Below are 72,089 nucleotides of genomic sequence, written 5' to 3' on the forward strand. Positions count from 1 at the left end.
ACCATTATCAAGTAGCACTCGTCATAAATAACGATCTTGAACATCTCATCAAGAAGCTTGTCGCTGGTCAGTTTGAATCCAAATAAAAACAAATTTATACTTGCTTGAGAAACATTATTGAGTCATTTTTGTTGATTTCTTGACTAAAAAGATTTTTTATTAGTTGTAAGTTTTCTCCCCTCACCATCTGTCTTTTATGCTACTGATAATAACTGTGACAACACATACAATAATACCTTGTTTGGGGAATTCCTGCCATGATGGCCCAGCAGGTCCCTTCAAGAACTCAGTGGTCCATCAATGAAAGTTATGTTGCCTATCGGGGTAACTTCAACCACTGATTCCCTACCCAACTGAGGGCAATCTTACCTACGAAATATTAGCCCCGCGGGGTACACATGTCTTCTAGAATATTCTTGATTTTATTTATTATCGCCGCCACTTGCCGCGTGGAGAAACGAAATTTGTATTTTTTGATACCGTGCCTTGGGTCTCCGCGAAGCCACTCCTACAGAAAGTCTCTCGACCACAGCTGTTTGTGCTGTGATTGGAGCATGTGTAACCCCATGTGTAACCCCAGCATTTATTTTCTTCTGTGGTCATAAATAATATAGGATGCTGGATATTTGTATCTAATTGTTTCATTTAATATTAATGACCTCTTAATGTTAGAGTTTTGGATGAGCAGAATTTACTTTCATCTGGTTACAATCTCTCTCACCCGCTTGCTTTTTCTCTTCTTCTCTATCTGTGTGTGTGTGTGTGTGTGTGTGTGTGTGTGTGTGTGTGTGTGTGTGTGTGTGTGTGTGTGTGTGTGTGTGTGTGTGTGTGTGTGTGTGTGTATATGTGTTTGTTCGTGTGATATCCATGTATGATATGTGTAAAATAATGTATTTTTCGGGACCATCAGGATCGAGATTCGCCAGCAGCCGATCGTCTGGCTACTTGATGTTTGCACCCATGACCTGTGTTCGGCTTCAAACAGCCAGACTGTTAAACGAACAAACACAAATTGTGAAATACACAGAGAAAGAGCTTCAAATGTACGGAGTGAACGATGGATGGACATGTTGACACAGAATGGAATGTGAAAGTGATTTATTGTCGACGCATGGTAATACATGCAGTCAGTCGTACCACAGCCCCGTGCAGCTTACACATGCCTCTTTCTTTCTTTCTTTCTTTCTTTCTTTCTTTCTTTCTGTCTTTCTTTCTTTCTTTCTATATTCTGCTCCTTGTCACCTAGAAAAATGGGATCATACATTTTGTTTTTAATTCTCTCTTATTCACTCTGCTATCACACATACTCGTCAAAGTGAAGTAATTATAATGTTTTTGTTGTTAAACACTAGTGGGTGTGTAGTCGGGGGCCTCGCTCCATGCCGATCCTAGTTTTTGTGTCCATGTGTGTTTTTCCTATTTCGCTGCCTGACCACAGGGTTACTTACTATTTTCATGGGTTATGTGCAAAAACTTAATTGTAATAATTGCGTAAGGATCGCTCAAATCGAAATATTATTTTCCATAATCTAGGTAAATGGCTGTCTTCCTTTTTCGGAGGTATACTCATATAAACATGAGATAGAGAGAAAGGGATTAAAACCCGCGAGGTCACGATGACTAATTAATGTATGGTTCATACTCTCCCATTGGCTGAAGCCTTGGCAACGTTAACGTGATCATGTACAATCCTGACGTATGCGTTGCTGTGCACGAGGAGGTTTACAGTCGTTTATCTCTAGAACGGAAGGCGGTGGTCATTAAGCAGATTTCATGAACTGAGCTTTGCACAAACGTGAGAATAAAGACTGCACCCCAGTAATCCTTTAAGCATGAAGAAGGGGGGGAAAAAATGTTGACCTCCATAGGTTGTTTGACGTTTTAGGCAGAAATATTCATCAAAAACATTCGTCAGGAAAAAATTTGCAAAAATAATTTTTATGATTGCTTTTGTGTGTTACCAAAATTTTTTCAGATTTAAAAATCATCTAATTTTCATGGAAGTCAGATGTTAAAAGCCACTTTCTGAGGGTAATATTTTTGTGCGAGAACTTTACCCTTCTTCTTTCGCCTGTCCTTACCGTTGTGTAAGATGTGAGATACTCGTTTTACATCTATTTTAAATGTAACATGAAAGGTATTGATTTAACAAAATCTTTGCTAGAAAACGTACCCTGCGCAAAACGGGTATTGAACCTACTGCCTCCAGTATGAGGTCCGCCGGCGCAATGGTTAGCGCTGTCACCAATACAGTGAGGATTTTCTGTCCTGGGTTCAGATCCCGTTCGTGCATGCTGTTCTTTCTTTGCATGTGGCATCTGTTTACAGGGTTGGCTGCCGTGTTGCTGGCTTGGAGTGAAACACCGATTTCTCCTCCCCTCTCACCATACCGCTTGTCTTAAGTGAATGGCAATTAAATCAGATGTCATAAAAAGCTCAATGTTTGCCCACGCTTTTAGTATGAAATATTGGCACCAACATCAATATCTAATGTTAGAAATGTTCACGCTTCAAAACTATGTCAATCAGCTAGAAAGAAGAAGTTAGAAACTGTTTAAGACATCACTTTGATCTCCTCTAAATGGTTGAGGTCTGATTGCCCACACGATGTCACCGCCTCCAGTGTAAACAGAGATTAACGATAACAGTTTCTTTTTTCTTTGACACTCTTTCCTTCTTTTACTTTTTGTTTTTATTTTTCTCCTAAACAAATAATTGCCTTACAAAAGAACAGCAAAGGTAACGGAAGTTATTATCGTTTTGTAAGTGGAACCATGAACTTCTGTGTCTGCCTGACAATACAAGAAATAGTTGATGATATGCGAAATGTTTTGACGCCATGTTGATATAAGTCTCTTGCTAGACATTCGCTTGAAGCCTTTCATTTTTTTTTCAAATAATTTTGAAGTTTAATGGTGGTAATAGTAAAATGAATTGTTCTGTCTTTTGAAATGTTTAAGAAAAATAACAACTGATAACAGTAGATTTTGTAACACGCATTTTGTGAAATCATTCTTGTTAATTATATATATATCTACAGATCGACTTTTGTCTAAATTTAGGTAGAGTGTTCTAATTTGTTACTTTTAGTGATATTTATTTTCTGGGATTTTTTCACCACTAAGCCTATAAACATATTTCAGAGATGAATTTCCTCGCGAGGAGCGAGAGTTCATCAATAGGTTCTTCTGACATGAGAGCTCCATACTTCAGATAAATTATTCAAAAATACTTCAACTGCAAAGTATCGCCACATTTATTGTCCTGAAAAGATTTCTTTTTGTTTTCCCGGTTCTGACCTATCTAGCTTATTGAGAGTTGTTTGTCCTGACATCAAATTGTTGTTTCCCTGTCTCTCCCGTTGGCACAGGGAGGTTCACAGTCGTGACCCCCGCTGTTTACCAACGCTTCCAGCCTTTGGGGCTTCCCTGCCCTCCTCCTTGCCTCCCACTCCTCAGTCTAATCTATTTTCCATTCTTGGAGCCGTAAAAAATAAAATAATCTGAAGACCTTTGCGAGGAAAACACCCTTAGGTCACATCGTAATTTAAAAAAAGGCTGTGTGATTATCTTCTCCGTGGTCAAAAATAGAATAAAATTCACAGACTGATTTTAGGTCAGCAATAAATTTGCCTTTTGCCTTAAAAAATAAAATAAAATAAAATAAAAATTTAAAAAAAGCGAAACAAACCAACCAACAGACATAAATAGAACAGGCAACAATTTTAAAAAAAACAACCAAAGTTTTGCGAGCAAGAAAAAGTTTCGCGAAAACTTACACTAAACTTAAATTATTTTTTTGAAATTCGTTAACCGGATAAATTTGATTCGTGGTTTATATTTCTCTGTGTATTAATCAGGTTTATGAAATCGTCTTTTCTGAACACATTTTCAGTGTAAAAAGCAGCGTTTTCATTAGTTATTCTCTCGGTTTCGGCTCAGGTTGAGGGTTCGAAACTCCCTCGATCATCAAGTACACGTTCTCTAACTAAACGCCAACTAAACAATGGAATGAACCCTCACCTGACACTTGCATAGGAGCAACTCCCATCTATTCCCAATCCCTATAATTATAGGACTTTATACTGTTTCTCACTATGACCTCATCTCATGGATGTTCCACTGACCTCCGTGATCGTCACGTGTTCGGAGCTGGAATGTCAGTCACGTGCCCTGAACATATTGCCTCCTCCACAATCAGACTTGTGGGGACTTCATACAATCATATTACCTCCAATTATGTCTTATGTCATGCTACAGTTGATCATGTTTCAGTTTCCAGACACATATACTTACATGTCCGTTAAAGTCCTTTGAGAATTCCTTTAAAATGTGGTTTAGTAATTGTATCGACATGTTTGCTGTCGTCTTCGAGGGGAGGATAATTTGTATTTTAGTGTGTGACTTGAAATTGGCGAGGACTGAAGAAGACTGTGTTACCTGCCTTATGGATAATTACCCTCCTACAATAAGAAAATAATCCCTCTGTATCTTTGTTTTATCTGTCTTGACCTCCCGGATGTGTTATGTATCGCTTAATTGTTAAATGTGGCTTTGTTATTGGTTTGCAGTATAATGCTTGCAACATATTGTGAAATAAAATGAAAAGAGAATATAAAGTATATTATATAGTACAGACTAACAAACACACCAACGCATGTTGCTCAAGAGTAGTTACAAATTGTTAAAGCAAATTATTTAATGGGATGACATGAGAGTGAAACTTGAAGTTGGTATTACTGCTTATTGTCTGTCGTTCATTTTCAATGTGCAAATAAAGTCTGTGAGCTGAACAGCAAATTGTTGGTAGAAAATTGTCTCGCTGTCACAATGCCTGATTGGCTGAATTAAGTTTTCTAACAGTAAATAACATTTTACGAAAAAAATTCTGCTTTGTGCATTGATTCTGTGTACAGAACTTCAGTAGTCGTCTGATTTTATTCTGCATGTATGGTGTTAATAAAATCTCTACGGAAATGGCCAGCATTGTCCTTATTTTCTGGTGTTGTATTCTGTATTCAGTGTGAAGTCACTAAAATATCAGAACAGGAATAGAAGTTGTGTAGAAAGGGGATTCATGTACAGAATCTCATGTAACGGAAATACTGTAACACTAGAGGATTAGACCAACAATTCCTCGGAGACAAAGCTCGGAGCAAACAGTCAGATAATGATAAGAATATTTTATAGCTGGAGTGTGTAGTTACTATAATAACAGTGACATATTATTGGAAGTGGCCATTAGAAGACCTACCACTAATACTGATAATTTGCTTTAAGTGCTTTTAAAATGTTTAATGGTGTAAAAAGCTGCAGGAATTTTCATGGCTGTACTCCTGCCATCGTCACCTTACTGCGAGGACCTAGAACCTTAGAGCAAACCTTTGTCTTTCATGAACTTTCGAGAATTGTTTCATCGGAGATTTCCCTGACACTTTTAAAATACCCACACTGCAACCAACCTCCTAATGTTCTCATGTTCGTGAGCATCCATATACAAAGGGACACAACTGGATCACAAGGCTGCCGACGAGCGGCGCTGCTAGTCGTCATGTCCGCTATCACATTCCCTGAGGAAGCAGGTATTATACTGCGTTAACGGAACAGCATTTGAAATTCTGGACATTTGACAAGGAGGATGCTGCCAGCACGGCATTGCCTGTGTCAGCAGCGCCCTCTGGGGGGCATTAACCGCGAAAGTTTATTCATTAGTTGGAGCAGCGTGCTACTTCCGTGTTGCAATCGCAAGTGGCATCATTATTAGCCTCAAATGTAAAAGCGATATGCATCATTCTTATCGCTTCAGTCAGATTTAAATATATTGGAAAACAAAACCTTCGTGTGGACGCTTTACAGGGGCTGTGATTGCTTGCTCCATCTACAGTGACTGAGCTCCGATGTCAGCAGGCGCCATTTTCTAATCTGACTTCCGGTGGTGGAGTTCGCGACACGATGCGCCTCATGTCTTCCCCAAGGCAATGACTTCTGACATACTTTGATTAATTCTTGTCGAGTTGTCCAGTTAGTGAAAAACTTGGCTGCATCACTCTTGCTGTGGCTGGAACCCCATCAAAGTCTTTATTTGCAAAATTCCTTTCATGATTGCATGAATTATATAATCATGAGCACTACACATTACTTTCCTAATGGGGCATTACAGGTTTAAAATTTATGCTCTAAAACGTAAAATGTTTTTGACAAAGATTTATTTTTCAAAAATGTTGCCAGTAAATGAGATTGTGACTACAACAATAAAAAGATTTTGTGATGTAGTGCAAGAATGCAACTGCTTGGTTTAGAGGAATCACGTGATTAGCTTTGAGCTCAAATTAAAGCATAAAGCTCAGACGTGGTCTGTTTTTATTTTTTATTATTTGTTTTTTATTTTGTTTTTTTAGCACATCTCTCACAAGCACGCGCATCTGTTCATCCCACTCACACCACGCCACGAGTTTCGCAACATGTATGAGCCTTCAGGAGACCGTTGTTATCAGCACCAGCATGAAAATGTTCTACTTTCGCAGCCTGTTGCTGTTAATGGCATCCACCTACACCATATCAGTTTACCGAGGACTTAATAAGAGTCTCTTTCAAAACCTCTAAAACCTGTTTACCTAGCAAAGGGTAACAGCCGGCAATAAAGTGAATTTAATATCACAACGGAAACAAATGTGTGAAACGTGCGTCTGTGAAGTTCTGTTACCATGACACCAGTGTGACACCTGAGAAAGTATCAATGGAAAACAGCAGAATATTAAAATTTATCCTTCATAATCAGAATTCAGCTTATTATTCTAGACGAAATGAGGAACACGTTCTGACTTTTTATGGAGGATATATTGTGAAAGAAAATTTATTTTAAATATATTTTGTACAACATCAGTTTGACACTTCTCCATGGATTGACGATGTTGGTTATTCCGCTTATATTACACGAGTTCGCTATTTCATCTGCCAGACTGAGGCTGGCAGGAAGACTGATTGCCCACCTTCTATCAATTCGGATCGACACCTGACCGAGAAATTCAAATATTTTATTTTCTGCTTCACTGAATTAGAACGTTCACTCTCCTATTTGAATAACATTCATAAATTAGTGGCTTACGGCAGTGAGTGTTGAGGATGGAGAATAGATAGCAATACATTTGCCGGAAGTGGGGCCTGCTACACTTTAGTCATCTGCTCCAGTGAGTGTTTCATCTGGCTTGAAGCTAAATGTCCCTCAATTTTCACGCATGGGAAGCTGCGTTAGCTCAGCCTCTTTTTCAAATCATTTTTCCGATCTAACCTGCTTAACAAAAACATACCAGTACTTATTCAAACATTCTTCGTTTGTACTGGTGAACAGTTCTCACATGCTCAGGCTGCCCTGCCCCCTTTTTCCTCCTTGTCCTCTCTCTATCCCAGCTCTCTTTGTCTTCATCACTATCATTTCTCTCTCCCTAAGCCCCTCCCAATTAAACAACTGAAAAACAATTGTCGCAAGACAGCTTTGGACGAAGTGTGAAAAACCTGTTGATACCATAGAGAAACGAAACTTCCTTTTTGTCCCTTTCTTCCCTTTCTCTTATGTTTACACACTGTACCTGAGCAAGTCAGACCTTGTTTTTCTTCTGGTATTTATCTCATAATAATCAGTGCTGCTTTGTAGGGAATAAATTTCATAACATTTTAAATAATAGAAAGAATAATAAATGGTTTTTTATTATTATTTTGAAAAGGTATCATGGAAAGATTTTTTCAAGCAGCGTGCTAGGTAAACTTATCGTTTGATTGCAAACAAGTAAAGCAAAAGAAAAATATTCGAGAAAAAAGTAAACAGTGAGGCACGATTTCCCCCAAGTACCCGGTGAATGGTTTTCACTCCCTGTTCATTTATTTCCTGAGTGCAGCGCCTGTCCCATGGCACGTGCTTCAGGCTCAGGGCAAACGGTCTTCACACCAGGGATGGCAGCAAGAAATAACAGTAAAAAATTAAAATCTTTAAAGAATCATTACTGAATAATAATGGTGCGACCTGGTAAGTTTAAAAAAATAGTCCACTGGAGCGAAAATTGCTGTCATGCATTCGTTAATGTTTTATTTACTTGTAGTATTTTGTGAAGAAGAGAAGACAAAATGATTACTAAATAAAATTGATTCTCCGACCAAACTCCAGAGCTTTCGCGTTTCAACTACTAATTGCACTGCACGGTTGAATAAACTTTTCATCAGAGATAATCAAAGCAAATGTTGGTTGGTTGTTGGTGCTGCATGCTGAGTCAGAAGTGACTTATTAAGTTATGAACTAGTCCAGGACTACAAAAAGCGTGGTCACCCCTTCCCTGTCTGCCAGATTCCACTACTGTAACTGTCACATCAGACACGTTTCAACATCGGTTAAGTCCGTTTTAAAGTCGGCTTTTCTTTTTTTCGTGTGTTTGTAAACGGAGTTGGTCGCTGTTTGTGAAGCGCCATCTTCCAAAACGGAATTCGACTTGTCTCCACCGGTCACATCAAGGACATCAAAAAAACAAGATCACAAGCTTTCCTTCACTGCCTGGCGAAAGGGCAAAAAGAAGAAAAAAAAAAATAAAGAAAAAGAATCATAATGTCGATGAGTGTGAAAATTCTGTTCCTCGGGGTCACTTTAGACAATTTTTTTGATGGTTTTTGATGCCCTTTGGATGTTTTTGTGTCCATTTTTTTATATTTCTCATGTAATGATTTAATTTAGCCACAGCCAGGCCTGGCCAAGAGATCCCCTCAGTCCTAGTTGGGTTTTGGCCTTTGTCATGAAGGTTTTGCATGGTGTGATCAAGTGCACACAGCGAAGTTTGAACAATAGAAAACTTCTCAGGTTGAATAACCATTAATAGAGAATCTGGAAATGTATTCCTCTGAAAACATTCCCGCTAACACAGGCATACGCTCAAAATTGGTGCCCACACTCGCCTATACTCCGAAAAAAAGAAGGAAAATAGATGAAAACAATGACTTTTATTTGAAACGTTAATGTGTATTATTATTGTCATTATTATTATTACCATTATTATTATTATTATTATTAAATAATAACTATTAACCACAAAACAACTTGAATTGTGCATAACAAAAGACCGAGCTGTTGTGGAGAAAGAAATGGGAAACAAACCTATAAAGTTCGGGGGGAGCCATGGATGGATGATAAGAGGTTGCTGCACGCCACTCATGGTTCAAACCTGAAATTAGCTGAGAAGTGTCGATTGCCGCCCGTGAGTATCCTGATCACCAAGATCTCACTCTCGTCTCCTGCTGCGCTCGTCAAACTGAGCGACGGGGGTTGAGGGGGATGGGGAGCGTAGTGGGGCTCCATCCACATCACTCGCCCAGAGGAGAAAGGGAGATAACCGCTGTAACATGTTGTGCCCTTGTCTGTGTGCAAACAGATTCGACTTTCTTGATATGGAGTATCGCACTACACAAACCCATTTGTCGCCACCAGATATAGTCTAATAGGTGGTTGCCGAATGACTGGAGAGTTGGTGTTTTGCACGAGAAAACTCTTAAGCAAGAAAACAGCAGCTTGCTAATGAAATGTTTTCTGTTTTTGCTGCTTCAGTTCGTAGTAGATACAATATATTATGTTCAGCAGATTTATTTACTTAATTATTTACATCACTCTTGAAGAAAGTAGGCGCTTTGAATGGTGAAGAGGTGGAAGGATGCTCTCACCTTCGCTCACGACATTTCAAAGAAATGACATAATTCTACAGTATTATTCTCAAGATAAGACAAGTATGCAGACAAATACATTTTTATAAGAAAAAAATAGCTTTTAAAATTAAGGGTTCTGCGTTAAACGTGTAATTTTTGTCGACAGTGACTTTGCGACAATTCCCTAATTTCTTGAACACAATTATAGATTAATTGAAAGAAGAGAAAAAGTAAAGAATTAGCGAGATGAAGGGCAGAGAGAAAGAGGAATTGATGGGAGGAGATGACACATAATGAAAAGGGAAGGGACGAATGGTGGAGGATAAGAGGGAATCTATGTGTTTGCCTCCCAGACGAGACATGATATTAATCTTCTGTAGCCCAAGTCATCTGTCGCGTCTACACCAGTCAGTGTCGCCGCAGTAGTAGATAGTGCTGTCAGAAAAACCGATTCTGCAGAGCAGAAGCCTCCCAACAGGGGACACAACTCGTGGACAGGAGGAATCGCTGCAGATTTGTCGGCCCTGGCAGCTTTCGTCACGCCTCATTTATTTATATGGCAGGCTGCACGGCCTCCGTCTTACTTCCAGCTGACGACACCCTGCATGGGGCATCTAATCGTATCTATGGCAGCAACTTTAAAAAAAAAAAGAAAATGTGTGTGTGTTTCTGTAAGAGGGAGGATAGCAGAGACGCAGATAAAGAAAGCAAGAGATTCTTTGCCGCTTGACACCCTCGCGCGGTCGCGCGCACACACACGTTGACATGAATGCGTCTGCATTTATGCAAAGTATCTAAACAAGTTTACTGTATGTACAGTAAGTGCGTGTAGTCTTAATCGTCTGTGTAAATGCCTATATAGATATTATTGTGTACTCGCCATTGTACCCAGGGTTGCTTTCTGCCGTGAACTCTTCCAGTTGAGAGTATATCATCAACGTTCGATCAATGGTTTCATTTGTGTCAACGGTCAACCATGTGCGGTTTTAGTTTAGTGAAATGCTTGCACTTTCGATGTCCCCTAATGTTAAGGACTGACAACTCATGATTAGCACAAAATTTCGAGAGAAGAATGTGGATGCGAGTAAAAGCTGTGTTGTACTTTTACCCCCAAATTCCCCTCTTCTCTCTCTCTCTCGATTTCTTCCTTCCATAGCAACACCACCTATTCTTTTCCTTCTGGTTTCTTTCTACCCCGTCTCTCTCTTTTTATTCTGTCTCTCTCTCTAAATTAACGGCATTGTCCACATTTGTTCTGTGTAAAAGATGTATGTCGCAATTTCTTGTTACAACATTGTTTTGTCTGAGCCATCTTAGAATACAGAAAGAAAAAAAAAAGGAAAAACAACGATAAACATGTTCTCAATCACCGAACGACTAATAGAAACAGTCTCGTGCATTCCTGAAATAGAAACTTTAGAAACACTTGTAACCAGTGTATTCAATAAGTAAAACATCGTTTAGTGACTAAGAGCTCGATGTGAGTTACGGCTTTCATTAAACTTTCATTGCGTTTCACTAAATTTCAGTAATTTTCTCATCAATTTACACCATAGTGGCAGTGTAAAAACTTGAGTATATCGGCCCTGTCACAAGAACACGAGGTTGTCAGATTGTTACTACACTTTTATTTATGTTTACTGTTGAAATTGCTGACACAGCTCTTGCTTTGATCACTGCGGTAGTCGTTTGATAGAAAGTCGCGGTGAATATTCTAGACTAACTAACCCTCGTTAACCAATGCTCGAAACTCTTGTTTTTGTGACTTTTTCAACAGGGCACCAGTAATCAGATTTTCAATCCATGGTGCTTTTTGGAAAATAGTAATAAAAACTTCTCAACGCTTTTTTTTTTACAACAAATTAATAACAAGACTGTGTTCTGTAAATACGTCAACAGCTGTGAGATTAGTTTCGTGTATGACTAGGGTTAAGCTTTAATATTCGTCAGAAGCATAATGCATTATCGGCAGAGAGAACGTAGGGGAGATTATTTGTTAAAGACAAGGGAGGTAAAGACATTTGGAGCAAAAGGACATGACCTGGACGAGACATCCGGCGTGGAAGCCGACAGCAACTAGAATTACATCTTAAAGACGAGCAAACATTAGTCTAAAGTATCGCTGGATTAACAGAGGATGACAGAATAACAGTCATTGGGGAATGGAGTGGAGCAGAATCATGTATACCTCAGGGACAGGCAAATACAGGGCTCAGCGTCGCTACAAAACATCAGACAGAAAGACAGGTGGCAGGCAAACATCAGGTTACCTGTCTTCTCTTGGTTACAGTTACTGCCATCGATGCCTTAAGTCCTAGCTCCTTGAGAAAATATCCGAAAGCCCTAAGGTTTTTTTTTTTTGTTTGTTTTTTTTGTTTTTTAGGGGGTTGATAAAATAGGGAGGTCTTAACATTGTGTAGTCACTATAATCTTATACAAATTATTTTACATTTTTTTTTTATTTAAAACCTACTTGTTACTAAAACTTTCCTTCCTGCAAAAAAAAAAAAAAAAAAAGGATTGACAGAGAAGAGCATGATAACCTACACAGCGCCCCCTACTTTATACGGTCTTGTAATTTTGACAGAAATCAACTCCTAAACCCCTTTGGGTGGTATGCCCGGATTCGTGTTCCATCGAACACCCGTAACTCGAGATATCTGTAATTGTGTTATCAACGGTTGCTATGGCTACTCATTCATTTGGCAGGAGGAAACCCAGCTATTAGCGCTCTCATTCGATACTTAATGGTATTCTTATTGGGGATACCTAGAGTTCACTCATCTTAATTAGTGAACGTTCCTGTGTGGGTGACCAGCACCTGCAGTTTTTGCCATAAGGTGAGGGTTTCCATAGACTAACGAAGACGAGACTCATTTTACACCGACTCGGGTGAGTAACCACGAGCAGCCGAACGTGGTTACCAGCTCAACAAACGTTCCGCTCTATTGGTCTGTCTCCAGTATGTCTTTAAAAAACCAACATCAAAACTGTAGATAACTGGTTTACACACGCTACTGCACGTTACTCTTGTCACACAGTGCCTGTGACGTTACTGTATGTTACTGTTAGTTACACAGTGGCTCTGTGACGTTACTGTATGTTACTGTTAGTTACATAGTGGCTCTGTGACGTTACTGTATGTTACTGTTAGTTACATAGTGGCTCTGTGACGTTACTGTATGTTACTGTTAGTTACATAGTACCTCTGTGACTGTTACTGTATGTTAGTTATTACATAGACGTTACTGTATGTTACAAACTGTTAGGCTCTGTGAATGTTACGTTAAACTGTGACGTGAGACTGTCATAGTGGCTTTGACGTTGCTGTATGTTAATTTTCCTTCTTGTTATTACTGAGTTACATAGTGTTACTGTACCGTGGTGGTGATGATACAGGTGTATCAGGGGGTCTTGAAATGTTGGGAAAGAGACGATTGCCGTGTTCTGACCAGTGACTGAGAGTTTTGTAAGATCAGATGATTTATGTGTGCAGTGGGATGGAGGGAAGACGGGTATGTGGGTTGTAAATGTTGACATCACACTTTGAACTATGACACAAACAGGGTTACTGGCTTGTTGTGTATCTACGGGAGGGGAGTGGCTGCTACAAGAAGAAGTAATCAAGTAAATGTATGTGTAGTGTACAAAAGCAAACGAACTGATGCTTCAGGATATTTTATTGAGCAATTCCATTTATTCCTTTTAGGTCTTCTTCCTTTTCTTTTTTTCTTTATTTCGATCTTCCCTTTCTTCCCACTCCTTCCTCACCCTCTCGTTATGCCTCAGACACGTACACATTACATACACAGATTCACTCTCACTCATTTGTTGTTCATGATGGTTTTCTTTGTTTAATTTAAATCACTGACAGTTCACACATGTCCTCTTGCAGGAGGAATCAACTTAAGCGAGCCAAAATGAAAGAAGATCCGAAATGCTTCCACGTGTAAATAGTTGTGTGCATGAAGGGGAAGGTTATACGTGTACAGCCTCCCCACTGAATAGTCGCAGCATCCTTGGTGGTCTTCGGGCTTCTGTATCGAAGCGATTCAGGATCCACAACTCTTCAGCGACCACCGAGGCTGTTCGGTACGAGTTACCTTCCTTGCAAAACGTTTCTGGAGACACGCATCAGGCAGCCTGGCGAGAAATGATTTTCAAGAACCGATTCTTGCTCGACACCATGCTTGTGTGTCTGTTCTACAGGGAACATATTTTATTACACCCTTGTTAGCCATGAATTCTCCGTGTAAAAGAAGGAATAAAGTTAATTACAAGTAGTTGTCTCTAACCCAAAATAAACCTTCATCTTTGGAGCGTTTTGAAGTTTGTGGTGTGGAAAGACGATAGTAAAGAAGGTATTTCTCTTAATAGTTTGTGAAATCAGATTTGGATAATCGTTTTACACTAGAAATAAAATTCAATATTTATATACTTTAGCATTTCAGCTGTGAGTTTCCTTCCTTTAAAATAAGACATTTCATCCCTATGTGCGAGCTTTTATCGTTAATTCTAGATTAACTATCTTAGTTTTTACAAGACTGTCCTTTCCAAAATGTTTGTTACAGATAAAATGGTAAACGCACTTTCTCAGTAAAATGCTGCCACAAATATAAAGCATCTTTTGGGGAGAGAAATTGATGCTGAAATGTGAGCTTTTATAATATAATAATAACGTTCATAATCCAATTATTTACAAAATGTTTTCAGTATTAATCATCCTGGTATGCACAGCACATGGAATGAAAACATTTGAAACGATAGCACTCCGTAAAGAATGACAAACCACTCAGTGAAAGTGAAATCAGGACACTGTAGCTCCCATCTTTCTCGTTCCCTTAATTTTTGTCTTAAAGAAATAAATAACAAATCAGATAAAATGGGTTTCAATGATGGTAATCAGTTCTCCCCAGAATTTCAGGTTGTAAGATAATAGTTTAGGAACAATGGCATCTAAACACTTCAGGCTCTGTATTGTGTCCTCCTCTAGAGCTGGAGTCGTCAACACGCCGACCTCCAGGGTCTGGACATGGGGCAGATAATATTGAAACCACAACACAGTGATAAACAGATGAGCAGCCAGGAGAATATATGGTGTAATATAGAATAATATTACAAACCATAGTAAAGTTTTAATTTAACTGCCTCGATATGAAAATTGTTGTTGAAGATGTCGTCGAGCCCAACAATCTTTGTCTGTGTGATTAAAATTGAAGAATGTAAAACTAAATAAACATCCTTCGCTGTCAAATGTGTTGAAACCGGTTGGACTGACAACAAAAGTTTTACCGATCCTCGCAAATACGTATTGTGCTCGCATCCTGCTTTCTCACCTACATTCCGAAGTCAAGACAAGGTTTGTTCATACTTTTCCAGTAAGATCCATTTTTTCTGAAGGCTTTATGAGGGTTTATCATAATGCAAAAATGTAAGTCATCTTGCTGACTAGTCGACAAAACTGCTAACAATATCTCAGGGTAGGTCGACACATCTTGTTATCCGACTAAAACTTGCCGACACTAGTCTGGCATCGCTCGACACTTTAACTTATCTGATGGATCCTCCTCCTTCACCTATTACAGTCAGTTGGGTTTTCTTTCGAGAAAGAGTCCGCAAAGATGACGGCCTTTATAAACGGGCCTGAAGTTGTGTTTTAGATGTGATTGTCAAAAAGAAAAACTTTCTTCGCAACTCAAAGATTCAATGGGACGTGATTCAGAACCTCAACATCCATCACTTGAGACCAACCGATTACTTCCCTTGTTTTCCTCTTCAGTCAGAGTGATACCTGTGATACCTGTGATACCTGTATCTCGTCTCGTTACCCTACCCCTCCTTCTCTCTCTCTTCTCTCTCTCTTCTCCCAGCCATCCATTCATTAAGCTACACACATGCACGCAAGTAATCAAAAATCTTTCAAATTACAATTCGAATAACATACATTCATCGTTATTATTCTGCACACAAACTCTTTTAAATTTAAGAAAACAGGAAACAACGCATTGCATTACACAGTCACATTCATCTTCTCACTCTTTATCATCAGCTGTTTGCTTGAAGGGCAACATTGTATGCTGAACGCACCGTACTCATTCTTTTAAACATTCATCAATAAAATATAACAAAACATCCTTTTGCTCCCTTTCTTTTCTGAGCATGAAAGTTTGAACTGACGGTAAAGGAAGTTGTGACGAATTACAACGAGCTTGAAAAAAAACAACAACTTGCATATAGATAGCAAATACCACAGTCCATTAATTTAACAGTTTTAGTTTGTTACCGACAGACAATGAGAGTGGTGCAAGAATGAAAAAAAAAAAAAAAAAGACAAGCAAGCCTGAACCAGTAGGAGAGAAAAATCGCAGAGAGAGAGAGAGGGGAGGTTGTAAGAGACCTAAAAGCATCCAGCCATGCAGGTCATACACTGAGCTTGACACATTCCGGAAACGAGCTCAGGTAACAGAAAGAGAGAGAGAAAGACAGGTAGAGAACAGGAGAGATAAATGACCACAAAGTGCGCCCAATAACCATCATTTCGATATTATCACTCTTTGAGAGTAACGAAACGTGTCTGAAAACGCAGCGGAGCGTGGCGAGGATGAGGCGCAGACAACTGCTTGATTCTCATGTCCGCAGTGACAGACACAGTGAAAGGGAATCAACATCACAAACTCTTGGGTTACCGGATGCATCTCTGTCAAAGGAGCAAATCACCGGGTGTGGGACGAAGGACGTACATGTTCTCTCCCTTTGCCGACGACGGGCTGCCCATGCAACAAGAGTTACGTCCCACAATCACGTAGCATCACGTAGTATTCACGTAGTATTTTTCAAAATAAAACATCACAATGTTTGCTTGCATCGCCACCATGGTATCACAGAAGCGGAAGCGATTTTAAGTCGTCTTTCTGATTGCGAAATTTCAAGCTCAGTAACTCTGCTTGTCATGCAATGAGGATGACACACACGCACGTACACGCGCTCACACACACAAACAAACAAACAAACAAACAAACAAACAAACAAACAAACAAACAAACAAACACACTGCTGATAGCATCATTATGCCAGCGCCAGTAGCACACGTCTTGTGGCAGCTGAGGTGTCGGGCGAGCTAACACACCGCCGTCACGATTCTCGGTGGATCATCTTGGACGACCATGACGAGGAGTTGATCGACTACAATTGTAATCTCGTTGGACTCATTCCGTGATTTCCTCTGGGATGCTCCAGCGTGGAGGTGGCGGGTGGGTTGAGGGGCGGTGGGAGGATCAAGCACAAGCGGCGATGTTATCGTTGAACAGGAATTGTTGTGAGTGTGTGTATGTGTGTGTGCGTGCGCGCGCATGACAGCCTGAAGAGCTTTAAAAGGAAGAGCAGTCACAATAATAATAACCAGCATAATAAAAATTTTAAATGGATTTAACTGAGTTTTAAAAGCTGAACTGAAGTGGCTATCACAAAGCGCAGATGACACCCGTAGACAAGCTTCTTACAGTCACTAAAGAATTAATGGCGACATCACACCTTCAACGTCCTTCTACACATCGGCAACATCATCCTTCTGGATCCCAGAATTTTACTTTGGAGAAACATTATTACCCATGTTTTTAAAGTATTTGAGCTTCACTTTGTCTCCATTTAGTCTCTCTTTCCATCTCTTTTTTCACGATAATTACGTGTAAAGTGTTCTAAGCAGAGACAATTTATTTTCCGTCTTGATGTCCATTTCAATATTTAGGAATCGTATAGTATCATTCATCTGTGGCAATGAAGAATAAAATTTCACAGACTTATTTTTGTTTGTTCATCAAACCGACACGTTTTTAGTTCTTTGAGCGACATGGTCAAATTGAAAAACCATTCATCATGTCACGTTTGATATGATTACAATGTCTCAAAGTTCTGTGACCAGCTCTGCACTACCGGAACACATCTCTAATAACACTTTTTCTGAAGTATTAACACTTTATGTGAGTGTTCTTTGTCTCTATACTTCAGCCTAGTATCACAGCTTCTTTCATCTCTCACGAGGCAGACACTGTCAGCATCACTTTGGCTTGGCATCCATGGGTGACCCAGTGTCGGTATTACTTCAGTGGCGTCCGTCCATCAAGCAGTCTCCATCTCATCTTTAGCATGATCCTCATAAATCCGCCATTGTCACCATCTTAGTCATCGTGGAATCTTTTTGTCGGCCAGCCACTCTCGACCAATGTCGGTATCACCTACAGCATCGCCATGATGGCCTTCATCCTGGAGTCCATCACCACTTGCAGCACCTCCATCTGGACATTCACATTGGGCGCTGTGCTCAGACGGGTGCGTCTGGTGCTGTGATCACATAAACACACAGAACCATCCATTGTAACATGTTTATTTATCTAACAGTAGCAATGAGAGAATTAGACTACAACAGTTACACAGTTTGGCTAATGAAAATATCGTTTAAACGAAAACATCCCTATTCATGATCTATTATTTTATATTAAAAACAAATTTAAGATTGTTTGGACACGGAAAGAAAATTTCTTCATTTTCGTTACATTATTAATCATCATGTTAATGGCTGAAAAGGATTATGATGTCTAAAGCAAAATATACTGCAGGTTAATGTAAACAGCACATAAACTAAGCAACAAATCGTGCAAATAATTTATTTTCCATGGGACTAACATCTTTCTTCTCTGCCACAGACACAGCATCACTGACTACACTACAACACCGAAGCTAAGCCAGGCATTCTAACAAACCACAAGACAAGAGAAAATATATTTGTACCTGTCCGGGGACACCGATTTCGGGGGAGCGGCTGAAATGATAAACACACTGTCATCAGAAAGGGAAGTCTGCTTTCCTCTTACCCACCCTCTCCTCCATTTCTCCTTCACTCACTCGCTTACATCCGATTGTTTTCCTGCTGATACAATCGCGCTAGGTGGAGTCTAACAATCATATCTAGCAATCATGCTACTAATAATTAGATTACTATTTGTTAAAAGCAAGCTGGTACATACCTATATTTTTAATGCAATTTTAGTGACAAGACCACTAGGAAGACAAAACAAAAATAAAATAAACATCAATAAAAATTTCAAAAACAACAAAAAAATGCAGAAATAAAAAAAATAGAAAAAAACTATTAGACTTGCCATGAAGAAAATAAATGATAGCAAAGCTTTGAGTGTGATAGCCACGAACACAGGTAATCCCCTAATCAGCATGTAAATAGTAAAATCCCGTAACACGTCTACAACTAAATTCCTTCTGGGGAAAGCAGCATGACAGGCTTATTATCTAATCTAATCTACCCAATGCAATTTAATGACCTGCAGCTACACCCAACTGCCTCAATTTGGAATGAGTAGATTGAGGACTAAGTAGCTGTTGTGGGGATTGTCCAATCACTGCTTTCAGAAACATGACCGCCAGAGATGTGGCCGCTAGCACGATGCCTTACTGCCGCACATTTGTACAATCTAATAAATGAGAAGAATTACAATTTGCATATTGCAAGGTTGCGAGAAGTGAAGATGAAATAGAAGCTGATGTTAGTGGTACTAACAGTTCACAAATAGTTGTTTGGGATCAGAGGACATATGAGCAGGAACAAAATGTAGGTGAGGTAGAAGGACAAGCAAGATACCATGAGGTAGAAGGTGATGTTGGATGAGACTTGGAGACGGTCAGATACAGACACGATGAGAAAAAGAAGAAAGAAATCGAAAAGAAAATACATTACACATATCAATAAGGTAGGAATAAACGAAACATGTTGTCGTGTGTACTGACACTTGGCATTTACACACAAGAAAGATAACTATCATGTTTACTGTAACTTTATACAAACTAACAACGCGCTTTTTTTTTCTTTAAGTGTGTTACAATGAGGACAAGAAAAATATTGAAGAAAAAAAAATAAATACATGAGAACACACAACCACACACACACAAGGGGGTGGCTCGAATGAGAGCTATTAGACGAGATAGAGAGGAGGTAGAGAGAAAGAGAGATGTTAGGACCAAGAGAGACAAGACCAAAGTGGTCTAGTCATCCTAAGCTTTTAATTTTCCAATTTTAGATTTTTCTAAGCAGGAAGGAGAGATGCTCTACTTTCTAGGAGTGTTAAAGGATCGGAAATTTTGTTAGATTATCTTGTTTGAAATAAAAACTTGAGACCCGTGTCCCTTCACATAGCCACCACTCGCCCTGAGAGGGTATTTCCTGCCTCCATTACAAGCCAGGAGAGGCTCTGACCCTGCATCAACGTCTTTCCTTTCGTCATTAGGCAACAGTTAATGGATGCTGGCAGCTAGTCTTAGCAACATTTGGATCACCTTACTCAGACACTTTTATTTCATATTTCACACCAAGACAGCGGCAGTCACAGGTTACAGATGTTTTTTCAACAAATTTTTAAATTTTAACCGTGTGCACACACTGTAAGACACACAGACAAAATGAACTAAGCTCTGTTGACTGAGTGGAGATAGTGTGACTACAGTTCACTAGCCTGACCTAGCTGTATGTCCTAGCCATGTAACAAGACTCCCTGTATCAAGTGTATAGTGAATAAGGAATTCTTCAGCACCTGCTACATACCTGCGGGCTCCTGTAAGTGCTGTAAGCCTGCCTTTGTTCTGGAACTATATAAAGTTTATATATGTACCCATATGTTTGTATGTGTGCAGCTGCATTAATCAGTAAATATAGCGCCTTAAAACACTAACATGCTTAAGTTTTAATTCTATAACCATAGAGTTAAAAAAAGTCTTTGAACTTAAACATAAAATGTGTTTCTTTTAAAATATTAACTCGGCGGCTAACAAACCCATGTATGGTTTGAAGGAATAAGCGTGGGAAAAGAATGTAGTATATGGCAGTTAAAAAAAAGAGTAAAAAAAAAAAAAGACAGACGAAAAGGGAATAAAAAGAATTCTAGGGGCTGGAAAATGGAAGCCAGTGATATAAGGGTGAAAATGAGAAGTAAGACAAAAGAGTAATTTTCCAAAAAGAGAAAAAAACATTGTGACAGAATTCTACGAAAAGTCATTGTGAAAGGAAATTTCCAACGAGATAAAAAAAAAATGTTGCTAAGACAAAGGAATACCAACAATACAGTCTAGATATAGAATATGGACACAGTTGAAGGGCCTGACATGAAGATAACATTTAACCAGTCACTTTAAAAAAAGACATTGTTTGAAAAAAAAATCTTGTCTGAAAGTTAAAATTGATTGCAAAGCACACAAAAAAGAAAATTTGTCTTATTTATTTTTGCTTTGTTTATGTTACTTAGATAGCCGATTTGAATGTATTTATTATGTAATTTACCTACATAAAAATGCTCTAGTCACAAAAGTTTAAATAACAAATTTGTGTATAAAAGTGGTAATATCTGCTAGCATCCCAAAACTTGAAAGTTGAGATGAGTGTCATAGTCTTGCAAAATTCACTGCAGTAACCAGAAGATTTTGTAGTAAAACACTAAGTGTACTTAGAGAGACATAGCATACTAGGTACACAGAAAATATGGAATACTAGGAATACATAGCATACTAGGTATACTTACTGAGACATGGCATAGTAGGTATGCTAAGTGAGACATGACATACTACATATACTTATTGAGACATGACATAGCAGGTATACTGAGACATGACATAGTAGCTATGCTAACTGAGACATGACATACTACATATACTTAGTAAGACATGTCATAGTAAGTATACTGCGACATGACATACTACATATACTTATTGAGACATGACATACCAGGTATACTGAGATATGACATAGTAGCTATGCTAAGTGAGACATGACATAGTAAGTATACTTAGTAAGACGATGTACTAGCATAGTATGTGAGATATAACATTGTAGGTAGACTTCTAATCGACAAAATAAAACAAAACTGAGAAAAGCAATCAAAAACAGATTTTACACGATAATGATAGTGTGCGACCCACTAGTAAATTAAAATATGATATTCAATGTTAATAATAACAAACGGTCACATACATAAGCCAATGGAACTCTTTTGAGCTGTTGACAGGACCCTTTACCTTCATATATTCTTGCTCATCCACTACTCAAAGAAAAATTCATAATATTTTTACGGTACGTTCAAGCTATGGGGACTGAGAGGACTAATTCTAGTATTCTGCGATATTTACATCCCACTTTTTGTGTTATCCTCTCGTTTTTAAATTCATGATTATTATCGAAATATTTTTAAAATAGTCAAGTTTGAATGAGGTCTATTGTTTTCCGTGGCTAAGAATTTGGTATTCGGCAAAATCACAGGAGAATTGCGATACAAGGCGCTCATTGGCTCGAGTGGACAGGGCGGCAATACCTCAGAGGACTCACTTGGGCTGAGTGGACCTTACTCCTCTAGACACAGATGTGAGAGATCGATGTACTGATTCCAGACAGGAGATGGAGGCGACAAAGTATGGCCACCGAGTCCCACAGTGACCACATAATGCAATCTCCTACACCAGCGACACGGCCTCCACCACCTTGCCTCTCATTACAAGTGTCAGTCCTCTACTTGTTTGTCTGTGTGTGTTTCAATTATTCCTTCACGAAGGCTGATGTCAGTATGGTATGTGTGCAATGAACAAACAAACATTTTGTGGGATATTCCATTGAAAATTTTGATCGCAGGCATTTTTTTCATAACTTGTTTAATATGTAGAGAATTGAATGTCTCTTACGGCTTTATAAAAAAATAATTGACTGTTTAGTTTAAAGTAAATCTGTCTACAAACAATAGAGAAACTTCTTACTGATTTTCGTCATGTAGCTTTTTCCTCTTTCATTTATCTTCTCGACTACGACAGCGACTATGATGAGGATGATGATGATGATGATGATGATGATGATGATGATGATGATGATGAGGAGGAGGAGGAGGAGGAGGAGGAGGAGATAATAACCTATATTGTGTTTGAAAATATATCACAGAAACTACACAAGTAACTGATTTTCACTCACGTTAATCCTTATTATTACTAAATAATCACTAATTGTTAGTAAAGAATATTCAACTATAAAAGCATGCACTACTTACTAACCACGAGGACCGTCCTGAATTAACTCCCATAATAAGGTTCCAGATGATGACTGACAAGTTCTACAACTCCGGGGACGCAGGAGGGAGAAGAAGGAAATAATATCATTTGATACTTAAGCTCGCCTGGCTGGATGATGGACATGCGCAGTTAAACATGCAAAGAAATCTCATTAAATGCCAAAAGCAGCCTGACTGCATGCAACATCTCTCCACAGCCGCATTACTCCAGAAGCAATATCAAGCATGCATGCTCATGCAACACACGCGCAAAGACACATCATCACCTCGACACTTGCTTCTTGTCTTAGAGGGATTATTTCTCTCTTTCTCTCTCTCTCTCATGCGAGAGTTCTGTCCTCTTGCAAGGAATTGAATTCAGCGATGTGCATAAGGTCTCGGTGATGACCTCCCTTTGTGCCGGCCACATGAAGCAAATGATCAAAAGCCACAAGGAGACAGGCAAGTACGATCTACCCGAAGTCATACAAACTGGGAGCTGCCGCGGTGGTGGACAGCTGAGAAGAGGAAACCTTATCAGTCGGGGGTCAACTGTCGCTGCTGCTGTTTGTCTGCTTGTTTCTCTGGTGATGACGAATTGGGGGGTTGGTAGTGTAATGAAAAGATGGCGGTTTCGTTCGCCCCTTGGCGCCTCTCCCCCTTCGCCGACTGCACGACGGCCGTTCAGCACGGGGGTCGCGAGCATGGTGCTCTCCGTCCGGGTCAGGCCGGAAGTCTCGTTCTGCTGCAGGGCCCGCGCTGCTTGCTGGAGCCGCGAGATGTTGCGCAGACGCAGCGCTGTAGGAGAGAGGAAACGCGCGATGAGGAATGATTCTGAGTGAGTGGCCATCATTCTAAACACAGACTGGCCATCATCCTAAATTACTTAGAATCGTAAAACGAAATGTGGCCAACAGCATGAGCAGCCCTTGACCACCATCCTAAACAAGGTTAGTCATCATTCTAAACTGTGAGTGACCAACATCCTCAGTAATCCTCAGTGAGCTATTTCTGGACTCTCAACGTTGGTCTCACACAAAGCAGAATGAGTACAAGTACGAACAGTTCTATTCTAATCGACTCAAGTGATAGGATCAAATTCTAACATATCTGGATGGAAAGTTCATAGCTCTGGGTTTGACTGGATACAGCTTTTAAATGACAGATGGGATGACACTTTGTTGGAATTCTTTCTCCCTCTTTCTCTCTCTCTCTCCCTTCATCATGCTCTCATGGGGGCGATTACAGTCAATCACGATGGAGGTCTTGTAGGTTTGGTTCCCTAACAACAATTTAGAGACACTAAAGTTGGAATCCGTTTTAATAGTCTTTTAAATTGCCAGGGAGTGGGTGTTCAATGCATAAGATGATTGTTACATGCACCATTGACTAGACCAGGTTTGCTTTCCCATCAATACAAGGATTATTTGTTTTCTGACCAATAAACAATCGCGTGGTGATACCGTGGGGACTGTGCTGCTGTGAGCATTTCTCCAAGCACCGAATGTCTGAGCAAGCAATTGTATTCGTCGCACCTAACTTGGTAAAACAAAGCGATTAAGAGGGTCCCCTAACTGTCTAATGAACACTACTCAGTGCTGACAGCCCCCAATCTGCTGACACGACTATCTGTTACAGTGGCTATCATTTCCATCGGTGGAATTTACATCTAGGAATCTCCTGGTAAAATCCCAGATCCTTTACAGAACAGATGTCATAATCAAAGACAGTTCTCATGAAATAAAGAAGTGCCATACACAAAAACTCAACTTAAAAACAGAGTGATATAAAACATATATAACACATAAAGCAGTTACTGTGACTAGATGACAAGCTCTTTGAAAGACACTAGCAGATCACGGCGAAAAAAATAAAATAATAAACAAAAAGGACAATGTGCATCTACAAGCTGTTTGTGCAAGCCACGGTTTTGTTTTTGTTTTAAATCATTTGAAAACTCTTTTTATATCTTCTCTTTGCTTGATTATGTTGATGGCATAAAAGAAATTTATTTAACCAAAAGCGTTATGTTAATGAGACAGTGACCTTAGGATAACACCTCTGTGAGTTATTTATTTGATTATTATTGATTACTTGATGACAATAATTACCTTTACTTCCATGTTTAAAGATAATGTGAACGATGCTAAATATAGCAACAGACGTAATTAACGGCGGAAGAATCACCGCCATTTGAATGCTACATTCACACCTGGCTGGCTTTGCTGGACATTAAATTACTTTCTGTTAGGAATGCTTAGAAAATGAAACTACCAGCCAGCCACCGGTCACGCCACCACGCCATCTTCGAAAATCACAAAAGCAGTTCAAAGCAACAGCATTCCAGCTCTGATAGTTGGTCTTGTTGTGATGGTGCTGCTCTCTAGAACTCATCCCAACACACAACTGTCCAGATGATGATCCAGGTGCACACAATACATCCAACACACAGCTGTTGCCGTATCGAAGCTGCCACGCTGCATGAATGAATGACAGTCGATGTAGTCACCGTGTCGTCGTCGCCAGTTCATTTCAATGGTCAAAACGAATCAGATGGTAGTCACGTGGTCAGTGTCTGTTTTAACTGCGGTTCTAAGATACACTTCAAGGGAAACGATCGAAGTCTTCCATTACGGGGTGAACTTCAGAATTGCTCAGAATCAAATCCGGAATCCACAATACCACGACGAAAAATATTTTTATTTCCTAATCAGGATCTTAGTAAACTAATTATCTGATTCCCAGTGTATTTCTCAATTAAGTTTAATGTAATTTGACTACCTTAGAGAGCTTGTGCACACACAAAGCAGGTTCGTTTTCCTCTGTGGCTGTCTGCATGAGTGCTCTGGTTATAAAAAAAAGTGTGATGGTCGAGTGCCCAAAAAAGAAAACCTTGCCACACGGTCTTGTTTAGATGAAGTTCCAACAGAGTGTCATTTCCAGGTCTTAAATACTTAAACTAAACTTCTGATGGACAAAGGGTGGACAAGTACAATGCATTATGATTAGGGGAAGTTTAGTTAAAACTTAAATTGTCAGCAAAATATTTAACATTTAAGACCTGCAGGAAGATGATTTCACTCACAAGGGAAACTATTTTCAGTTGACAGTGTCCAGCTTTAAATAGAATACTCAAGACAACTTGACCAAATTAAACATGATTCTTTCTGTTCGAATAATTTTGATGCTTTACCGGAATTACAATAACAATGAAAGCGAATAAAATATTTTTTTTTAATTAAAGAAGCGATAAACGACTGAAGCAACACCTACATCCACCTGAATAAAGATGCTCAACCATCGGCAACTATTTTCAGGGGACTGGGGAAGAGGAAACCTTTCGCGGCAAGTAGATTGCAGGATGGAGGAAATTAATTTCTCGCGATAATTAAAATCTTGAAGCAGCGCAAACTAGAGAGATCGAATCTACTTCAAGCGAAACTAAACCATGCTCGAGAAAAGAGTGAAAAATAAAAGGTGAAAACTTCAAGAAAACATCTACAGCTACGCAACTGAATCTCCAAATGTCAAAGGAAAATTAAAAAAAATAAAGTAGAACCACCAATAGACAATAATAAGACTGATGAAATACCTGGAATTATTTTAACTGATTGAGAAAAAGTAGCCAGAACTGTACGCTATATCACGTGATATTCGTACTAAGAAGTAAACTCAAATAGTGAGTGAACTCGAAACGACTAGAGGGTTGCTATGGTTTTTTTTTCTGATGGTAAAGTGAAGCTTGGTGCCAGATATTCTTTCTTAAATCTGAATGAATATTCCTCTTCCGTTCTTGAGATACATGCAACAATCGCCCCATGCATAGAAAGTTATTCAAACTGTGACGTCACGGTTGTATACATAGAGACCAGGTCTCCCATTGGATAAGGCATGAACAAGGTATTTCTGCGCATGACGATGCTACTCAGGGTGTGTATCTCCAGATCGAAAGAGTGGTATTCACTGAAGATTTGGGGAAAGAGTATCTTGTGTGACAGAGCTTTACCCAGTCATTCGACAAAAATCTGCACTAGATATGGTGTGCTTTCATGCATGTTATGCACCAGAACGCATGCTTGTGTCTCGCCCACGCTTGCAGTTTTCACTTGACATGCGACTGCGCATGCGTGACCCACCTTCATACATCGTCATGCCTCGTTCTGATCCACGTCGGCAGCAGATGTAGCAGGCCACGCGGAACTCGCGTCGGAAGTTGCCTGCAAATATTTTAACAAAGGACGAAAATGAGGCCACGAAGTTTGCTATGTGGTCATACATATTAAAAAAAAAAGTGTAATTCGACAAATGTATTTATAACCCACGTGATCGAGTCATGCACATTATCAACGCCTCTTCCATCAGCTGTCTTGTGTGAACAGCCGCCGCCTACGTCCGTTGGCGATAACGACAGAAGATGGCGGAGCTTTTATGGCCACGGAGGCGGTGAAAAGACCAAAGTTTTTGCAGTGTGGGAGGTAGACGGGGCATCAAGTCTTGGAAATACCATTTAAATCTGTGTTATCGGTCCTGACAAGGGCCTTAAAGGGCAATAATTGTGGAAGCGGATAGCCGAGTGGTTCGAGCGTTGGCGTCTAAGCCCGGGGGTGCACCGGTTCGATTCCCGTGGGGCGCAGCGAATTTCTCCACCCCCCAAGTCGACCCAGCTGTCGGGAAAGGGTTTCTGACTCCACAGAGAGTGGGGGAAAAAAAGCAAAGAGAGAAAGAATGGGTTCATCATTCACACAAAGCTAGCCCCGAGAAAAGAGGTTTAAAGGTTTTAAGGTCTTGTTTCTCCCAAAAAAAGTCCAGTAAAAATGTTCGTTTTTATTTTGTTACTTGTCGCTTTCATAAAAAAACTGTGTCAAATAATTTTGACTGACATGGTGAATAATATTCTCAGCTTCAACTGGAAGATTTGTTTGAATTTGTCCTCCTCTCCTTCATATATAAAACATGGAGTTGCCATCATCCTGTCAGGAACTATAGAGGGATACACAAGTAGAATCAATGTTGCCTTATTGCAGTGGACACACGTCATGCAGGATTATAACTCCGGGGATAAATTAAATTAACTCCAGAAAGAGAGAAGCTGGCCTTCAATAAGAGCTCATTATCTCAATTCTTTATTTGATTAGCGATTTAATGTCGTTCGCGGCTTTACTTTCGATTGTGGAAACATGAAAATATAATAGTGGGGTGTGGGAGGGGTCGATAATAGATGAAAGAGAAATAAGCTGGTGATATTAGCGGCAACACCATGTCAAAGGTTTAGATTTTACCAAACAGCTTCCAATGTACCCAACCTGTAATAAAAGATGGAGTTTTTGCCAACAGTAATTTTAAAAAATAGTCTTGCTTTGTAAATTTGAAAGACAGCTGTTGATCATTGATAAACAACCCTTGATCTTTGATTGATAGCTGTCGACCATTCCAACATTGTTTTTGCTCTTTAACGGATATCTGTTGATCATTAATTCAATCACTCGGGCAAGAGATTGTGCCATCCGTGAAATCTTCATCATGTGCTCAGTATTCACGAGGGGATTGATAATCAACTGTCGTCACGTTTCTAGCGATACATGGCGAGATATGCACACCAACTAGCTGCGAAAATAATCAGTTTATGAGAGAAACAGGAGAGAAAAAAATTGTTTTACATGTAAAAGCATTTTTTTTTAATTTTTCCCGGCTGATTGCCTGCTTGTGATTTCTTGCCTCGTGGTTCCATCTTTTATTACATGGGGAAAAAATTTAAGTGGGAATGAACGGAATGTTTAAAAACAAATTTTCATTTAAAGGCGAGGACGATTTCGCGTATTATCGCCTGTCATCCTTGATAAAACTTCCTGTGACGTCACAGCAGATGTTGGATCGAATAACAGTTGTTTGTCTGTCTGTCCGTCAGCGAACCAGTCTCCCCGACTCGTTTATTCATTCCTTCGCTCGCATACTCACCCGTTCACTCATTCATTTGTTTACTGATCCACTCATACATCAACTCATTCACTCATTATCCATTCACTCACTCAACTAAACATCAACTCACGCATCCACTTGCTTGCTTACTCACCAGCCCCTTTGAAAGGGTAATTGACCCATCAAATAAATAATTAAATAATTCAATTTTCACTCACTCACCCATCCACTCATACTTGCTTTGCTCAAACTCACTAACCTACACACGTACTCTCTGACTCAGATCACAATATTTTTGTAAGAAAGTCGCTCACAGCTCATGAAGTTGTAGATGGCGGGGTTGATGGAGCTGTTGAAGTAGCACAGCCAGTGAGCCAACATGGCCAGAGGCGGTATGGAGGACATTGGAAAATAAAGCAGCACACCAGTCACTCTGAAACAGCAAGCAGGGATCTTTAACTCCTTAACTCGAGATACATGGGTCCTTGTAGCCAGTCCTTTGTGTAGGACAGGAACTGTAACATTACTTCAAACAGGACGCGAGGGAAGGGGAAGGTACTGTAGGTTACGAAGGTAGTAAATATTAAACACTTTAGTAATACTTGAATAAAAATAAATAAAGTTAAATTACTTTTCGCCTTAACTACCATGAAAGTCAGACTCAAAGCACTTTACAAAACTTACAAACACAGACATAACGACAATACTGGAGACTGGTGGCAAAAACAAAGAGATTATTGTTGTCCTATCGGAACTACTCATGTGAAGAAGGTGAGACCATCAGTCTGCAGCTGTGCTAGTCCATGGAATCTTCCAAAAGTCAATAAAATTTTGCTTCGAAAAACTGATGAAAGTTATTATGTGATAATTGTGGTTATGGTTTATCACAATCTTTGATGTTGAGACCTGACTCTCTCAGACAGAATATACGTTCCTCCCACACAACTGTCATCACACTAACGGTCATTGTAACACTTCAGTAACAAAACGCGCTTTGGAAAAAAGCCAAAGCATAATTATGAGTGATATTTTAAGCATGACAAACAAATAAATAGTTAACAGACCTTGCAAGCAAAATCATTTGCAACTATAATGTTAAATGTGTTTCGTGTTAGATAACGACGGTGGAAATGTGGAATAAATGATATGTGTTTTATAGATATAAATATTAAAAAGGAGCAGCAAAACTTTTCTGAACCTAAACGGATCTGAAAGGTGCAAATCAGTTTCTGAAGTTCAGCAAGCTCTGAAGCATTATTATGTCTGTTCAATTGTTCCTCTCCTCTCAAGCATTGCATCCTTTGTCCATCTACTCTCTAACTCCAAAATACCGCTCACAAAACAAGACACTCGAAATAAAATCTCACTGAATAATATAGTTCTCACAATGCAAATGTCCATGGACCACTTGCTTCAGGACACACGGACTCGTGCACCGTATGTTCGGACCCACCACGCACCTACAGGACTCACAAGACGGATGTTCCAGCGGAATAATGTCTACAAACCTACACACAGGTGCGGCTGGCATATTGAGTAAATACCAGGTGCTCGTGTATACTTTGATGTGCCGGCATCCGACAATTACTCCATCCCAGATGCCGGTCACTCAGTCAAACTCAGCAGACATGGTCTGTCACTGGTTATGCTTGGATGGATGATGTCAGTGTGTGCATGTTTGTCCGTTTCTAAGTAAGAATCAGCGAAAAAATAACAGTGTATTTCTCAATCCACCCGGCTGATTAGTGTAGCCTTATTGCAATGTTTACAGTCCCTTAAGCTGCGTGATGCTGGCTTTCTGAAGGTCCCTCGCTGCTACAAGACGAGTCTCCTGACTATTCCTCCCACTTCCTGCCCGGATGTTAATCTCGCTTCCCTCTGTAGACTGTCTGGCTTGACCGGCCATTCGCGATGCACGCTCCCTTGTTCTGCTGGAACTTTCACCGTCTTTGGCAATAACAACATGTCAAATGATACACGATACTCTCAACCTTTCAGACAGACAGACAAAAAAGACAGGATGGGTCTGAGAGGAAAGCGGTCGTAAACACGTCACTCTAAAATTAACTTTGTTTTGCGCCTGTTTTCCACACTTACGTGGCCATCCAAACAAAAACTTTCTTTTGGGGAAACAACAAACTACAGAGAAATCTTTGTGAGGTCTGCGATAAATCATTCATTATTCAATATGCTCAATAAATTATTTTTATTGTTTTGCACACCCTGCAAGCTTTTTAATCATTCAACCTTACCCACACACCGAGAAACATTAACCGGAACACAGTGTGGTCCTGTCTTGTCCCTTCGATCCTCTTTTCTTTAATTTAAAAAAATGTGAGTTCGAACGACATGTTTTTTCTTTGTACAAAGCCTTTTTATATTGTTTATGTTGTTACTGTCTTTCAGAACCCACAGCTTTTGCAAGATGGGGACAGCTAAGCCAAGTCAAATATAAAATTAATCTCAAAGCTTCTAGAAAGCTCAGAGAGTATTTAAATATTAAATATTTGTTTGGACAAGAACGTGTGAAGTGACAAAATTTCGTACTGTTGCAATCCTCCAAGAAGCAGCCAATACAAGAGGTTGTTTTTTGTTTTATGCTAATGAGTCGTTGTCCAATCAACAAGCCGACAGTTGTGAAGTTACGGAAGCCAAGCTTTAGAATTTTTCCAGACCTTAAAAAAATTAATTTTGTTGTTGCACAGTTGAAAGGCTCATGGGATCGAAATAAATGTTTTTGCTTCAAGTTTAAGAATTCAATGTGAATGAGAACATGTGTGTGTGTGATTGTAGGGGAACGAGGCTCACCTGGTGATACTAGCAGTAATTGCCAGGTAAGACATCCGACTAATGAGACACAAGCGCCTTCCACCGGAAGCAGATGAAGACGCGAGTATCTGTGATGATTATTCCACACTGTAATCGTCACCTATTATCTAATTATCGACAAATCCGAATGTGAGCTTAACCGAGCTTCTCTCGATCAACTCCACGTTTCTCGCTTTACTTTGTTTTCTGCTTAGTTTTAAAATAGGATTTCATCCACCTTCCTTAATTTTCATCCTGTCTGTCATCACTATTCCTGTCTCCACCCACAGCTGTCTGCGCCCCTCCCTTCCTCATCTAATGTCTCTCCCTCATACCTCTCCCTGATTCTACCTGTCTCTTGAACCATTCTTTGGAGGCTTTTATTTTTTGTCTACCTTTCTCCTTAACCTTCCTCTATATAATCCTACTTGTATCTATGTCTATTATCTACCTGCTAACCTGTCTACCTGTTTGTCTGCCTGTGTACTCGCGAGCCTCAATATTCTCACATTGCCCAACCACCCTGGAGATGGAACCTCAACGACGCAAATAACTGCGGTTAGGAAATGTGAACAAAGAAAAAAACCGTTGGTGTGTTTTTGACCCAGTTTCATCATTTACGACCGCCATATTTTTAGAGGAAGTGGGCGAAAAACAAATGACGTGCAGGCAGGCTGGAAGTGTTTGCTGAATTTCTCATGAATAACAAGGATGCGCCATTATTAGCGAATGACTTAATAAAAGTGTTTGGAAGTGATTGCGGCTGTAGAGATGACGAATAATAGGAGCGACGTAAAAGAGGAGATCAAGGAGAATTAACATCAGACAGAGAACGACTACAGGCAGGGGCGTGAAATGGACGGCGGGTTGTAAAGTCGTGCACGCACCAAGAAGTCAGCGCCAGGGAGGGAAGGAATGAAAAAAAAAACGAGAGGGAAATTAAAGAGCGATAGAGAGTGAAAGAAAGAAAGGAATATCTAGAAATACAGTAATAACTAATAATAAGAATGAGAAAAATGATGATAAGTTGCAAAGAGAGGTAATGAGAGAAGAAGAAGAAAGCAAAAACGAGAAAAAGAACAGGAATGGGATAAAAATAAGAATGATTAAGTAAGAAACATGAATCTTCGATGTGAACAAGACGAAATTATAGACCACAAGCACACGTATAGACACGAGCATATATCACTAAAGCATAGCGACCTCAGATGAAAAAAAAAATCAGAAACTACACAAAGATGGATAGAGAGACAATCGAAAGGAGAAATACAAGACTTTTAAAGCCTTTTACGTACCCGCCTCTGCTAGTCCAGAATAATAATATTAGATGCGCTCCGTAAATCGAGCAGGATCGGTGACGAGGGCAGAAGAAACAGCTTTCAAGTCTTTGAAAGCAAACTAACGTCACCAGAGCCCCTGCAATGATCACTGACCCCCGCGTGAACCTTGCAGTGGAGTTAAAGCCCCTTACCGGAAATACGATGTCGCCATGCCTGCGAAAGATCAACGTGTCGGTTGTAAAGTCCTTCCTGTGGCCACGGACACCAAGACAGCTTTGTTTTCTGTTTTTTTTTTTTGAACGCATCTTGCTTTTTTGTGTGTGGTATCAATGCTGTAGATGCTTAGAAAGTCCCGTGCTGCCACCTGCTGGCAATTACTTTCTTTCTATTTGTTTCATTAGATCTTCATTTGCTATGGACGTGTGTGGTTCTGTCCTCAGAAAAACGTGAACTTAAACATTTAGCTTTTTACCTAGGAGATGTGTCGAGTCAAGGGGCTGATATCTTCTTGCTATGTAAGTCTTTTGGACGGAAGGGAGATAAACCAGGTACCCATCTGTTGGATAGTGAAGGGAGATAAATCATTACCCATCAGTTGAAGGGACAGGGAGATTTTTTCCCACTTAAACGCTATGGCAAGACTTGAACCAGCGACTGCACTATTCTCTTTGCTAGAGAGCTTCCATGAACAGGATCGTGGGGTGTAGATATAGTGCAGGATAGATAAAAAGGGGTTCAAATGTCAAGAAGAAAAAAAACTTTCAAACATCTCAATAATTTTGTTCTCATCAGTCTATCTACCTACCTATCTTTGTATGTCCATGATCTGTGCCACATGTCCAAATAACCAGAAAATTATAAATCTCGTAACCATAGAAACGGGGCGTTGGCAATAACCAGTAATGACAGCCGGCCGAACACCAATAATCTGGAATCAAAGTTCACCATTTGCAGCCAGCCTGGCGTCCTCCACACATACCGCCACAGAATGCAGACTGAAGAAGTCAGTTTGGTAAAGATATTTGCAGCGTGCAGTAACACACTTTTCTTTGTCTCGATGACAGAAAAACGCACATAATTGAAGACTGGAGCAGAAAACGGAGACATACTTAGTTCGGCTGAACTGCTTCCATATACATGATAACAACGTTCTGACGTCAACGTGGCCACAGATCAAGCAACGTGAACACTACGTCCCCACAACGTAATGTCATAACGTACGAAACCATTTTGGGCGGGAAGTGAGGCTCTCTCAAGGTTGTGATTACGTGTTCATTTATCTTCTGGTCATGTTTTATTCCTTCCGTCTAGGCGATCCCTTGGGGAACTAATCCCAAGAGTAATTTATTTTTTTCGATATTTTTCTTTCGGAGACAGAGAGAAAAAAAAACTGTTTCCGCGGGCATATTGGTCAGTCACATTAGAACTGTTTAGTTTGTCCACGTGTTATTGAGAAAACGCTAATATTCCTTGTTTCCCAGAGGCAACATGACAACGAGTGTAATCTGTGTTTGATGCGGATATTGACGATCTTACTGCAAATACGATGTTTGTGTGGCGAGGAGCGGCAAATAACATCGCTTCTTCCCAGTATCGACATCAATCGGCAAACATCGACGTTTTAGTCGATGGCAATAACAGGAGGCACAAATTCGCCTCTGGTGCTTCCACATCAACCCAGTGTCTCTCGTAAGAGACATATTACTTCTTTCCCTTCTAATTTAATTTTAAAAAATTGAAGAATTTACGATTGTTTTGCAGGTATGTAAAGACTACAAAAGAAAAAGATGGGGTCCAAAAACACCACCCGGTTTACACCCCAAGTCCCTCGTGATTTCAATTCTTCTGTACGACATGAGAATCCAGGCATTTGAAATCAAACTCTGGAACACAAAACCAGCCAAAAAAATTAGAGAAATTGAAAACATTTGTTTGGACATCATTAACAAATAAGTGCTAGGTAGACGGGCAAGAGAGTATGACATTATTATTATTGTTACACGAGATAAGGTTAATGTGGGGTATGAAGTAGAGCTGGTGTTTCATCGGAATCACTGGTCAGTTGTGGGTAACGACAACGGAATCAGGCTGAGTAGTGTTTACCGCGAGAATCGCAATCATGATTATGCCGTTAATTAAGAGCCACTCATTTCCGGGCGGTTCACTCTGTGGTTAATGTCATTGGATACGGGACGTTGGCGATGACACCGTGAACGTAATACAAGTTCGTGATCACACGATGATGACAGGGCCTGCGGGTACGCTACACGAGGTCCTCTAATAGCCTGCTTGTTCCCTTCATAATTCATCCTACGCTTGCTGGCTGTTGTGCCGGATATTTCTCTGTAGTCGTAACATGGACAGATGAGTTACAGCATCAGGTTTATACACAACACTCCATGCAATATTCTCAGAAAGGGGGATTCATGTGACAAAGCACGCGCAGTGTTCGGCACTTTCATCTGGATGGTCCAGGGAGCAGCGGATATCACCTGTCAAAAATTGAGGATTTGTTGTCCTGGGTTCACCTCTCGTCTCGGGCATGATTTTTTTCTCTGAATGTGGAATCTGTTTACAGAGTTTTTGTCATGATAGACCCTTAATAAAAAACCAATTCCTCTCCTCCACTTTTAACAGCCCCAAATCCTCCATCTCTCTCTCTCTTCATCTTTCTTTATATCAAAGCATACACACAAACACATCTCTTCATTGTTTCACATCTACACTGAGCGCATGGTTTGTGCTGAAGCCGATTAACCAAGAGACAAGAGTATCAGCTGTTAATATCGCCCGTCTGCTGCAGCCACCATCAAACAATAAACAGTATGGTAGAACATGAAACGCCTCGCCATCACCTTTTGATGCTGCACTTCGTGGCCGCTTCCTGGCCAAACTACATCAGCGCCGTGCGCCACAGTACAAGAACAAAGTGTTTCCGGCACTCACGTGGCATCAAGCCAAAGTCTTCATCCGCTGGGATGGACTTCGCCTCAGAAAAGAGTGCAAAACCTGTCACAGTTAGCTGACCCTAGCCGCTGCAGGCACCCCCATAATTACAGAAACCCAGCTTAGTAAACGCCAGCTATAAACATCACAAAAGGAAAGGAAGAAATAGGAAGGAGAAAAATAAAAGCCACAGAGAGTGGGAAGAAAATCGAGTCTGGAAATTAAACGAAAAAAGGAGGATGAGGATGCCAGATGATGCAGATTGTTTGCAAAAGAAGTGGACATAAATAGATAAATAAAACTAGCTTAATGGGTGACAGTCGTTAAGTCAAGTTTGTAATCTGTCGCAAGTCAATTAATTTTTTTAATCCATGCATGAAGTTTGCGCAAATATTTTTTTGTACTTTTTTTCTTACCGTTTATGAGCAGTATGTTACTTGATGACGGGTATATATATATACACACAGAGGAACAGGTAGTATTAAAGAATACAGTTACATAGCCAGCTATCAAAATAAGATTTTTTCCATGAGATACTGCTTGTGAAAGGAAGAACAAAAACTTCCTCCGCTGCCTTTTCCTTCCTGAATAAACCAGGTGGCCGTCCTTTATGATCTCGAATCAACGATCGACGAGTGCCGTAACCGCCAGGCTTCTCCTAATGAGAATCTTGTAATTATAAACTCGCAATGAACAAATAAAATGTCGTATTTAATGGATGCAGATGTAAGAAAAGCATGAAGAGTGTATGTGAGAGCATCTGTATGTGCGTTTGATGGCACGCGTCTGGCTGGTGTCCTCGCTCTTCAGAATTCTTACAACACCATTACATTAAAGTCTGAGAAGGAAGAAAAAGACAGTCTAACGCCTAAATAATTAAAATATCGAAGAACTACAAGTTTAGAAAGTTGTTACTGATTGGTCAGAAGTTGCTCAGGATTTCAGTTTTTACGTCTTATCACGCATGCGTACTCGGCCAATTACACCTCAGTCTATTTTTTTCTTTGCATATTCGATCCATGCATTCGGTTCGCTGATCCCAAATAACTGCCTTGCCGTTGCGAGGCCGTACAAGGACGTCCTGACGCCAAGAACCATCCTGCGTCGCCATTTTTCTTTGCGGCTTCGTAAGTGCGCATGCGTGTAGTCTCGGCCAGGCTGACCTTGTAAAGCAAGGGCGGCGATGCAGAGCTGAGCTTTTCACGCTTGACTTGCTCTCACTCGGTGTATGCTCCATGGCATACCCTGCACTCGCCTTAACTCCATCCAAGTCTAGACTCAAAGGTCAACGGTCACTTAGCCTAGCGGGCAGTGAACCTTGGGAGTGGTTGATTGTGTCTAGGAAACGGCATGCAAATTCTCTCCCCTTGCTGCCTTTTTTACCTCCTCGAATAAATCATGTACTCATCCCTGGGTGGACACAGCGGAGTTTTCCGGTCACAAGTCTCGGATGGCAAAATCACAACAGTCTGGTGGACTTCCTCACTAAATTTTCTCTTCTTAGCAGTGAATGTCCCCCAAACCTTGTTTTACTGTCATACATACAAAAATATTTGACAATCCTTGACTGTTTATGTTAGGCTAGGGCCTGTGGTTTACAGCCAGAAAACGCACAGAAAGGGTTGAGGTTTATTAGGTTTACCCCTTACTATGCTTGACAGGTTAACCTCGGAAGGCTTGTTATGTTTATCAGTCTGAGCTTTGACAACTACATTAAAATTTTCGTAGTTATCACGATGAAGTTTAATGCCATCTTTGTTCTCTCTTCATCCAAGGATTATAAACTCCAGCTTTGTCACGTATGTCTCCAGGAGATATCATTGTTAATTTTGTTTACTGACTGAAACCATTTGATATTCTTTTGTACTGTGTAAAACTTTGAGGTAGGAAAACACATTCTAATTTTGCGTCCATTCAGCAGCAGACATGTAATTACTTTTCCGTTTTGATAAATGGCTCAGAGATAGAGAACTAATTGTGGTTAACCAGACGGAAAACTACCAGCCAGAAATAAAGAAGGATGTTTCTAGGATTTAATGTGGCAATGCAGCGTTCTGTCTTTCCGGAACACGAAACGCTTTCTTGTTCACCTGAGGCGGATGGCGACGAGTTCAGTCCTCCAGACCTTCCACTCGCTGCTCGTCTCGTTATGTTACAAACGACGCGCGAACAAACCTTTCTGCCACGATGGAAGCGAGTACACCCAGGTTTATACCACCTGGTAATAATACATCACCTTTACTCTTTGCCATTATCCCCCCTCCGCTCTGATCTTTCGCGAAACTACTTCACCCATCAAGGATATCGTTTCTCCCCAATACCTTGCTCTCCAGGAGTCGCCTCCTGTTGTAAATAGAAAAATGGCAGCGACGTATGATGTTGAGGCCAAAAATGATATTGGGATGGATGGGAAACTGGTTAGACGGGCCAAGTCGTGGGGAAGTTTTTACCTGCGTCTGGGAGGACTTCAGGCTGCTCGTATTTTAAGTCGTTGGCAGACGGGCTGAACGCACGGTTAAACGCCGCTTGTCGCCTCCACCAGTCTGGAAGCGTTAGACATCATCCTCCAGCTAAAATTTACGATGGCGGTCGTCTGCACGAGGTGGGCCCGCATGCAGGAGGACCACCGCCATCTCCGATCATTTTACTGGCCGTAAATTGCACATGCAATCAGCTGCTGCGTGCATTTTGTGTTTTTGGTGAGGGGTTGGTAAAGAGAGTTGTGTGTGGGGACAGAAAAAAAAAACTCCTCATGAAAGCCAGACTCTTAAGATTATGACGGTCCTGTTTGTTGTCATATGCAAATGCAATGACGTGCCGTGCATGCTTTTTCCCTAGCATTCACGCACATGCAAATCCATTCGATCCTGGGACGGAAAGGAGACTACTCACTGGAAGATGAAGAGCATGTAGACAGGGAGGTAACACACACCGAACATAAGAACGACGACGATCAGCATCTTGGCTTTCTTCCTCCGCAGCTTCATCTGGGCTCTGGGAACGCTGGCTGCGGCTTCTTTGGAAAAGAAAAATCGTTGGTGATTAAAAATCGGATTAACAATGCATCTGATCAAGCACACGACATCAGCAACAATAACGGGAAATCGGAACAATCTAAAAATCCATTAGCTGACCCCCATAGCGGTAAATGATGCAAACATAAATGGTAAGCGTGTATTGATGACTTGATAAGCTTGAGGTTAGGATATTCGATGCGAGTGGCAATTCATCAGAGGCCAGATGGGAAACTTCTCGTGTAGCACCTGGTGTTCAATGATTGCAGGATCGTTTAACGATCACTGATAACGAATTTCATGTCACCGATTCATCATGTCTTAGTTCTCATATCTGGAAAATCATTTTAATGAAGTGAAATAGGCACCCACGTGTACACAAAGCTACCCGCGCATATTCAGACAGACGCACACAAACGCACACACATGCACACACACTTATAATACATGGAATATTTCTATGGATAATTGGTACAGGTATATCCGCTCTCATATAGTAAGAATTTATTAAGAGCCTGTAAATACGGGTATATAGGGTTTTAAACTGTACCCTACCAAAAAAAAAAAAAAAAAAAAAAAAAAAAACCGTACATTCAAATCTGGCGCCAGCTAACCAGCGAACTGACTTACGTCATCGCACTTCCCCCACGCGTACGTCACGTGCCAAACCACGTGACCAGCTCTCACCATCGTTTTCGTTCATTGAACCACTCCTCCACAGCACCAAGGCCACGCGCACGTAGGTGAAGGTCATGATGGCGAGAGGCACCACGTAGAAGAGGACGAACATGAGGAGGAGATGCAGCTCCTCCGTCTTGGCGGACCAGCCGGGCTGACACGTGAACCCACCCTGGCGGACAACACAGCTCCATGGCGACAAGATCCGGGGTGGCGGAGGACAAGGACAGGAACCAGACGATGGCGATGGTCCTGCGGGCGCGGACGGAGGTCTGACGAAACATGAGGGGCTGACAGATGGCCATCCACCGCTCGATGGAGATGGCCGTGAGGGTCAGCACAGACACATACACTGAGACTTTCTGAAACAGAGAAGGGTGAAAGATCACAAATCTAGTTCACGTCTTGTCAGGCGGAGGGACATCACTCCAAACTAATAACAATCATATTCTTGGTCAACAAACTGTGGTCAACGCCCAGAATATTTTCTCAAAAACAAGACATCACGAAGATATGATAAAATCGCAAAAACCGAGAAAAAGTTTCCTACAACATAATTTATGCTGCCCTGTGTTAGAATGGACCTCACGTTCGCGTGGAATGGAGATAATTATGTCACATGAGCAGTCGCTAAACGGGTATATTACAGAACATTAAGAACCAGATTCTGAAAGTTGTACAAGAAGAATTTCCTCTGGCTATTCTACATTTTATGGAAATCAGACAGTTTTGCTGACTGAAAAACAAAATTTTTCCAGCGGTTGAAGTTTCGAAAAGAAATAAGATCGGTGAAGCAATTATGAGTCTGACAATTAATCGATTGGTGTCTGCAACGAGATGTGGAAGATGCTTTTTGAATATCCACTCTTAATTTTTGTTTGTAAATGAAAAACTTTCTGTTGCCTCTGTTTCTAAATCCCTAACTCTGCTAAAAAAAATCCCTTGTTTTGATACCATACACGAACATTTGCGTATTTCATGGGATTTTTTCAAGAAGAAGAAGAAAGAAGAAAGGAAGAAAGGATGAAAGACGATGAAAGAAGCAGGAAGAAAGAACAAGAAGAAGAACAAGAAGAACAAGAGGAACAAGAAGAACAAGAAGAAAAACAAGAACAAGAACAAGAAGAACAACAAGAACAACAAGAACAAGAAAAGGAAAAAGAAGATGAATGCGTCATCATCACTATTTTCTTATAATCGATGTCCAAATACCAGTACACAAGAGTTAATAATTCAAGAACTTCCACAGAGTTGTTGCCCAACCCAAATTAGATCAACATCGCTTTACAAAACATACAGTTTTACAACTGTAAGATACCCATGAAGTAATCCTCTTCCCTCCCCGATAGACACACACACACCTACCTCAGACATATGTCTACAGTCTAAGTAAAATCGTGGATAACCCTACACAAGCACTAACTGTAATGAGTGGACATGAGGCTCCGTGTCCATCGTTCACTGTTCATCCATTCACTACCTTCACAACCATCTCTCACCATGATCAGTTCCCAGTAGTTCCCAGACATTCATCAGCTCCTCAACAATACCCGCTTTAATACTGATGTCACATAAATTGCCCTGATATCAACAATTTCAATTACAATGTCTCGACATTTACAGATCTTTTCATCATTGTCTTACCGCTACCCAATTTCATAGAAACGTCTCCACAATACAAATTTCACGAAAATGTCCAGACAACTATGTTCTAGAGTTTTCCCAATATCCGAGGCTGATTGTCGCTGAGTAGTTGTGGCCGTCGTGGCGTGAGGTCTGGCGCTGCGCATGCTCCCTGTGGGAGGCAGCCGGGTGTGCGGATGCACGTGAGTTAGCTGGGTACACTGGCGAGGCGCGGGGCTCGAACCCCAGTCAATATTTTCTTCGTTCTGCCATTGCAGATCAAACACTGGGTGAACAGACGCGCCAACGCCTGGCTGACTTCTCGGAAACTGAATTAGTTTGTGCTAGGGGCCTGATATTTGCTGAAGTCGAGGCTCACCTCAGCTGATGCGAATGAACTGATAAATCTGCTTTACGGCACCAGCGCCCCTCAGGCGATGACATCGTGTAAAGAAAACAAAACATTTACACAGTTGTGAGAATGTACTTATCCGTTTTGGATATAAAATTTAACACACTGTTTAACTATTTTAAACTTTATTGGTTTTTTTTTTTATTGAGTGCACTCTGCAAGTTGAAAAATATAATGACTTGTGTAAAAGCATTCTATGCCTAGGTTTTAAACTCAGTTGACGCGACAGTCTATTTGGCAAATATCTTACAACAATCGTTGTTCTTCCTGTTTAGTTACATGTGGACATTTTTTTTTAATTACTGCCATAAGACAACAAACTCATTTAATTAGCATTTGATGATTTGCATATATTCGCATCAACTACAAATTCGGATAAAGGCAATTGCTCCTTCGTGATTTTGCGCTTGCTGTTGTTGTTGGTGTTGGTGTTGTTTGTTACTGTAGGTGGTCCAATGGATTGTTCACTAAAATGAACCAGCCTCCTTCAACCTGTGTGAAAGAATGTCACGTGTATGCTGTGTCAAGGAATTTTCAGTATATTCTGCTTGCAGAAGACATTGGTGGTTTTTTTCCCCTCTCTGCTCGCCTCACGTAGGTAGGTAGGTTGTTTAGATGGGAAAGTGCTTCCACCCGAGGGCGATGTCGCACTGTGTGGAGAGAGGGAGTGAGAAAAGGGTGAGGGAAATGGAGGGTGACACGAAAGAAAAGTATCAGGTCAGTTATATATTTAATTTGGTTGCAGGTCAGGAGCGTCACAGAGTTGTTGCCATATGTCTACTACTAGGCTATCTAGTAACAGACGAATCATCGAATCTCTGTCTGCTGCAGAAAAAAAAAAAAAAAAAAAAAAAAAAAAAAAACAGGTAGCCTAATCCCATACAAACTATCACATCACTCAAAGGACCCTCTTTAAGAAATTACTGGTTTGACACCACCAATGACAGTACGGTGCTGGATTATTAGACCTGACTTCTATTCTTTAAGTTCATGACACTCTAAGAGCACATGAGGTGCTGAGCCTAACCCCACACGTGCATGTTTGACTCCCCGCCAAGCCTCATTTGGCTATCTTTGATTGACTGAATCGATTGCACCAAAATATATCAGTGTAATGACTGGGGGCAATCAGCTAGCACCTCCTATTACCTTTCACCCGACTTGTACATCTCAAACACCGTGATTGTATCGCTGATTAAAGCCACTCTCCTCTCCTCAGGTGACGCTGGCAGACTATGGGAGGGAACCCAAAAGGAACCTGACTGCACCATATCCAGCAGTGATTTTGTTTATGGTGGACAATATACCAAAAACAATGTCTAGTCTTCCAGACGATAATCGCCTCACGTGCTTCGTCTGGTTCTATATTAACTATGACGTTGAGTGTGACACTCGATGTTGACTATGACGCTGAGTGTGACGCTCGATGTTGAAGACACATAGTATGACGCTCCATGTTGACTATGACGCTGAGTGTGACGCTTAATGTTGACTATGACGCTGAGTGTGACGCTATTTGTTGTTTTTACGAATTATCGTTCTATCTTGTTCTCACGCTAATTCTCAGTTTGTGTGTGTGTGTGTGTGTGCGCGCGCGCCTACGTCTTATGTGATCATGCAATGTCTCTCCAACTCAATTCTACTCACAAACAACAGTTTATCACTACAGCCGCCATGACACTACAGTCACTACGACGTAAAAATAAAAGGCAAACCCTGCGTTATGCGTGGCAACGTACAAAAAATCTGCATCTCCTGCTAACACCTGTCACTTGGAAAAACATCAAACCGAACTTGAAGATGGACGACATTTGTGGGTTTGATTTTTTTTTTTTTTAGAAAAGCCCTCGTCACCACAGAGTTACCGAAGCAATAATACCAGTCGATTGAGTCAGTATTTACCGACTAAACACGTGTGGCGAGCGCCTTTATTTGCAAACGATTCGGGTCTGGCCCGGGCAGGAGGCGAGGAGGAGGCTGGTGGCGACTTGGAAAAAAAACGCTGATCCTCTTGGTGATGCAGGGACAAGCTGGTCCCTTGGTTCTAGAGAAATGAGATTCATTTCACGGAGTGTTTTCTTTGCAATTCTCTTCCCCCCTCTTCCTTTTTAAGCACGCGCGTACACGCATACCTGAGCATGCACCTGAAGACATTGCATACCACAACACTTTGTGCACTTGCAAGGCAATTTCCTGCTTTTCTCTGAACTCTGTCATAGGCAATGAAACCAAGCAGGTTATGTATGTGTGGTGTGCGGTGGCATTTTGTGTGTATATGTGTGTTGGGGTGTGTGCGGGTGTATATGTGTAAGCATTTGCATGCGTTTTACCCAGTTCGTGAATAGTTTTCAGATATGTGTGCAGGACCAAATTCTCGATGAAAGCACGGACGTGTGCAAAAGGAAAGCAAGATAGAAGTTTTGGCACGCGCCTGCCCACAGCGAAAGTTGACTTTCATTCACGTGATAGCGCAGGCACGCGGGCCCCGACAGACAGGACGAAAGATGCCGAGAAAGGGAGATGATGAAATACAAAGACTATCTAGCATCCAAGCCGAGATGCTGGTCTGGATATCTTGCGTAAATATTGTCTAACCTAATGGAAGAGCAGATAACAAGTCTGACGAGCTGAGAATTCCTCGTTCGTCAGCCGCGGCCTGTCGTCTGCAGCAAGCCAGCGGCATTTTTCTCTCCATCGGCGGTCGTGTGGACGGACTGGCAGTCGATGGAGTTAAGCCTCCTTGGCCCCTTCATGTCCCATTTGTGCTCCATTCACTGGCCATCACTTCACATTCACTGATCGCCAGTCCATTTCACATTCACCGGCCTGGATTTATAGTCACAAATGCTTGAGCGAAACTGTCCTCTTATACCTGCTGGGATGGAGTTGTGTCCCTGTACAAGTGCTTGTCTCCCCTCTTGAGATGCGCAAGACGAGACTGTTATTGTTTTTTTACTACTTATCTCCCCTAGCTCTTGGAACGGCAATGGGAAGAAAAATGTGAGCTGGAAGCACAAACCAGTCTCAAGGGAACACAAACTAAAATCTCTACAAAATTTACGAATACATTTTAAAAACTACAATTCTCGAGTAGCAATGAAATAAACTAAAAGAAACTTTCCCAACTCGAGTAAATTTACTGAAAAGTTATCGGGTCATAACCTCGCTTCACCTACAATGAAGAATTTTTTTTAAACTCAAGACTTAAATTGCTGACGCGAAACTTCCTGAAACACTTGATTTTTTTTTCTCTCTCTCTCTCTCCTTTTTTTTTTTTTTTTTTTGACGACTGCATCTGGGGCGGTCTGCCCTGTCGATGGTGCTCCCTGTGCATGCAGGCACGCAAGCAGCATGCAGACAAGCACCGGTCACCGACAAGGAAAGGCTTTCAGTGACGGAGACATATCAAACGATCTTAAACTAGAGTGATTACCTTTGCAGTCTTTTCTTTTGATGTCGAGTTTGGACTCGGAGGATGCTCGCTTACACCGGAGACATTTCGGCGTGTACTTACTACGTCTGATAGACATCATGATCTACTTCTTGGTCTGTCTCTCAATGTGATGCAGCCTCCCCCATTACGCCAAAGTCATTCGCGGGCACAAACGCGGCTCTACTCCTGATCGTTTACCCGGTTAATGGTGTCGGTATTCTACCCCGCATCCCGACTTCATTCACATCGCACGTGGGTATTCGAACTTCGTGGCCATCTAGACCAATCGCTTTGCAGTAGATGAGAGATGTGAAAAGACCACTCCACACAAAATGGTTTGCGTTAATGGACTTTTTTTTCATCTTGTACTGTCTCCTTAGTAAATCTTTCGGTGGGTAAAATGATTGTAGCTCTTAGCGACCAGTAGATAACAGTATGTGTTTTTGCATTTTTTTCGTGTCTTTATTCACGAAGTCTCGGGGATTCTCTGCGACAAAATAAACTGTTTACTACCGTCGCGCCGGGAGCTCCGACCTTCTTCCGGTAAGGGCCACAACCACCGCTACAACTACCGCATCCAAACTGCGCATTCATTTCGTGGACAGTCGTCTGCAAGACCCGATATTGTCACTGAAAATAAGTACAGACAGAAGGTATGCGTGAAGAGTTCTATTTGCTGGGTGGTCTGCACGGTCCGAGATTGTCAGGGAGATAAATATGGACAGAAGGTATGCGTGCATAACTCTCAGCTTGGGAAGTCGGGTGGAGGATGAATGTCGGTGACCTAGACCTTTTATGGACAGTTCCAACGGTCAGTTATTAGCAAGTCTAACGACACTGTCGATGACGTGGTTTTGCGCGCGTGATGGTCAGTGCAACAGATCGCCGTCTGCTCGCTTGTCTCCCTTTTATATTATAGTATATGCATGAATATTAAAAATCTATTCTTTAATTATACTAACCCACAAGTAATAAACAATAAAATATATATATACAAATACAGGGACATACATCTATGTATTGTTTTTTTTTTTCATGCTGGCATGTGCACTCATTGTCGTTTTCATCACATCTCGTATCATGGGAGACCAGGCGACATTTTGACGGACGTGGACAGAGACGCAATCCTTCCACCTCACAACCCTTGCATGATTCGTCTTTAGGGATTGGAGCCAGCAAAGTGAAAATACGTTAAAAGTGATGGGCACATCCCACGTCGATTGAAAGAAAAAGTGTGAGAGTCAGTGCGTTCACACGTGTGCGTGTGTGAAATGGAGCGTGTGTGTGTGTGAGAGAGAGAGAGAGAGAAAGAGAAATATTGTGGGAATATAATTATTATATATGTGTTCGAGCGCTGTAGTCACAGTATGTAAATGTCACTCCTTTAAAAAGTATGGATGACATAATCGCCTGTTTACCAAACGCAAGAAGAGAAAACAAGGGCAAGGTCAATATAAACGAGCGAATGGGTCAACGAGAGAGAGAGAAGAGACAGAGATTGTTGTTTTCAACAGAATTACCGTCGACTGCTATATTATGCTCATGCTGCTTTACAAGTGACACATCACACAGCCGACTGTTCCTGTATGGAAATGAACCCCAGGTGGACTGGATCCCGAAAATTTCATTTGGCACCAAATGGTCCGTACCGAGACTGATGCTGCGGACTGCGATTGTGAGCACGCAATACAATCTGGCTAGTGTTTCCCTCGAGAATTCTCAGGACAGCAAAAATTAATTTTTTTTCCCTGGAAAATCAATTCCTTTACTTGTGTAAATACCGTTTCTTTGATGAAGGGATCTTTTGGTGAAAGGTATCAGATGCAGGAACACCTTCACGTGTACTTTCTAAATTAAAGTTCTCCATTGCTTGACATAAAAAGATAATGACTTTTTTATTTAACAATGCTTGGTTTATTGTGTTTTTGACAACAACATAAGGGCAAGCGAAATCGAAACAGCAAAATCAAATATCAACCTTAAACATATTTCATGCGAGTGTTATTTGAAGTATAAACTTTGAAGTAAATGGCAGAGTTCACAAAACTATACAGCCTCACCTGAGCCTTTTGCAACTCCAAGAAAGCAACAATCTACAGGAGACATGCCAACAGTATGTATGTGCAGTGAAATAATTCATCATACCACATGCTTTCTTCAATATTAACACAAGGAATCAGAAGTTTCTTCATTTTAAAAAAGCACTACATTGTAAGGTCTGTTGCTGAAACCAAGATAATATCTTTCTTTGGGTTTAGAATATGATTGTCTACATTATGACGAGGGATGCTATCCTACACTGAAGAAACTGAACTAGCAAATATTGCAGCTTTCACTTCTTAATTACTCTAATTCTGAATGGAATAAGTACTGACGAGGTTATCTGACTTTACACGAGCTCTCCTCTAATTAATTTAAAAGATATAAAAATGTTTTCTTTCCTCCACATCTCCACCCTCTCAGTAGAATACAAATATGATCATTGCCTGTCGGTAACAAAACATGCCATTACAAAGCAAAAATTTTAATTGATTACCCACGGAAACATTTTTCAACTTAATTCCGCTCCGTTATACACAGGAGACAATGTCACTACATCATGTAGTGGACTAGTTTTTCTCTGGCCTTAAAAGTTGGAAAGTGGATCATTTTGAGTTAACCCTCCCCACCTCTAAAAAAGCTGTTCTTTTCTTAAGATTTATTTTTTTTCCTAAACAATTCTTTATATGAGATATCAATGGCTATAACTGTCTACTCTAGAGCAATGGTGTAAAGTCATACTGATAAATAAGGGATGAAGGCAATCAAGATTTGAGTTGTGAAACAACCAACAAACTCAAATAGGTATGCACTAAAAATAGACACAAACAGCGAACAAAGCCATTGAAACAAAAATAAAAGAAAATGTTAACATAGCAATAAAAACAACTGTTGCTGAAACTGAAGTGTCTTGAAGATTAATCATACAAGATTGTATTCTTTTTTAGGAATTGTTGTCGGTAAAAGAAGTATATTGTCCGTCATTTGGTTATGACCTGTTGAACCCGGAGACCAACCAGAAAGTGAATGATGAGTAGAATTCATGCCCACTGACGTCGGTAATAACTGAAGTCAATGGGTTGCAAAATATCATAAACAAAGAGGTCGGCGCCATTTTGCAGCAAAGTACAGCGGGTAAAGAACCACAAAGTCGTATAAAATGTGATACAGAACACAGCAACAACATAAACATTGTCTGAAAGGACTTGTCTGATGAACCCTGATGTACTTGAAAAAAATGTTGAGAGATAATAAAGACAAGACCTTCTGGTTGAGTTCTGCCTGGCACTATAACTGGCGAAGGACCAATCCAGCGAGTCGTCTTCCCTCCTGTACGTTGCTACGACGACATAAAAACTCTCGAGTGATGTCGTTAACGGTCTAATGGGTGAATTTTGTTTCAAATGAGTGGGTAAAGATGTTCACAAAGATTTCTCAAGTACAAGACACTACTTTCCAAAATCTAGATGATTAACCCTTACCTTTCCGTTCTAGAGTTACACGGCTAACTACTCTATTGGTGCAAACTCTCCCATTGGGCTGGACTCTTCACAATAAATGTATCCATGCATACTCCTGACATTTAAGCGGGTATCCGAGATCCCAGACAAGTTTCAAAAGGAAATGTCACGAGTTGTTCATGCGGGGGCAATGTTAAGTCTTGAGTTTAAAAAAGTCATCTCAGGAAGTCAGAAGGTTATGACCCTTAAGTAAGTTTAGTTGAGTTGGAAAAAATATCTTAAAGAGTTTTTACCCAGTTATTAAAAACATCGAGCCCGGTGGATATTTCACTCTAGAGTACACAACAGCTTTCAAGATTTGGTGGACGGGGGTTGGAATTGGTGTTTTATGCCGAGCCAGCAACTAAGACTTTATCACGACAAGGTAGACAGCCCGGGGGCTGCTGCGGGAGACTACATAAAACGTGGCCACCAGAGGCCAACACATTTCCAAACGCAGCTACGGAACGACGGGCTTGTAGTGAGGTTTTATTGAATTGTCCATGTCCTCAGAGTTTACTGCTGGAAAAGAATACGTGGGACCTAGAAATTGTTGGTGTCAGCTTTAGTGGATCGTGAATGGTCTTCTAGCTCTGACAGGCTCGCCACCCAGTCCGACAAAACGATTTGCTACTAGAATCTTGCCAGCTGATGCATCTCCCAGCCCAATCCCTGGTAGAGATAAATATGTTCAATTAAAATCAGATTGTGAAGATGTATTTTCTATTTTTTTTTTTTTTTCTTCCATCTTTGCTGCTCTTTCTTCAAAAAGCTTTGCGTCAATTTCCGATCGTCTTAGAGCCTTTGCATCCGTCAAGAAACATCGGACGAAGCCATGCGTCTTCTCAGATTAAAAAGTTCGTCGGAGTCATGGTTGAACCGCACGTTTATTCCATGGCGATCTGCTCTGTCCATTGAACTGAAGATGATTCATCTTTGAGAGCCAATGATTCTCGAGGCTTTGTCAGTCAAAGTCTTTGACACTAACGCCCCTATCCGTGAAGACAGGACCTGCTTCTCTATCCCCGTCCGACCCGTCTTCCTCGACTTTTCTCCACCTTTGCTGGCCTGAAGTCAAGTTGACTTTTGTTTAATAACTGACACAGCTCGGCAGTTCAGAGCTTGCTTCAGGTCACATCAAGCAAAGTGACGGGAAAAAATTCTTTCTGACGTGTAGAGTTTCTGAAGTCGGTCAGCTGATGCCATCATCCATACATGACAGACATCATTGCCCTCCTTGCTCCTCATTCAACAAAAAATCCTCCTGAAATCTCGGCATTTCATCAGACTAGTTTTTTTTTCTCTTAGAATGTCTTATTTTTTAAGCGTCCTTGTCCTCCAACTGTTGAGCATTGGTCTCGAAGTAAAAAATTGTCTCTTCCCATCCTTCATTCTTTGTTTCTGCCGTAAGTCAGGTCGTCCACCAGACGAACAGTTCGCGGCGTTACATCACTCAGTGCCGACAGAAGCAGGCAGCTGCACTTCATCTTTTCATTGCGAGCTTCTCAAGCGTGACAACGCAGATTTGTTCTCGTCCTTGGCCTCCGAATCATCCACGAATCCAGCTGTCCAACTCTCTTGTCTCTCGGCTCGCGCTTCGTGAAAATCGGTTTTCTCGCTGTTTTCTGTCTTCACGTCCTCGCCACGAAGTGAGCGAAATTTCCACCTCTGTGCACCGTTATTTCGAAAAGATAAAAGTGCAGCAAATAAAAAAAATATCTGTTCTCAGTAATTTCGGCATTCTAGCACGGCCATTTTGATTTCCGTACAGTAAATTCGGTGTCGACATGAATACATTTGGTATTTACTCGCGGTAAACTCGGTGTCGACATGTAGATATTTCAATATTTACAGTCAATCGGCCAAGACACTTCATCCCTAGCACACGGCTAGCACGTGCTTAACTTTGTTCACGAACACCCAGTGTACACCCCGCCATTTTTTCATCGTTACCTCTCCATTGATGACGTCATCGATATTTTTCGACACGGTCCTTTCAACAGGTAGAGTATCTGTAGTCATAATAGGTACTTTTTTTTCGCTTCTGGCACTGGTGTCGAGTTAACCCTGCCAACATTACCGCCATCGTGGCTTCGCCCTCCCAACGACGACCTCATCAAACAGCGTGTTTTTTTTTAGCTCCCACCGCGTCACCCTTATCGTCAGACTTTTTACGCGATCTCGCCCCTCCAGGCTCAGCGCGAGAGTCACGGCAGGTGGCTCTGCTTGATCTTCCTTTTCGCCTGCTAATGCCCTCTGTGGGCGAGACGTCACAGAAAGGCGAGGGGCCTCTTTTTTTTCCCCTCGCCCTCACCCTCGCGCCTCACGGGTGAACCGAGGGCAAAGACGTCAGCAGTGTGACGCTGGACCCTTCCCTCTCCCCTCAAGGGAGGGTCCAGGCGAGGCTCTCAGATGCAAATGTGGTCGTGGAACCCACTTTCTCTCTCTCTATCCTTTCCTTTGCTTCTATAATGCAAGGCCGCGCACTGTCGAACAAACAGACACGGGGAAACTAGTTTAGTGCATCGCCCTATACGTGGACCCTAGTCCTGCTTTGCTGTAGAGTGTCTCACCACGTTTTGCACACTGTAGGGAGGATTCTGTACTCGTGGACTTCCGGGAATCAATCTACATATGTGTTTCTCTTCTGTACAAGATCATCATCCTCGCCACCATCGTTTCAGTCATTATTATTACTACATTCCTTATTTTCATCGTCTTACATTAACTAACATTGAATCTGAAGGAGAATTGTATAAGTGGACATTCTGTTTCTACATCTCTGTCTTCAAAGTTCTACAGAAAAAAGATTGGCTTCGTCATTTTTATCGTGCAATTCAGGTCGGCCTCGAAGGAACTATTCCAGGGAACCTGTTCTAGTGTCGGTTTAAATGCAACGTGTTAGCTTTACTATTTACTATTTCTACTATTAACCTTTTATGGAGGTTTCCTCTTTACTGCTCTGATCTTAGACCTTGACTCAAATTGACTGCAAGAACGACAATTCGCAGCAGGGAAAAATGTGTGGAGTAGTCCGAAAGCTTTCTGCAATAGCATTGGACTCTATGCTTCAAGAAACACTCTTCACTCAAAATTTGAAAAAAATCTCCCCGATAAGGTTTTCTGACTTGGAGGTCTAAAAGAAAAAAGTACATAAGACCTTGAAGTCATGAAAATAAAACGTTGAAGCTAAAGCCTGCAAATCATCAAACTGATATTTATTGGCCTAGACACAGTTTCAGGCGGTGTGCAGCCCAGAGGTACGTCCTCAGTCTCTAAGGCGGATCAGGTCAGATGAGATCGCAGTGTGACGGCGTGCGAAGAGCTTGTACATTGACAATGACGCATGCGCAGTGCTGTTGTCCTCACCCTAAGTGTCGCCATCGTGCAATCAAAGCGCATAAAACGCGTTACGTCAGGAAAACGGCTTACCGCCGAAAACGGTCTGACGGAAAACATCAGTTGACATCTTGCTCTTAAAACCAACAGTACGATAAGGACTGAAATCCAAATGTGTAAAATAAATCTTAGCGTTAGAAAGGAATCCCATTATAAATAAATTTTTTTCTTACCAAGCCATGCAAAACCCTTTAAATTTTTCGGTTTTTACGAGTCTTCCAGCATGCCATCGAGGTTTCCCATTGCACGTACTTCCGAAACGTGGGTTTTTGACAACGAAAATGTTGTAAGCGCTCTACTCCCTACACAGTTGAAAACTGTCCAACTAGACAAAAAAATAATTTCCAAACACACACTCAATCTGAATTCAAGAAACATTTGCCTTAAGCTTCAAAGGTTAGTCGAAACGACACAAAACCGACGAATACAATAACAATAAAGCGGCTCATGATTTGCACGCGTCCTCTTGAAGATAAAAGGTCAATGAAAGTTCTGTTTAGACCGTAATCAGCTGTGACATCATTCCAGAGAAGACGTTGACCCAAAGAATAAACGATGTCGTAAAGGGATGCGCCTACAGGCTTGAGTATGGAGCAGCATTAAGAGCGTGCCTGCAGGCTAGAGTATGGGACAGTGCCGGAGACTGTTTTGACAAACTGCAATGTCGCTTTGCTTTAAGGTCTGCTTGGAGTGTCCCCACTTCCTGCCCTCAACAAGAAAACGTGGGACATTTTATCACATTTGCCTTGCCTGTTTATCCACTCAGTATTTTCAGTTTGTCTTTGCTTTGGGTTTCCATTTTTTTTACTTCGGGTCCGTTTTCGCAGCTGCCCGAACGTTCGCAACTCCGTTTACATGCAAGTGATTATCGCTGGTCATAATGTCATCGATCTCTTCTTTTATCGTCAACACACGCTTGCCTGTGCCTCCAACAAAGATTCCAGATCATCTAGGATCTCTTCATAAACATCTATATGTCCACAGGAATACTGGCAGCTGGTCACAAGAATTCTGCTAAACTTGACGACAGCAGACCTGAGGAATACTCGCCATCTCATGCTGCCATCAAATAAACCTAACAACGGACTTCACAGAAAAAAATACAAAAGAAAGAGAAACGAGCAGACATCGTGCATTAAGACAATGGATGTTAATGATTCCACAGATTTGCCAGCATCGGAAGCCTGGGGAAGTAAAGAAGCCGCTGGTGCAAAATCAGTTCCCCCTTTGCGTGTTCCCCAGGGGAAAGTGCCAGGCCCATTTACCGTGATGTGACCCCAAGCACCTCTGTGACGTTTTTGCTCAAAATGCTTGCATACCACAAGAGGAACGGCTCTCCTCTTTCTTTCTTTTTAAGTGACTTCGAGAGAACTATAAAGGCTGGTGCCGATAGTGAAGTGATGCGGTGATAGTGATGGCGCTTGGTGGAGAGCCGAGTACGCCAGACTTAGAGAATGAAGTCTCCTGGGAATGTGACAAATGTTGTGCCCTTGTCAGTCGTGACTAGCATGGCTGGGAAGTGATTTTCTTAACCATCTACAGGTTGTCCAATATGTAACTTGATGTCACATCTTTTCACTGCAATCGCAATGAAGTACTTGCGTGTTTAGTCGAGAGGACTCTTAGCATCAGTTGAAGTGTGATTAGTTGGATTTTTAGTGTTAATAAGTAAGTAATTGTGTGGACAGTGAAGGAGAGTGTATGGGAAAGTACATGGGAGTTTATTAATAGCCTTCCCCTCCCTTCCTCCTGCGCTCTCTCTCTCTTTACACACACACACTCAGAAATAGAATAGCGCGCACGCAAGCCCACTCTCCCACCCTCCCACACACACACGCGAGCTGCACGATTCTCATTTGTTCTGTAATAAAAAAAATGTCCACTTTATACCTTTGACATGAACATTTTTTTAAGTAGATGGAATCGGTTCATAAACTTTAACGGGAGGGAAAGCAGAGGTCAGGTGATTAAATCTAGTCTTGAGCTGGAAGACGTCCACTGGGAGTTGCAGACCGAAGAAAAACATCATGCCAAATAATTACTTGAAATCTCGTCTCTAGAGGGCGCCCTATGCACCGCCAAGTGTAGTATACATCATCATGTCTTATAGCTACTTGACAATTGTCAATAGTGCCATCCATAGCACAGCTCTCAAGCGGGTATCGCACGCCATAGCTACACGTGCACCACAGGGTGGGAGGGGAAGGGATGGAGGGAAGGATGATGGACACAAAGTATGTCTCCAGGTCTACGTTGCTGTGAAGGAAAGAAAATGTTGTTTACACAAAAACAATATTGTTAAAGGTCACCGTTTCTGTTTTCACTCATTTTCTCCCGTTTCTTCTTTTTTCTTGGAGTCACTGTTACATGAGTGAGAGCTTTTGTGCGCGTGCGTGTGTGTGTCTGTGCGTGCGTGCGTCTGTATGTCATATTTTCTAAGCATAACGAACGGTTAAGAGAAGACACTGAAAGGAGTTGACTTTTCATGACATATAAAATTTCTTGATACTTTCACGTGATCCTCACGTGATTCTTGATGACGCCACGTAAGTCATGATGTAATTTTTCGATGACGTAATAAACACAGTTCTCACGTGGCTAGCAGTACAGACTCATAGCTGTCACGTGACTAGCACAACACGCTCATAGCTGTCACGCAACAGGCTGAACAGTGCACGTGCGAGAGAGAAAGAAAACATGAGCAATGTCTATGTACAACCTGCGCAGCAAGCTTTCCATGCAGCTTCTACAACATCGCGCAGTTAGACTGATGACATAAGTTCAAAGGTCATCCTCCACCCAACAAACTGAATTAACAACAGAATCGCCTCGAGGTCAGCATGTAACACGTAAAACAGTTCTTACACTTACTGTGAACGATAGAATGTTTCTAGTTTTATTTCTTTTTAAAATGGCTGCTAGTTACTTTTATTCTTTATGACAGCTCACACACATAGGAACTACGCTGCAGACGTGTGACACTTATTTATGTTGTCTCTCTAAGTGTGCATTCGCGTAAAAGTTAATTTTCGGGTGTTTTTCTTTCCCCGCTGACAGACGAGCGCACAAAAAGTTTGGCAGATGAGACAAATGGTATTGCCTGATAACATCCTTTATTTGTGTTTGTGAATGCCAGATGTGAATAAAATCTCTTTTTAAAAGAAAATGTTAGCCCTATCAGCTCCACGAACTGTTTGAAAGTGGCTAACAGACGCAAAATCGAACACAAAACATTAGAGAAAATTGGCGCAGAAAAGTCAGAGCAGATCAAAGGACTTTGGATTAATTGCGGGTGTTAATGACAACCTACCCACCCGCATCAGTCCAACCGCAATAAACAGGTTTCACGCTTGAGGTGTGCAGTCACTCAGTTCTACGGACATCCAGATGCAGATTCTGTCTTCTGTCTTGTTGCTTGATAGAAAGACAACTGCCCTCGAGTTTACTTGACACTGGAGGTTGAGTGGGGTTAGAGGGGAAAGTCATTAGTCAACGGTTCTCAGAATCCTGTCAGCTTGCACGTAAGTCGGTTTTAATGGTCGCCCTTAAGGAACTCTTCTTCAGAGATGTTTTTATGCTCTTCACTAATTTTCTCTAATATTTTTTTACTGTCATTCTACTTTAAATGCAATGTCAAACGAAGTCTTTCTGGTGTTTTTGTTTCTGTTGTGTGTGGGGTTTTTTAACACACGTGAATTTTAATGAGCCAAATATTTGTCGCCTTAATGGATGCAGCCAGAGAATCCAGCAAACTTTTATTTTATTTTTGTTAATTTATTTTTTGTTCATTTATTTTTTGTGTAGATATGGAGAGGAATCTTAATGGTAACCTTGTCCCAGGAGCGCTAGATTAACAGTGCCCTGAATTTCTCAGACCATCCCCACGCACGGAGAAACCCCAAGGGTAAGTGAGTCGTGTCTCGGCATATCCAGGGTGGGAACTGCATGCTGCACGCGCAGCCCTCAGACCACACAGCCTGTGGAATAACTCAGGAGTGAGAACTGGTTCTGCCATGCACTTGACGCATGGCTGCGACGCACGTACAGACGCAAATGCCGCATGATGGGTGCTGCAACGGGTGGTCTGCTGCAGCACCTCTCGCTACAGCATTCTTTACTATTGACACATCACCATCACAGCCACCACCACCACCACCATCCTCCTCCTCCTCCTGCTCCTCCTCCTCATCATCATCATCATCATCATCGAGAACTAGCGAACTCATCCACACAACCACGCTTTGATTTTATGACTTTCTGACAAAACCATTGTTTGTTTTGTACCCGCTGAGGGCACCTGGACACCCTGGAAGAGGTGTGGTCGGTTGGAGATGGGTTGTAGATGAGACTCTGCTGCACTTCTGGTTTTTTTTTATTTATTTATTTTTTTCTTTGCAAGACTTTGTGTGGAAACCGATCGACACAGATCAGAGCTAGGCTAAGCACGTCCATCTCATTAATTTCCATTCCATTTTCAAGTGTTTGACTGTTATCCCATAAACAGAGAATTTTTCTGTTTAAGTTTTAATTGGTTAGTTTGAGAATCACATGATTGTCTTTTCCGCTTTTATCACCGCTTGAGAAGGGAGGATTCGACAGAGACTAAAGTATGAAGAAGTAGGTTCATCTCTCTCACGGTTGCTCTGGAAATGTCACCCTTCTCCTATGTGTAACCAATTGATACCACTTCCCTACCACCACCCTATGGGAACGGTCCCACTCCTTGTGAACAATCCTGGGAAACATAAAGACTAAGGGAATAAACACCTCAGAAAATCGTGGGGCTGTAAAGGCATCAGCGGGTGGCCACAGGGCCCAGTGTCCACGTGTTGGCGATCATGCCAAGTCATCGGCTGTGGTTCTCTTGGCGAAGAAGATAGTCTCCACAAAGTTTATGAGCCAGAAACAAGACCGTGGATACAAACCACATAAACTTCATTCCGGTCGGTCGAGCAGCAATAACTGTACATCCTACCGGTAGGATTCATGGTGGGGACTGAGAAATATGTGCGAATGGAACCAAAGCAAACATAAAGTTGAGAGAAGGAACATCCATTGCTCCGTGGAACGTCCGTTAAATTATACTGGTGTGGCCAAGGAAATCCCATGATCTGGAGCGTGACTGGCGGAAATTGTAAAACTGGCGGAGGTCAGATGATCAGTATTTGGGGAAACAGAAGCCGACAATGGCCATAATTTCTAGTACAGTTGGGAGGATGCCAGATACGAGGATGGTGTGGGCTTCTTCGTACATAGGGAGGTGGTCAGAGCTGTCATCATCTGGACACACCAACCGTCTTACAGACGTCAAGGAGTGGACTGACCATCTTGTCAGTTCTTGTTTCTCATCACTCAAGACAGGCTTTGTCACCTGCCCATGTTCTCCATCCAGCGTCCACTACCAGTCGAGGAACTGTTCACTAAAAATTGTGAACATGCCTACTCGTTCTGTAATAAACAAGTTCTGCAAATGTGCGTTTATGCAAAGAAGACATTTGTTTTTATAAGCGTAACTGTCAACTATTTGGTTTCATTTTTATGAAACAGAAATAAGGACGCGTCTGCGTGTGACTAACCCTGAATACAAATATACAGAATAGAAATATATTTGTACTTGAGGTGTGCATATGTGTTATTGTGTGTGAGAGAGTGTGTGCGTCTGTCCATTTTACACAGGCAGACATGCACTCGGTTCTGCACGCGCACCTGTTCCTGCATGTTCAACAAAACAGAAAATGTTTTGTGTTCTCATTTCACGCTCCGAGGGGAAAGGAAAACACCATTATTTGTGCGATGAGCCGTAGAAATTAGATACAACCCATCCCGACCTCTTACAACATGTGTTAACCTCCACGCTGCCAAACTCCAAACTGTCCTCTCGACTGCTTCGCTATTTTACTTGCATTACTGCTTCTTAGGCTAAGATACGACTATACAATCGTTTTAATTTATAAATCTGGGCTTTTTTCTGATATATAATATCATTTAATATCATTTTACTTCATGCGGACTATGGTAACCATGGCATCAGACAGACGCCATTGCAGGAAGGGTAGGAACTTGCCCCTGGCTGAAAGGGGTTAAGTCGCCCTGGGCAGATGGTTGATTACATCCAGGAATAATCTACTTTGTATGGGTATGCGTGATTTATATTTCATCTAGAGCAGTTGTTGACGAATAAAACGATTTAATCTCCCAGAACAGCTTCATTGGATAAGTGATGACAATAATTCTTGATTACTTTGCTGTGATCACTTACACAGTTCTTATCTTTGATATGATTGCTAACACACTTTGATGTTTTGTTTGTATTGCTTATATAGCTTTTCTGCTCTGCTGCTCTGGTCACAAACACCCAGTCCTGTGTGCACAAACACGACGAGGGAGGATGATAACAGTAACGACCGCCATCTACCACCGTGTTAATGGTAAGCATCAAAAGTTACGACCGAGCATCTGTCACGTGACTCCGTCTCTGGTTATGACAGTTTCTAGACGTGCAGCAATGAAATTTGCCGGGTCCAGCAAGAGTCTGCCGGCTATCATGGTGGCGTCACCTGGTGGTCGATGAGGTTGCGGATGGTGCCAGACCCATGCATGTGACAGTGGAATCGAGACGGCTAAACCTCAATCCGACAGGAAACAGACTTTAAAGAAAAAACTAAACACAACAATCTCTTTTGTATCTTCTCGCTAGTCGGAGCCACGAGCCGATTTCGCGAACGATCAGAAAAGCGTTTTCTCAAACAGATGACGCAAAACCGGACACGTGTCCACTCCCTTCGACATGCGCAGTAGGGGCTCTCTAAAACAGAGATACCTCCCCGTCCTTATTTTTCTTTAACCCTCCATTAACAGCTATCATGCAAAAGGCAGCTTTGGTGGACAGACTGTTGGGCCGGGTGCTTAGCTGGCGGGTGCGAGTCCCAGGACGTCGCAACGAAGGATCTTCACATGATCAACGACTTAATGGAAAACTCCCATCGCGGTCTTAGTCAATCCTCCCCTGGAGACCAGAGATTGGCGAGAGCCTGCAGGGTCCTTGGGAAGACAAGAAAAGCTGAAACGATTCATGTGCAACCATTACAATTCGCAAAGTCCATTGGAATGGCTGATTGCCCTTAGTTGTCATCGTCCAAGGAAGAGCGCTGGACGTGAATGTCTATCAGTGGTTCGCTTGGGTTCCTCTACATCCTTAACATTGAGTGACACATCCGCCAATATTTAATAATACTTATTACATATGCAACGAAAGCCTAGGTCACAAATGTCATTAACTGACCGTTACCATCAGGCGCTTCAACCGACCGGTAGTCAAATGGATCTGACACTCAGGGTGGGCTGGGATGTTGAATGGGGTTTCTAGCCAGCGAGAGGAGAAACACAGGAAAGCTTATAAAAACTCTTGGGATTTTCTGCAGAAACTCCAGCTTACTGCAGGAAATAAAGCGGAAATAAAAGCCTTGGTTTTCGTGGAAATGATCCTAAACGCCCACCAAACTATAAAATTAGAAAAAAAAAATAGTCTCGGATCCATAAATAAGCTGCAAAATCCGTTTGATGTTACTGTAGACAATACTCCTGTTTTAGCTTTATAGCATGCAATTTCTATCATAACTTATTTATTTGTGATCTTGTTCCTCGTGTTTATTTAATAAGAGGTTAACTACGTAGTATACATCAGTATGACTCATCATGAAACAGCATGCAACGACATTGAAATGACAAAAAAATGACAAACAAACGAAGGCATCAGCATCAGCAACGATATTGACAAATATTATTTAGTGTACAAACTTCTAAGGCAATACAAAATACTCGCATAGAAAAAGGTGTGTTATAGTCAGAATCTGTCCAAAGATAATTCAGATCGTGATTTTTTTTCTTCAAAATTTGCTTTCTTGGCTGCCCCACCCGTCTCGGGTATTCACCACCTTTCAGATGAGCAGACGATGTGTGCCGAAAGGTAGACGATGGGTTTTCGGGGAGACTGGGAGAACCAAAGCATCTGATGTTTTTCTTCGGGATATTTTTTATCCTGTGGTAAAGCAACCTCGTGTTACTTAGTCGGGGGTCGGAAAGCGAAGCCAACACCTGCAAATCATCGCCAGCGTGCATTTGTTGTTGTACAGATCAGTAATGAGACAAAGGCTGGAATGCGCACCCAATGGGGTTGGGATGGGGTGGCAATGGCAGTCTCAGCCATGCCGCTAAGAAACAGGGTTTCTTTCTTCTTTTTTTTTTTTTTTTTTTTTTTAAAGGTTCTTGTTAAAACAGTTCTACACACGGATGCACACACACAAAAGATTGTAAGAACCATGCAACCAAAAGGAAACCATCTTTTCACTACATAAATAAACTTTGAAGAAAGTCAAGCGCGGTTAAAGTTCAGACCAGACACAGTTCTAAGTCCAATGTACGGATCATGACCAGAAAATGATTATTATAAAACTTGTTATACACTATGTAGAACAATATTTACAGACAGTTTTTTTTACATAATAAAATTTCCCCAAACACATCTGTTTTACCTTTTAGCAGTCTGAGGTACAACACAAAAGCTTTCGGAAACGTTCCGCAAACTGCTTCTCTAGTGGTGTACATTCCATGCTTTGCTTTCTCATCGGGTTCATTTTTTATCCTCACTGTTGTTTTATTCCAACAACAAGACAAAGACAAAAACGTTTGCTTGGTGCAAAACACTTTTAGTATTCTCAAACAGAAAGTTAACGGAGAGTTAAATACAAAGTCTTTTATTATAGACCCTGGGGTGGCATCCCGCTACCCATCCCGAACGAGTTGAAGATCGAGTTTCCGATGTGCCCTTAATGTAGATGCTAAGCAGTGAAACAGAAAGAAACTTACCCATGTTTATTATTTTACTAGTCTGCGGCATGTCTAGCCTGGCCCGGTGGTGTAGTTCTCTGTGTTATCTTTGTTTATTATTTTACTAGTCTGCAGCATTTCTAGTGGCGTAGTGCTCTGTTATCTATCATCCTCCGGGCATCAGTAACAGAAGGTTAATACTCTTCACACAACCTCTACTCACAACTTTACAACCCCACAACCTTATCCAGCCCAGCATCACCAACAAATAATTTCTCCTTTTAGGTACAGGAGATCATTTCTTCATCTTCTAAACCTATGAGGACAGGTATGCTAACGGTTCCCCGGTGCAGACACAATGAAGCGACACCTTTTCGCTCTTGGCGAAAAACCTGAATAAACGCTTTAAAAAATGCCAGTACAGGTATGTTGATTAAGTCTTGATCTCGCCTCCATCTTTGTGTCATGAATGCCAAATGATGCGGAAAAGTGACTCCAGCATCAGGTGAACGAATCGAAGTTTTTATGGTGAGGTGAAGGACGTGTGGAGTCCCAGTAGAAATTTTCGATTTACCTGGCAACCGCCGGCCGAGCCTGTCGCTCATTTCCTATCCCTGCTCGCTAACAGTGATTCTCCATTTTCCAGATTACACATCTGGTTAAGCAAGAGTCCCCTCGGTCGCTCTGCGTGACTGATTCTCTAGTTCGGTTCCCCCCCATGGGGTTCATCGACCTTCTTCCACTGAAACGCCCCTCCTTGATACCCGATTTATCATCCCGTTCCTCGATTCATATTTGCTGTCTGAAACTGTAAAAAAAGTGAACAAAAAACTGTTTAATATCTCTAGAAACTATTACTGTCTGCGCCGAAAGAGATAGTTTGACCTGAAGTAAACCGTGGTTGATAAAACGAAGAATTGCTTATGATATTTAGAGTCGTCGAGGGACATGAGAGTGAAAGATGAATGCATGTTAAAAACGATGATATGTAAAGAAAAGTGGTAAAATTGTGAATGCAATGAAAAGCGCTAAAAATACATTAATATGCGGTAAGATATAGTGGAATGTGACAAAAGGGAAATAACTAGGAGGCTTGTATCTCATTGGACGGTTTGAAAATAATTAGAATAGGAACGAAATATAGTCATGAAAAAACAAACTGCGGGTGCATGAGAGAGTTCTGTACATGCGTGCGTTGGGCAGAGCGCATGCGCGTGTCAAGAAGACGTGTGCGCGTGCTGCGAAGCTGTAACAGCAGCTGGGAGTGAAGTCCCCTGGATCGCTTGACCCATGAGGCCGTCAAATTACGCCAGCCAATGACAGTCGTGTGACGTCTCCCTCGTGCGCGCGCGCTGATTGGTGGGGAGAGCCTGGCATTGAGACCTGCAGTCCATTCATTTCCTCCTCTCTAGTCCGGAATCGGATTTAGTGGGTAAAGACAGCGATCTCCAGGTTGAAATGGCGCTATGGGGCAACGAAAATGGGGTGGGTGCTGCTGGAAGCAGTCGTGGCCCTCATACCCGTAATACAGAAAGAATTTTCTAAAATTTCATTGTCTCAAGTGGATGCAACACATCCCTCCTCCCCTACCAATCGTGAAATCTTGGCACCATTCACCTTTGCCCAGTTGTGGCATCTGAACTACGCCAGTCATGATTTATACGAAACTTCAATCATGATTCTTTATGCTAGCGCTCGACTTAAGTGTGTTGTTACCTGCAGCTCAATCATTGTGAGAGAAATGTTTGAGTTCCTACAATGGGGGCTTGCTTCGCTCCATTGAATCCCTCATAAAAATATTTCCCTCCTTCCATTCCTCGTACTTTCCTGGGTATGTCGTGCAGCAAATATCGTACTAAGGACTGGAACTGTCTGACATTCACCCGTTGCTGACCACAGAATCCAAAACCATTCGCCACTGTCACTTAGCATTTAACTAATTTAAGGCGAAGGAAATGAAATTTTTCAAATTATATTCAATAGCTCCTCCATTTCTCACGCACTTACACATCCACCCAGCTCGTAAACCTCATCCAATCAAATTCTGGGATCTTTCCGACAACCTTGTGAGGACCTAGTCCCGAGTAATCACATATTCTTGATTCAAATTCATAAAAATTGTAACTGTCGTGTCCGACATTAAAACTCACTCGAGACAACATGTTCCAGACACGACTGAGCAGATGAGTGTTTGAGATTGTCTGTGACCCAGACACAGGATTTTTTTATTATTTAATCAGTCAGCAGCAACACAAGGTAATGTTATTATCTGTCATGCGATACATCGTATATATATATATGTGAGAGTTTGTCCGTGCAAGGTTGATTGGAGACAAGAGGGTGGAAGAGAATAACAAATAGACATGATCGTGTGTTTGTGTGTGTGCTACCCGATTAATTTTTATACCTAAGCTTCCGAATATCTTTGTTTTAAAAAAGTTTAATAGCAAAACGTTTTTCACCTTTTAATGGGCCTAGAGTGCTCCTCCCTAATCACCTGCATCTTCGACTAGTAAAGTTTATCTTCTCATCCTTTCACATGTGCGATTAACGTTCAGTGTAAATATAAAAATAATGATAACACTTCTCGGTGGGGCAGATCAGCACCCCAAGACCTCCAGCCAGTTATCTGCCCTTGCATCAAAATGTCGAGAGCAGGAAAGATGCTGAAGATGTGATGACAGAAGCTTCTTCCTACGAAGAGGAAATGTCTTTCTTATTTGGAGCATCCATCACTACCCAGCATTCCGCATCATAAACACTTGTTTATTCATGGAGCAAATGCGTCGGAGGTGCACGGTGTTCCCCCGTACGCAGCCCTAAAACCACATTTTTCTCTGTCTTTTATTTATACTTTATATGCATTCTTTTCATCCCATTCCCTAGTGTTTCATCTTATCTATATTTATTCTTTGGGTTCTTTCATCTCGGGTTGTCGCCATGCATCTCAAGAACACAACAGAAATACCAATTAGTAAGCACATCTGATTTTTTCTTTTTTCTTTTTTTTTTTTATTTTTTTATTTTTTTTTTTGCATATCATGGTGTAAAATATGCAGTCACATATCTAATTATCTACATTTCCCAATTTCTTTAGTGTATAGGGACAAAACCCTGTTGAATATAAATAACCAAAAGTAGCCATACGTGGGTGATGAGAGACCTGCTCTGTGCCCCGAGGACAGTTTTGCTATATCAACATCCATTTTCTGTAATAAGATGAATACAGGGCTGGGGGCTATGGGGGCTAGGGGGGATCAATGCTGTCAATTCTCACACACATGTCGGAAAGAGGGTTTGCCCGTAAAGATAATCATGGAAACAGCTGACACTACACCACGGGTGTGAGTAAACACAAGCTGTTTTCCACTTCGATTATAGTTTTTTTTTTTAAATAATCATAATAATTTTTCAGTGTTGGATGTAAAGCTGTCAGGGTTGTGTGTGTGAGGGAGGGAGAGAGAGAGGGAAAGAGAGAGCGACCATAAATGTCTGTGTCAATGTGTGGAGGGGTTGAATTTAATTTTAAGTTTGTGAACTATCAAAATGTCTGGATGTTTGTCTTAACTTTGCTTCAACAGCTCGAGCTCTCATTCATGTACACGTGCGCACATAAAAATGATTTTAATGTTAGAAACGAGGGAAGTAAAATGAATAAAATGAGATGCAAACATAAAAGCAGACATAACCGCCCGAGGAGAGAGATACAAAATTTACTCATTTTCACAGAATGACCCCGCACACAATTCTTTCTTCGTCATCATCGGAAACCGAGTGCACTTTGTCGGAACAAAAATAACTTGAACAGCGCATTCTCTACACAAGAAAACAAGAAGCACTCTACTGCTAAAATAAACACCAAAACAAGAAAATCTTTACAATACAAGGCGTTGTCTGCATTATCTGCCAACCTCACCTCTCTTCAAGCTGTCGTCGAGAAACTCAAGTCCCTGGGCTTGGATCCTACTGGGCAGAACACATGTTTATCGTACATAAACACCTCAAGAATGTGTTTATCATGAGTCTGCCTGCTCACACCGTGTTGATTGTACGTAGACACACCTTTGTCAGACTAATTAAATGTTTATGAACATTTTTCGTGTTTTTTCTAAACTCCCGCTGGCCAGCTTTACAATACTTGGAGTTGAAAGTCGTTCCAGAAAGGTCGCATTCCAATGTTTCATGAGATCTGTGTGACACCTGTACAGGTGTTTAATGTGAGTATACTGTCTACTGTCTGAGTGAGGTGAGCTGGGTTCCATGACTTTTCTAATTTCCATTTGATACAAAAAGTGTTAATAACTTGCAATATTTTTTCTGGAGGAAGACAAGCGATGTAATATGCAGGTAAATGGGGATGAAAGGTGTGAGAGGTGTTCACGCCATTGCCATGTATCTTGCCAGGGTTGCCAAGCAAGTTATTCTTCCTCTTTGACTTGTTACCTTCCTGGTGGCCATACACACAGCAGATGGCGGCTCCTGACCAAGTCTCGGTCATTTCTGACAACAACACGGAGACCCGTTGTATGAAAATCTTCTCCCCCTCCCCCATCGCAATTTCTCTCTTTCTCTTGTTCTCTCTCCTCCTCCCTCTCTCTCCACATAGCAGCTAGACTTCTGCGTGCCGTTTCTTTGCTGGAACTCAACATCAAGACAAGCAAAGGAAATGGAAGCAGAGTCTTTTGTATGTACTCAAGCCAGCGTGAACTTTACAAGAAGACACTGGGGACAGAAAGTCTGTATCAACAGTCGTAATGGCGGCTGTAGTGCCGCGCGTGATGCTCAGTGCCAGCGTGCACGCGCGCCAATTATATATATAGTCTTTTTCTCACACGTATATATCTGTATGTACAGAAAAATATGCGAGGAAACAGACAGGAAAGTAACAAAGGCAGAGAACAAATTGATGAAAATCGAGAGAATACAACATATCTCCATTCGGGTATAAGACAGTATGCGTATATACTAATATGTTTGTACGGGTATGGGTATGTTTATATGTATATCCATATGCCGGTGTGTGTGTAATGGTAATATGTGTACACACGGGTATGTATGTTCATGAGACTATGTATGAAAATGTGGATGTGACTGTCCGAGTACATTTTTATCTACATTCTGGCGTGTGATGAGTCATCGATACAAACGATACAAGTCGTCGTTACAAACATTTTGTTACCAACCGATCACATCCCCGAGTTTCCATAACCATGATTAAGTGTAATTCCCGGACTACGTGACAAGGCCGCGAGGGGTCCGAAGCTGCAGTAAACTAAAACAAACACAGGCACCGGAACCGCCTGTCACAGAAAGATGACGGTCACCCGACTTTGCAAGCCGCCGAGCCCAGGAATCGATCACGCGCGAAACAAGCCCGCGCCGTAAAGTGAATGTGGTGGTGGTGGTGGTGGTGGTGATGGTGGTGGTGGTGGGGAGGTAGGGGAGAGAATAGCTGACTCCTTGTGACCTGCCGCCACAAAGGAAAAACTAGACGGTCCGTGGGCCATGACCGGCCCGGTAACACTAGACGATGCCAATAACTTCTTCCAATTTACTGAGCGTTCTGCCCTTTTCAGAGCCTGAGCAGGGTTTTGTTGTTGTTGAGTTTGTTTTGTTTTTTGTTTTTTTACTTTTGGTTGTTGTTTGTTTTGTTCTGTTTTTTTTTTTGTTTTTTTTTTGTAGTTATTGTTTTGTTTTGTTTTTGGTTTTTTGTTGTCGTTTTGTTTTTTTTACTTTTGGTTGTTGTTCGTTTTGTTCTGTTTTTTGTTGTTGTTGTTTTGTTTTGTTTTTGGTTTTTTATTGTTGTCGTTTTGGTTTTTTTACTTTTTGTTGTTGTTTGTTTTGTTCTTTTTTTTTCCCCGCGTGGTAAAATATTCAAACGCTTGACAACTAGAAAGACGGTGACGCCGCACTGGAGCAAAGCCATTGTACTTGGGTCTTCAGAGAGGCAGGGCTGAATACAGTCTGACAGTGAAATAATTTTGCAACAACAGATTGTATCAATCCTATTTTAATGTATTGTAGTTCGATTCTTACCGCCTTTGCAACTTTAAATCCTAGAACAAGTTGAGAAGAACAACAGCTCGATCCGGGGACTCAGACCCGCGTCTTGTGATCCTCGTGACAAAAGCTGTCGAGAGATGATGAAGATGACAGTTACAGTAGCAGAAGTTCGGTTGGTGTTTGCAGCTGAGCGTGTCGAGCCATTGTCAATTTGCGGAGCGGCACAACTTCCTGTTTTCTTTCCTGTGTCCTGGACTGGCCGTGTGTTTTTTCTAGAAACAAAAGAACTCTGACGATGCTTGAGTCTTGATGAATTAATGTTTCCATGCGAACTGCTGGAAAGGCTGTTGACGAACACAGTCTCGTTCTGATGTGAAGTACTCTAGCATTGTGTGTTGAAAATGGGTAAAAACTGATACAAGGTCCCCCTGAAGTGAAGTGGTTATTGCAAGCTTTATTTATTCATTCATCTATTTATTTGCTTTTTAGGGGTTTGATTACTCAGACCTCGAACATGGTGAATTCCACTTGCTTTAGTTTGTTTTTCAGCTCTATGAGTCGCAGATCTTTACTATCTGGGGAAGCTGATAGCCGAGCTTTGACGTTCGAACTGAGAGCGCGCCGGCTCGATTCCCGATTAGCGAAGCAAACTTTTTCCAGGACCCAGCTGCCAGGAATGAGTACCTGAGTCCTTAGAGGGCTGGGGAAGGTAAGACAGTGAGGAAGAGGATATGGACACGTGAAGCTGGTCCCGAAAAAAGTAAGAAATGTAACACCTCACCCACAACGACCTGACAAGGTTTTTGCTGCCATCCATCATTAGTCAACCAGCAACCAATCAAATGTCCCGCCATTTAATACAACGGTTAAATTTCAGCACAAAAAAAACAAGAGGTTACGACCCTTACACCAGTTCCAAAAGAAACCAAGTATGCTGGTCTTTAAAAACGACTTCAAAAAAGTTTTCGAAAAGCTCATCAATTTTACTTTACACTCTGTTGAAAGACATGACCCAGCAAAAAACAAAAAACAAAAAAAAAAAAAAAAAAAAGAAACCGCTCACAAGTGAACTGTGCTTACACAGTAGCAGGGAACGAATGACCGACCTCCTCACCCGTGAAGCCAGTGAAACATCGAGAACATTCCACCCGTTGGAGTGAATCAAGGAGACAGGTTTGAAGAAGGAGAGAGACGCAAGAATGGACGACTCACTGCCGAGAACAAGTTCTTTCATCCACAAGTTGTTTGCCGAGGTCTTTGACGGGGTAGCCCGGGTATTACCGGACAAAGGCCCACAACTCACGTGAGCCAGACAGTGTAATAAAAGCCACAACATGACGGCAGACGACAGGCAATCAGTAGTAGATAGAATAGATAGACTTTGGCGGAGTGTTTAGTCCTTGAAAATGTCTGGACCAGTCGACTAATAATCTCCTCCAGGCCTCAGACTCGTGCACTGCAGGGACAGTGTGATGAGAACAGAGTCTGAACTGTTCAGGGCTTCACATCATTACTAAATAAAAAGATGAAATAACTTTTTAGAACCATTTTAACACAAAAAGGTAAACTGTCAAGTCAATGACTTATTGCAAATACAGTTATTAAATCACTGATTTTTCTTTTTATCGTTTTCCTCTCAATTCATCACATTCATTTATCTATAAAAATAAGTTCAATTTCTATTTATATATATATAAGTATCTACACTAATAAATTACCTGTACATGTATTTGTAAAAACAAACTGTCGGAAAAATTTGCGAACAGACCTACGATCGTGAACTATCATGATTGAGACACTTGATGAGATTTTTAAGATTATTAAGACCTGAGGGTTGCATTACGAATTGTAAAGTAGTGCCAATATCCCGCCGCGTGCGGACTACTTGATGTCAAAATATCGCAGTGAAATCCTGACAGATCGAGAAGATTTCCTGTGAACATGCAAATAGTTACACAGTTCAATGGCTGTCTTCCAGAACGGCAAACTCAGCGGAAAATACTTTGTCCAAACCGGGGATGAACACTTCTTCCATTGAACCCCACCACTCCTTTAACATAATCCACTGAAAAGAGAATGAGACAGGTCGTGAAAGGAAAAGAGAGGGAAGAGACTGGGGAAGAAAAAAAAAAAATAAGAAGAGCTGTCCGCCTCATCCGAAACTTGGAATCTCGCACATTCCAAGCCTCGCACATGTTCCTCGTCTTTAAAAGACTCGTTAATGGAAGCGGAAAACACAGAACAAAATAAAACCTTCTTGCGCCCAAACTGAATACTCTGGCCGTCAAGCAACATTACAGCATGTCCATTTATAAAAATGCTCAACTTTTTCCATCTTGAGAGTAAAAAAAACCGGGGCTGGCTTAATAGAGAGTTCATTTTCCACCAGCCACACACACAGGAGGCTGACAACGACCGCCATGATGAACTACAGAATCGCGTGTTGCCGGCCCTTCACTGCTAATCTTTCAGGGTGGCTTCTTAGCGGGGTGTCCACGCTATTTGATTAGTTTGGTGTGCAAATAAAAACATTTTAAAAACTGTTGTGAAAATACGCTCTTCGTTGATAACTGTTACTATACTTCCTCTTCCCTCTTCCCCTCTCTCTATCTCTCTTTACCATTTCAACCCTTCAAATAGCAGAGAGAGGGAGAGCGAGACGGTAAATAAAAGTAAAAGAAACCTAGAGGAATATATATACACACTATCTTTGAGAAGATGACAAAATTTGCATTGACTGCTTCCAAGGTGAAAGTCTTCCTTGACATTTGAGCAGAACACGGAGGAGAATGTTCATTAGGACTTGATAGTCTCTGGTGCCGGCCAGGGTCTGTGGAGCGGAGGACAGTAACCAGACGGAGGGCCCGACGCCTTCTATCCCCGGATCATGGCGGCATCATGACGCATGCGCAGTCTCGCTGAAGTCCAGGCTCCTAGATTAGCTTTCAGAATTATATTTCCGGTCCCTCGCTAAATTGCATTTCGTGTCTTCTGCTGCGCTTCTTGCTTACACCCCGAGTTTGACCTTTGAAATCTGACAATGATTTTCGTCTGCTGTTGTGGCTGCTGGTGGAGGAAGAGGCTAGGAGGAAGAGATGGAGGTGGTAGAGGAGTTGGAGGAGTAGGATGCGAAACTAATGGTGTTGGAGACGAAGTAAGATGGCCGCCAATTCATACATTGAGCGACCGACTTTCTGAGGGTTCCGACTGTTCTGTGGAGATGTTCTTTCCCCAGGTACAGGTCCAGCATCCGGTGTCAAAAGGAGGCTAATATCCTGTCGCGCTTGTATCAGTCAGCAAATTATTCTCATCAGACGATCACCTCTTTAGCACGTGCCAGTCCTTGGTGTTCTCAATCACTTTTGTGCTCCTTGGCTCGACTTTCATTTTTGACTACTTTTCCAACGGACGTACTAATATTACTACGCCGTCCTTACTTCTACCGCTCCAATCACAGGAAAATTGTCAAGGTTTAATTAAAGAGCCTTATAGCCTTAGTGGCAATGAGCCTGAGTGGCTCACCGTGTCTAGAGAACGTCAGATGGTGAGATAGCAGGAAAGGTATGTAATCATGATCAGATAGTTACGAGGACGTATGTAGTCGAGAGAACTTGAGGTTGGGAAACCTTATATGGTCCTAACGTCTTGATGACGTTCACAAGAGGTCAGAGAGCCGTGACATCAAGACATGGTCAGATAGTCACGATGACATCAAGACATGGTCAGATGGTCGTGAGGACATTTGCAAATGGTCAGAAAATCATGATGACATTCACACATGTCCAGACAAATACCTTTTGCCATTTAGGTTTTTCTTAGACCGAGGAGGAGGCAAACAGGAAGAAACTGCTTAAATGACGGAAACGGACGAAGTCCTTTTTTTCCGGGGTCGACACCTTTGGCCTCAGACAGCTGCCCGGGCGGAAGTGGTGGCGTGACATCGATTGCAGGACCTCCACCAGAGACAGCACCACGGGGGCTGCACAGCGTCACGTGACCTGTCTCGCATGCAAATCGTCTTTTTTTTTTTTTTTGCTTTTTGCACTGAATCCACCTGCAAGGACCTCACAACACTGTGTGTAAGTCATTTTATGAATTACATGGCGACAGATAGTGGGTTTTGTTCCTTCACTAACACCTGATTTGACGAAATGTCAGGTAACCCAAGAGGTATGCAATCCACTCAGCAATTTTAACTCCGCCATCTCTCTGTGGTTTGCGAGCGTGAAACAGTCGGTCTGATGGCCCAGTGGCAGTTTAGCGACCTTTCATAAATCACTAAAAACGAAGGACTTCCTTTGAAGCAAGGACACACGATACAGAGAGAGACAGAGGGAAAAAAAATCCTGACTCTACAATGATCAAATTCCCGGTGGCGAATGGTGCACTACAAAGTACCAGTGTGGCTCATTGTAAAAAGCAGAACTAATCTGAACGGAGGCATCACCGATAAAACAAACATCTCCACAGAATCCACAGACATCCCCACGATGCTATGTCATCAAAGGGTACAACACGCAGCTTGAAGTCGTGATACAGTGTGTTAGTAAGTCAGTCAGGTCGTCAAGGGATCAGGCAGTCAAAAGATATGCTATCATTATCCCATTGATATGATGATCATTCAAAAGCTTTGAAATCATTGATGATCATGCCTTAAAAATAAATGAAAATAATAAAAAAATAGTAGTACCAGTTCAACATTATAAGATGCTCGTGTAAAGATATTAATAAACTGCTATACACAATATAAAGAAGTACAATAATAAATGTGTTCACTGCCATGATCCCCACTAAAGAACCAACAAAATATTCCTGTGCACGCACTCACGCACACAAACAGAGGGAGGAAAGCACATTGTTCGTCTTCCTGTCCCATTAGAGACCAGTTAAACACAAAGCCTTTCTTTCTAATTCATTCGTTTGACTGTCGTCAATGACAGGATCGATGTGAGCTGGAAAAAGCTTTCAAGTGACCCAGCAGCAGAAAAAAACTTTGGTTCAGCTCCACACCAACCCCCCGTTAGCATTTTGTAACCTCTACTTTCAGACTAAACTAAGTGTAAACCGTTTGTTCTGGAAAGTCCATTATAAACTCTAATTATCCAAATGGCTTAAATTCTTCATGTAGGCTTTGTCCCTCTGAAGAAAGGAAAGATGAAGTGACATTCATGCTCTTGAAAAAAGCAAAAATGGGGGACATCACTCTAAGTTCTTTCATTCCCCGCAACTCCCAGAGCACAAAGCCAAATGATTTAAATATTGATCATCCTTTCAGACTGTCTTTCAAAGCGATCGAAGTGTCTGGGCAACATATTCGCTCTTTGTAACACGGGGTTATCAGAGGGACATCGGGTAGAAAGTACAGCTGACTGTCAGTGGAAGGTAGACAAGTCATATGTAGATGTCATATAGACAGTGTATCTTCCTCCATGTCTGACATACCCGTCTGATTCCCC

General features: G+C 41.4%; 1 protein-coding gene across 1 annotated transcript; it reads right to left on the reverse strand.

Annotated features, from left to right (window-relative positions):
* Positions 1–13,402: 13,402 nt before the first annotated feature.
* Positions 13,403–39,474, reverse strand: LOC112573728 (neuropeptide FF receptor 1-like). Its single transcript, XM_025254310.1, has 8 exons — positions 39,408–39,474; positions 38,599–38,722; positions 28,987–29,105; positions 26,893–26,973; positions 23,250–23,554; positions 20,281–20,324; positions 18,459–18,489; positions 13,403–18,011 (listed from the first exon to the last, which is right to left on the reverse strand). Exons 1-8 carry the CDS (start codon positions 39,472–39,474, stop codon positions 17,853–17,855), a joined length of 930 nt encoding a protein of 309 aa, XP_025110095.1. The 3' UTR covers positions 13,403–17,852.
* Positions 39,475–72,089: the final 32,615 nt, after the last annotated feature.

This window comes from Pomacea canaliculata, linkage group LG10, assembly GCF_003073045.1.
Source record: "Pomacea canaliculata isolate SZHN2017 linkage group LG10, ASM307304v1, whole genome shotgun sequence".
Taxonomy (NCBI): Eukaryota; Metazoa; Mollusca; class Gastropoda; order Architaenioglossa; family Ampullariidae; genus Pomacea; species Pomacea canaliculata.

Coding starts and splice junctions, on each gene's coding strand:
- LOC112573728 (XM_025254310.1), bottom strand. CDS start 39,474: ATGACCTTCACCTACGTGCGCGTGGCCTTGGTGCTGTGGAGGAGTGGT. Junction 38,723..39,407: donor TTCAATGAACGAAAACGATG/GTGAGAGCTGGT, acceptor TCTTTTCCAAAG/AAGCCGCAGCCAGCGTTCCC. Junction 18,490..20,280: donor GCACTTACAGGAGCCCGCAG/GTATGTAGCAGG, acceptor TTATCATTTCAG/CCGCTCCCCCGAAATCGGTG.